The 72,089-nt window shown below is 45.4% G+C and overlaps 1 protein-coding gene across 1 annotated transcript; it reads right to left on the bottom strand.

The window, feature by feature from the left end:
- Window positions 1-34,887: 34,887 nt before the first annotated feature.
- POLR1D (RNA polymerase I and III subunit D) lies at window positions 34,888-50,033 on the bottom strand. The gene is made up of 3 exons (XM_056560341.1): window positions 49,891-50,033; window positions 43,972-44,046; window positions 34,888-36,318 (listed from the first exon to the last, which is right to left on the bottom strand). The coding sequence occupies exons 1-3, from the start codon at window positions 49,971-49,973 to the stop codon at window positions 36,066-36,068; spliced, it is 411 nt and encodes a 136-aa protein (XP_056416316.1). The 5' UTR covers window positions 49,974-50,033; the 3' UTR covers window positions 34,888-36,065.
- Window positions 50,034-72,089: the final 22,056 nt, after the last annotated feature.

Here is a 72,089-nt window from a genome sequence, read left to right as displayed (position 1 = left end):
GGATCTTCCAGCCGGAGTGAGCTCTATTCACCTTCCGGCCCAGGTACACACTACTGGCTCCTCCCCCTGCACTGTGCCTGACCTCTATCCCCTCTATCCCCATGTCCCCACGTACACCCCACCCCTTAAAGGGCCAGCTCACCTACTATCTTTAACCCCTTCACTACCTTTCAATTACCCTGAAGGGGGGCTCTAATGCCCCCGTCACGCCGCCACTGCCCTACAGGGTGCCCCCTCCGCTCCATTTGCTCCCATACAAGGGGTTCTAGGGCACTGATGGGTAAAATAAGAGGTCTACATGGCTTCATTCTCCTTCCAGGAGGTCCAGTCCTTGAAGACCCTTGAAGGCTGTCCAGGCATGCAGGGAGTTGTAGTTTTGCAACAGCTGGAGGCACCCTGGTTGGGAAACACTGCTCTAGTGAAAGGGGCCATGGTTATTTGACCAGTTTTGTAGCCTCTAGACCTGGCCTTGTTGAAGGGGTATTCCGCTGGAAAACAATTTTTTTTTTTACTCAACTGGTGCCAGAAAGTTAAACAGATTTGTAAATTACTTCTATAAAAAAATCTTAATCCTTCAAGTACTTATACGCTTCTGTATGCCCCACAGGAAGCTTTTCTTTTTTAATTTCCTTTCTATCTGACCACAGTGCTCTCTGCTGACTCCTCTGTCCATGTCAGGAACTGTCCAGAGCAGCATATTTTTGCTATGGGGATTTGCTCCTACTCTGGACAGTTCCTGACATGGACAGAGGTGTCCGCAGAGAGCACTGTGGTCAGACAGAAAGGAAATTAAAAAAGAAAAGAGCTTCCTGTGGAGCATACGGCAGCTGATAAGTACTAGAAGGATTAAGATTTTCTCATAGAAGTCATTTACAAATCTGTTTAACTTTCTGTCATCAGTTTATTTTAAAAAAAAAAAGTTTTCCAGTGGAGTACCCCTTTAAGAGGGAATTGTTGCTGGAATCAAATCCTCCACAATGAGATCTGTAGTTTACTTTTATCAACCTATTACAAGTCCCATAGTAAAATCAGTTGGTAGCCATTGTTGTCAATGACCGCCTGTGGTTCTCAAAGCCAGCTGAAAATATGGTCTTGTCAATGAACCCTCACATATAAATCCTAATAAAGCATATGAGAATTATGTGTCTTTCATATAGACTGGGTCCCCAATGGTAGTGCTGTAGATATTACCCAGAGTCAGGCAATGGGGAGACATAAAGAGATACGATAGGTGTTTCTCATCAGAAATCATTGCCTGTTCAGCTGATCAGGTTTGGAGCTGCTACCAGCACTTCAGAAAATTACTGATTTTGGTGCAGAAGCTGTGGTCATTGCAGGGGAAATGAGGTATTACATTACAGGCATTTAGATGAATAGCCATCCATGTAACACAAAGACAGCACAAATGGTGTAGAGACTAGAGTAGGTTGAACCATCCCAGCGCTGGTGAGACACAGAAGATTGCAGGCTAGTTGGAGAAAACATGTGGAAATCCATGGATGGATGAATGGATTCCCTCACCTGGGATTGTACTCTCTCACTGGTAGATCTTCTTTCAGACATAACTTGATTTGGTTTTGGTGAAAAACTTGCGGTTTGTACCCAGGCTTTTGTACTTTGTATACATCAGATTGGATAGGGTACGGCCGTCACCGTGTACGGTTCTGTCTCCCTAATAAAGTCTATCTTGTGGGTCCTTGGAATCTTCTGCAGCCTATCTTCTTGCTGATAATTTCTTTGTTGGATTCTTCTCTGGTGGTCAGAGACCCACTCCAGGGAGGCTTGCAGAGAGTTGCTGACCGGGCCTTGGAGCCCAAATGTTCGTTCTTTAGGCAGCTGCCCATGTTGCCCTATCATCATATAGAGAGGGGTGTACCCCATTGGACAGTGGACTGTGTTATTATAGATCTCCAATAGTTTGGGCAGCAGTTGGGGCCACTCTTCCTGTCTTGACACAGAGGCTGCTTGCAACATGTGGATAAAGACTTTATTGATGCTCTCACAGAGCCTGTTCCCCTGGAATAGAACATCTGGGCCACTGTCTTGGCTGTGAGGTCTTTAACAGGTACAACGACAACCCATCCCCCATGGTGAGAGCATAAGTGTGCCCGGACTGGGTAGGAGACAACTTGACATGGTCTAACTGGACCAACTGGTTAGGCCTTTCACTCTGGATGGAATAGAGGGGTGCTCTTGCGTCCTTGCGCACGTTCTTTGATGACGTTACAGACAGCACATTCATTGCACCATTTCTCAATGTCGCTCCGCATTCCAATCCAATAGAATCTTTGCCTGACAGTAGCTTAGGTATTGTGGACTCCAAAGTGTCCTGACTGATCATGATATGCATTGAGGACCATCGCCACGTCTCTTCGGGGAACCAGGATCTGATTAAGTCGATCACCAGAGACCGGATCCGAAGAATTTCGGTACAACAGTCCCTTGTGCACAAACAGTTGTTTCCTCTGTCGCCACAGATGTTTCAACTGGTAGTCACATTGGGCCCGGTGTAGACAGGTTGGTACCTTTTTGCCAGAAGGTAGATCCCCCCTAACTAGACTTTCGTCTTGAAGAGTCTTCCAGGTATATAGGTCTTCCTTAACCTTTTCAGACTTGGGTTCACCGTCCATGAGGGCGGTCACAACATTCTGGTTCACGAACCACGGATAAAATGGGGTCATCTCCATGTCTTCCCACACGTCTTTGATAGGTGGTTCTTCACTGGGGGTCATCCGGGACTGTACATTGGCATTTACATTTGACTTGCCGCTTCTGTACTTGATGGTAAAACTGTAATTGGCTAGTCTTGAAGCCCATCGCTGCTCAATGGCACCCAACTTGGCAGTGTTCAGATGGGCCAATGGGTTATTGTCCGTGTAGACAGTAAATGGTGTGGCAGCCAAATAGTCTTGGAACTTTTTGGTCACGGTCCACACCAGGACGAAAAGTTCCAGCTTGAATGAGCTGTAATTGGCATTGTTCTTCTCTGCTCCTCGCAGGTTGCGACTGGCATAGGCAATTACTCGCCCTTGTCCTTCTTGGACTAGGGACAGGACTTCTCCCAGACCCTCAAAACTGGCATCAGTGTATAGCCGGAACGGCTGACTGTAGCCTGGATACGCGAAGATGGGTGGCTCCGTCAGCAGCTCGGAACGCTGTCTCTTGCTCTTTGGCCCATTCAATAGGTAATCTTACATTGTAGTTCTCCTTCGCCATACCCAGTAAGAGAGCTGTGAGGGCTTCTGGAAACTGGGCAAAGTGGGGAATGAAGCGGCGGTAGTAGTTGGCAAATCCCAGGAAGCTTCTGACATCTTTCACTGTGCACGGAGTAGGACAGTTCTTAACATCTTCCACAATTTCCGGATTGGGCTGGACTGACAACATGACCTAAATAATAGACCTGAGGCTTGAGCAGGTTACACTGCTTGATCAGGACTTGGAAGACTTCTGACAGTTGACTGAGGTGTTCCTGGCAGTGCATATGTTAATGCACCTTGAACATTTTCCAGGCAGCATTAAGATTGCACCTGTGAGGCCATGCACCTATATCAGCCAACTTGGGTGGGGCTTGTAGCCTCTCTCCCTCCTCCCATTGTATGTGTGCTCAGTCACGCTGGAGGTAACTGGGAGCAGGCTGCATGTCGGTCTAGTACTGCCATTTGAGAAACCTTGGCATTGGTGTGCCGGCTCTGGTGTGTCCTTCATATAAGGATACACTGGCGAATGTCTCAATTTTAACATCAGTGTTGAGGGATAGCCAATGTCATTGTATACATCTACCACAGTAGTGCACCTAAATTTCTGTATTGTATTATTCTAATTGTTACACATCCACACCGTTTATCTGGTGTAGGATTCTATTGTGGCACTTGTAGTCCACTGCAGGCATCCTCCATTGTATGCATTTTTATGCTGGGGATCGCCCCTGGCAACGGACTACAAGGGCAGGATCTGCTCCCCCAATATAAATGCACAACTGAATTTGGGGTTGAGCACCTCCTGCCATTTGAGATCACGTTTTTTGTTGTTGTTTAGTACTTGGAATACACAATGACATCGTCCAGGTACAATAGGACAGTTTGAAAATTCAGATGACCCAGGCACCTTTCCATCAGATGCTTGAATACAGGGGCATAACAGGGGCATTGCACAGCCCAAACAGCATACTTTTAAACTCGAACAGTCCCATGGGTGTCACAAAGGCGGTCTTCTCCCGATCCCCCACGACCATGGGCACTTGCCAATATCCACTGGTTAAGTCCAGGGTGGAGAAGATAGCAGCTTACCCGAGGATTGTGAGTGACTCCTCGATCCTTGGCAAAGGATAAGCATCTTTATGTGTAATGTTGTTCAGTTTCCTGTAATCAACACAGAGGCAGATGGTTCCGTCTTTCTTCTTGACCAGGACAAGTGGCGCCGCCCAGGGGCTCTGACTTTCCTGGATCACGTCTGCCAGCATTTTCTTGACAGTCTGATGCATGCCTGCCACAATCGAACAATGTGCTGGATCATTGAAGTCTGCCCAAAGTCTGTGGGGTGCTTGCTGAAAGCCTCATGGTACCTCTTGGCGACATTAATGATTCCCCTGTCTTGGTCCCTTGGGGTAGTGTTGTCTCCAACCCGGAGTAGCACCCACCAGGGCTCTGGAGGGCTCACACCGGATCCTTCGGCCACTTGAGCTGCACGCTGTCGGGCCACCAGACATTCCGTCACAATGTCCTTCGACTCTAGGAGGTACATCTGGGCTACAGGAGTGTATTTAGGTAAGACAGTAGCAGAATCAGACAAGTTTACTAACCGCACTGGGACTTTCCCATTGGTGAAAGTTCTACAGGCTTCTCACAGCTCGAACAAGAGGATGATCTTCCAATTGCATAGGTTCCAGCAGGGCTTGATAGTTCCTATTCGTGATAGTCCCTATCCGGAACGTGCACAACACCAGATGATGGTCTCCGTGTTGGGTTGTAAGGTCACCGACCTGATGCCAAAATTTCCCCTTGTTTGTTGGCAAACTTCTGGTCCGCCTGTAGAACTTTCAAGTGGTGCTGCGCAGCCTGCTGGCCTGAAGGGGACATATGGGGAAGAGAGGCATGCTAGGCATCTAACACTTCAGTGAAACAATTCTTCATAATGTTCATCCCCAATATAAACTCAGCAGACCCCTTATCTGTCACATTAGTTACAATCACTCCCTGCCCACTAAGTACATGCTCTCCCAACTGAATGGTTGGCTCCCAGTATCCATGTCTGGGGATTGGTTGCCGATTACCTGCAACTACTCGGAAGTTAACATCATCAGGCTCACACAATAAACTAGCATCCCAATGCTGATAGAAAACACGTTTAGGTGTGGTAGACACTTGTGACCCTGTATCTATCAAAGCATCCAATGGTACACCTTCTACAATAACTTTTACATAGGGGCAGGAGGTGACATAAAGTGCGAGTCCTGACTTGATGACTCTTTTCCTGTGGGCTGGCCTGCGACCTCAGGGGAAATCCATTTAAATCCCAGCACTGCATTTTCCTATGTCCTGACTTATTACAGTAAATGCAAAAGGGTCTTTGAGTCCCCGAGGGTCTATTGGGCGGAGGATTGCGGTAATTGAAATTGCGGGGAGAAGGAGCAGGGGCAGGTTTTCTAGGCAGTGGCGATTCACGGTCATGTGGAGTAGCCAGGGTGGCAAGCTCCTTCACAGCCTTAGTCAGGCAAAGTAGAGGACACTGGGGCGGGGCTTGTGATGGAGGTGGTATAGGTCTGGCTACCACCCCTAGTGGCTCTTGAATAGCTGTAAGGGGCGCACAAGCTTCCTCTAACTCAGTCCCAGGCTCAATCACTTGGATAGCCAGTCTTTTGAAAGCGGGGAATGACATGTTGGGGTTTAGGACTGCTAACATTCTCAGCTGGGCTTTGTCACACTTATTATGAGCCCCATCAATAAATCTGTCCATTAACACCTTGTTGCCCTGCTTGGGAGTTATGCTATCTAATTTTTGGACAGTCTCTAGGGCATTCTGTAGGGCTACGGCATATGCTCTCAAGGTCTCATCTGGCTTCTGTGGCCTTTCATATGGCTGGAGACGTACCTCTGATGGAGAATGTGACTCAAATACCTGCTCTACAGTGGAGGCTGGCAAGGAGCAAACTTCTTCTAATGCTGGTCCCTGGAGTTGTCCTGTGAGCAATTGCACCTGTTGGTTAGGAGGGAAAGAGTAAAAGACAAACAAACTCTGGATCCTCAAAGTGAATGGGGTCTCCATTGTGGTTAGGGAGGACAGGGTTTCCCATGAATACCGGTGCAGACGCTGGAACACCAGGACTGTTTATGCTGACTGCAGGCAGGGCTGGCAAAATCCTGGCTGCTGGGGCAGGTGATGACCTCGCTGCTGGAGATGAAGGGGCGCTGTTGCCTGGTTAATCTGGAGAGCTCGGTTCTGACACCCTGTTGAATTTTGAGTGCGCTGTCACTTTAAGGGAAATAAGGTGTGTTCTCCTTTAAGATGCTTACTGTAACTTGGCAGCGGCTTTGATTTGACTGATGGGGGTACTGTAATGGATGCTCCCCCTCTATTTTGCAGGCACCTGGTTGTAATTCGTCTTGTGACCAGATTTGCGGGCACTAACGGGTTAATATTGATAGCTGCTGGCACCGGAGACTGGATACTGAAAATCTTTGCTGTTTGCACTGCAGCAGGTGCTTGACAGATAACAGCAGAGATGAGCGCAGCAGCCGGAGCTTCCAATATGGCTGCGCCCAGGGAACTTCCGTTTTGGTCCGGCAAAATCTTCTTCTGTGCAACACAGGGCAGCTCTTTGGTTCCTCCTCGCTGCACTGAAGAAGCATCACCGCTGGGGACTGGCGGGGCGGAGCTGCGACCGCAGGAAACACGGGACCAAATTAACCCTTTCAGGTGCCACCTCTATACGGTTCACACCATTCACAATAGCAGATAACAGTCTTTCCTTCACCTCCTCCTCTATTTCATAAGCACCTCAGGTAAAACACTTTCCACTGACAAAGTCCTGTACACTTTCTGGCCCAATTTTTGTCGCAAGCTCATGTGTTTTACTCTTCAATACTGGACACAGTTCAGACTGGGGGGGAGGACTTGTCGCATAAGACACACACCCGTATCCTGTTCGTAGAATGCCATAAGTTGTGCTAGAGGGTGTGACGCAAAGGGCAGATGGAATTACCCAAGGGGAAGATGGCATTAACCCCTTATATTCGTGACGCCAGGGCATGGTTTATCCTCAATATCACCCGAAGGTATGCCGCTGGATTCTGGGCTAGGCACGGGGAAATAACTCCGACGCCAAGTTACGGACAACGGTAGCTTTTTAATTTTTTTACAGATGCTACAACATACAAGTCTTATGAATTCCATCAGATGCAAATTCCATCAAAATACAAAGTTTACAATTCACCCCTGTAGACCCACCCACCCCCCTTCCCCCGACCTCCCGTGAGCAAAAAAAAAAAAAATAAGAACTTATACCCTCAGATATTCCTTTTTAGTCCGGCCCACCATTCTTGAACTTGCAGTGGCTCAGTTGAAATCCATTTCCAAACCAGAGTTAATCTCCCATAGAAAAGGCCCAAAGCGACCTTTTTTCTAATTTGGTACCCTCTAATTTTTACAGGGTCATCCCCCAAAATTCCTGAGATCGCAGCTGGTTCCACCCTAACCTTCCATTCTTAATAATTCTTAATAATTGACCAAAATTTTCGCACTTCCCCACACTCCCACATCATGTGCAGAAAACCAACCCCATCCTCCCCACATTTTGGGCAACATACAAAGCTAGTCTTCCCGATTTTTTTCATGAAATAAGGAGTATAATCTATATATGATATTATATTGTATCATCTTATGGTTATTATTTTTTGTAATTGAGTTCATTCTTAAGTATATTCTTTTCCATTGTTCCTCCGTTATTACCCCCAATTCCCTCTCCCACTTCTTCCTACTAAAATGTTCTGGTACATTTTTGGCTTTATTTCTAATTTCTTCATACACCACTGAAAGTACTTTTTTTTTTTTATCACTCCGCCTATTAATTTTTTGATTAAAGTGTCTCCCTTTGTGATCACCAGCCCTTCCTTGATCGATTTCATAAATGTTTCTCTAACTTTCAGATATTCAAACCATCCTCCACCCCCCAGTCTAGTTTGTCCCCCTCAACTCTAGTTTGTCCCCCCATGATACAAATTTCCCATTATTCCAAACATCCTTAATAATTTTTATCCTGGTACTCCTCATCCTCTCAAACTCTGTACTTCTTAGTTCCATTGTGAAGTGTTTATTATCCCAGATTGTGGCATTTTCCAAAATACCTTTAATCCCTAGTGTTTGTTTTAATATTTTCCATGATTTCCTTAATTGTATAACAAGTTTATTATTCTCTAATCCCGTATTTGTGCCCGTGCCCTTTCCCCTGCCTCTAAAAATTGATAGATATCATCATAAGCTCCCTGTTGAGATTTAATAATGTGTCTAAAAAAATTCACTTCACCCCATCTATTAATAAAATAGATCTGTGAAGCCAAAAAGTACCCTCTAATATCTGGGTACTCCAACCCCCCCTATCCTTGGGGAGGCAGAGGTACTCCATCTTAATTCTCGTTCGACGTCTCCCCCAAATTAGAGAATTGAGAATTGATTTCATCTTCCTAAATAATCCCTCCTCACACCAAACTGGGGCAGCTCCAAATATAAATAACAATTTTGGAAGCATTATAGTTTAAATTAGACAAATTCGGTCCATTTTTGAAATTCTAAATGTATTCCAAATTTGAGCCTTCCTCTCCACTTCCTTAACCACTGGTTTCAAGTTCAATGAGTGGAAATCTTCGATATTTTTTGAAATTTTAATACCCAAATACCTGAAATTCTCTTCCTTATTCAACACTCTTACCTCCCCTCTCGTTACTGGGGTGCTTTTCCCCAGTGGCAGCAATATTGATTTCTCCCAATTAATTTCTAGCCCTGAATACCCTCCGAACTCCTTTATCATTTCCATTACCTTATACAGGTCCCCATCCCCCTTGAGAAATAAAAGGATGTCATCCGCATAAAGGGATAGCTTGTCCTCTCTCCCCTTGCCCCAAACCCCACAATCTCTTCCTCTGCTCTGATCCTAATTGCAAGAGGCTCCACACTAAGGGCAAAAAACAATGGGGAGAGAGGACACCCCTGTCTACTCCCCCTTGTTAGAGAGAACTCTTCCGATTTCTCCCCATTTACTAGCACTCTGGCTCTGGGGGCCGAATACAACAGTCGTACCATTTTTATAAATTTCTCCCCTATTCTGAACCCTCATAGGAACTCCCACTCCACCCTGTTAAAGGCCTTTGAGGCATCTAGGGACAGGATGGAGTGGGAATCCCCCCCTCCCATCCCCCCCCCCAATTCTATGTTGGCAAATACCCTCTGAATATTCATACAGGCCATTCTCCCAGGGATAAACCCACATTGATCCCGATGGACCAAATCCCCCACTACCCGTTGCAACCTGACTGCCATCAACTTTGCAAAAATTTTTACATCTGTGTTCAAAAGCGAGATGGGCCGATAAGATCCCATCTCGCTTTCCTCCTTTAATATTAATACAATTATTGATTCTCTCATCGATAGGGGGAGCTGACCCTCTTTCATACTCGCCTCCAATACTCTCACCAAGGCAGGGATCAAGACAGGCCCTTATCACTTTTCCAGTGCAGGATACACTGGAGTACTCAGCTCCCCGGCATCCAAGGCAGCAGCGGTCAGTCCTGGGCTAGCAGGGGCAATCACACACCCACATCTCCCGCAGGTGTGGCAATCACCAACAGGTGTTCCAGGGGGCGGGGGAGAGGAAGGAGCGTTTCACCCTCCTCCCATCATGCACCCTCGACAACGATAGCTTTACTGAAGTTAGACAAGTGGAAAACTCTATACAGTTCAGCCAGACGCACGGAGTAGGTGTGGACAATTTAGTGCAGGCCACTTTGAATAGACAGATGACTGTGACATGACTGACTTGTGACTGACAAGACTGTGGCTTACATGCAGGTTGGTAGCTTGTGGTTGCAGACTTGACTTGAGGCCTCCAATGACTCTGGACAAACACTTAGGAACGACTTGACTGAACCTCAGCAGGGAGCAAGAGAGACATCAGAGGCTCCACCCAGGGCTTTTATGGGGAGGCTCTGGGGGGTCCCATTGGTCACCCTTAAGTCACCTGGTCACTGATATCTCCTTAGTAACAATCCCATGACAACTCACATGGTAAATAGTCTTAAAGTGACAACGCTTTCTTCACACATTACACAGTATAATACAAAATAAACATATTTACATGGGGGACAGATGCAAGGGGGTCCAGGGGACAATGAAGGGAGGCTGCCTGACCGGGCAGCAAGGGTACGGGGTAACATCTCCCATACTGGGCCACCACAGGGGGTCATGAGGAACAGTATATGTGACATAGGGGGTCATACAGAACAGTATATGTGAGATAGGGGGTCATACGGAACAGTATATGTGACATAGGGGTAATACGGAGAAGTATATGTGAGATAGTGGATAATACGGAGCAGTATATGTGAGATACGGGATAATACGGAGCAGTATATGTGAGATAGGGGATAATACGGAGCAGTATATGTGAGATAGGGGGTCATACAGAAAAGTATATAGGAGAGAGAGGGCCATGGGGAGTAGTGTGTGTGGAGGGGGGAGGGTCTTTTGGTCCAATCTGGGATCTGTACATCAAAGGGCATCACCTATAAACAGAATATCTGATTGGTGAGACCTGATTACGGGGACCACAATCGACCATGAGAACAGAGGTCCCCCAAATGAATGGAGCAGCAGTGTCACGATTCGGCTAGCTGGATGTGGATCCTCTGTGTCAGCGAGGGATTGGCGTGGACCGTGTCGGTGGACCGGTTCTAAGATGCTACTGGTATTCACCAGAGCCCGCCGCAAAGCGGGATGGTCTTGCTGCGGCGGTAGCAACCAGGTCGTATCCACCGGCAACGGCTCAACCTCGCTGACTGCTGAGAAGGCGTGGGACAGAAGGACTAGGCAGAGGCAAGGTCAGACGTAGCAGAAGGTCGGGGCAGGCGGCAAGGTTCGTAGTCGATGTGGATAGCAGAAGATCTGGAAACACAGGCTTGGACAACACTAAACGCTTTCACTGGCACAAGGCAACAAGATCCAGCAAGGGAGTGCAGGGGAAGTGAGGTATTATAGCCAGGGAGCAGGTGGAAGCTAATTAAGCTGATTGGGCCAGGCACCAATCATTGGTGCACTGGCCCTTTAAATCTTAGAGAGCTGGCGCGCGTGCGCCCTAGAGAGTGGAGCCGCGCGCGTCAGCACATGACAGCCGGGGACCGGGACGGGTAAGTGACTTGGGATGCGATTCGCGAGCGGGCGCGTCCCGCTATGCGAATCGCATCCCTGCCGGCAAAGTCAGTGCAGCGCTCCCGGTCAGCGGGTCTGACCGGGGCGCTGCAGAGAGAGAGACACCGTGAGCGCTCCGGGGAGGAGCAGGGACCCCGAGCGCTCGGCGTAACAAGCAGCATGCGATAACCTGTAGCTCCATTTGTTCTCTATGGGACTTATGAACATTGCTGATCGCTGCACTCACAAGTATGGAGAATTAATGGAGTGACATGGGATCTTGTGCTGCTGCTCCAATCACCCAGGGGTTCCAGTGGTCAGATCCTGCAGATTTTATTTTTACTCTGTCCCCTGGATATGCTGTAGGCATGGTAATAGTGCAGCACCAAGCACAGCAGTGTAAAGGATGGAGTTTGTGTTACTATAGAGTTTAGGGTAGACTCCAGAAGTAAGGGGCCACAGCTGTCTTGGTATAGTCTTCAGACATCAGGAGACATCAACATATTTGCCTATGCTGGAAGGAGAAGAGAACATATACAATCAGAGAAAACGCCAGTTTTTATACCAGTTGCCACAGAATGGGAAAGTGTTAAAGAAGTTTTCACCATTTAAATATACAGCTCCCAGAATTACTTAAAGGGGTACTCCACTGGAAAACATTTACTTTTATATCAACTGGTGCCAGAAAGTTAAACAGATTTTTAAATTACTTCTATTTAAAATCTTAATCCTTACAGTACTTATATAAGCTGTTGTATTCTCCACAGGAAGTTGTGTAGTTCTTTCCAGTCTGTCCACAGTGCTCTGTCTGTCCATGTTAGGAACTGTCCAGAGCAGGAGAGGTTTGTAATGGGGATTTGCTCCTACTATGGACAGTTCTTGACATGGACAGAGGTGTCAGCACAGAGCACTGTGGTCAGACAGAAAATAAATTAAAAAAGAAAAGAACTTCCTGTGAATCACTTATACAGCAGCTAATAAGTACTGGAAGGATTAAGATTTTTAAGTAGAAGTAATTTATAAATCTGTTTAACTTTGTAGCACCAGTTGATTAAAATTTTTTTTTTTTCCAGTAGAGTAGCCCTTTATGCAGTGGTGAGGTTATGCTGGGAGTTGTAGTTTCACTCATCATAACTGTAGAACTGACAAGTGACTCCAGCTCTGATAGGACATAGAGAGGAGAATGTACAATGATATCAGTGACTACAGGTAACGTCTTCTCTATAGTGAGGACAATACACAATGATATCAGTGACTACAGGTGACGTCTTCTCTATAGTGAGGAGAATACACAATGATATCAGTGAGTACAAGTGACGTCTTCTCTATAGTGAGGAGAATACACAATGATATCAGTGATTACAGGTGACGTCTTCTCTATAGTGAGGGGAATACACAATGATATCAGTGACTACAAGTGACGTCTTCTCTATAGTCTTTCCTTATCTAATTCAGATGGTACATACCGCCTGGTCCAGCTAAAACTTCTGTCTGTAGAATGTGACGCCCAGAGGTCTCCTCACTATGTCAGCGCATTCTCATCCTCTATATGAAAACAATAATTATTATAAACCTGCCAGACACTGTATCCTCTAAATATAATACTACTATACACTATACTCTTTGATTATAAACCTTCCATACACCATACCCACTGAATATAATACTACCACACACTGTACATTCTGAATATAATACCAACACATACTGAACCCTCTGAATATAAATCTGCCACATACTGTACCCTCTGAATATACCGCCACACACTGTACCCTCTGAATATAAATCTGCCACATACTGTACCCTCTGAATATAAATCTGGTGGTGTTGCTAGTTGATGATGAGGGTGCTAGTACTGGGGAGGTGTTGCTGGAGGATGATGAGGGTGCTACTGGCCATCCCCCTTGCAGTATCACCCCCATCGTCCATCGGCAGGATCATCCTCCTGGCAGGAGCACCCCCATCATCCACCATCAGGATCTGCTGATGGAGGTGCTGCTGCTGGGGGGGGGGGGGTTGCTGGTGGATGATGAGGGTGCTACTGCCAGGGGGGGGAGCATTATGTAGGCAGCAGTTCCCCCACTTAAGGTAGGTAGCCGTTCCCCCACATTAGGTAGGTAGCAGTTCTCCACATTAGGTAGGTAGCAGTTCCCCCACATTAGGTAGCATAGATTCCCCACATTTGGTACCAGTTACCCCACATTAGGTAGTAATTTCCCCACATTAAGTAGCACAGATTCAACACATTAGGTAGCACAAATTTCACACATTAGGTAGCACAGATTCCACACATTAGGTAGAAGTTTCCCCACATTAGGTAGCACAGAATCCCCACATTAGGTAGCAGTTTTCCCACATTATGTAGCAGCCTTCGCACATTAGGTAGCAATTTTCCAACATTAGGTAGCAGTTTCCCCACATTAGGTAGCATAGATTCCGCACATTTGGTAGTAGTTTCCCCCCCCATTAGGCCGCAGGTTCCCTTGCATGTTCCCCACAATAGGTCAAAGTCTCTCCACATTAGATCGAGGGTTCAAACAAACCCCCCCTCCCCCCACACAAAAAAAAAAACACACACAACACAGAGACACACACACAGATAGATAGAGAGAGAGACACACACACAGTCAGAGAGACACACACTCACAGAGAGACACACGCAGAGTCACACACACACAGAGTCACACACAGACAGAGATTGCGACAGACACACACAGTCACACACACAGAGAGACACACACTCACAGACACACACACACACACACACAGTCACACACAGTCACACACAGACAGAGAGAGACAGACACTCACTCACCCATCCAGCGCAGCGCTCCTTCTCTCCGGTCGCTCTGCAAGTGACGTCACGTCCTCCTGCGCCGGCCCTGCGGAGGGACGTCGGACCGGTGCAACAGAAGACGTGGGGGCGCAGGCCGGTTCACTGTGCAGGTGACGGGGGGGGGGGGTGGTGCTAGTAAGGAGACGCAATAAGTGAGGACCGGGGGGGATGCTCTTACAGAGGCAGCGCAAGTGGGGGCCGTGGGGGGCTGCTAGTATGGAGACAGGCAGCGCAACTGAGGACCGGCGGCGTACCTGGTGTCACCCCATCAGGATGGTGTCACCCGGTGCGGCCCGCACCCCGGTCGCAACGCCACTGCTGGGACATCACATTCTGATCAGGTGAGAGCTGCTCTAACATGGCCAGAATACAGGAGTGTTTTAGGGTCTGATTTATTTTAATGGTTAAAGTGCAAATTAGGAACAGTAGAAGAAGAATTGTCCAGAGCCGATTATTATGGAACAGAACTATTTATTGCGGAATCAACTTCAGTACAAGGACATTTAGGACACTAGTGACGCGTTTTGGCCCTACAACCGGGCCTTAGTCATACAATTAACAAGTGCATGTACAAGCCTTCAATAGGGAGTACACCCCAAAGACCTCCCAATCCAGGAGCTCCATCTTGGGATGGATTCCCCTCCCACACTGCACAGGTGTATCATAGCCTCATATAAGGGCTCAATACCTCCATGCAGTGTGGGGTAACATATATAATAGTTCACATGACATCCATAGATCAAAATAATTATAAAACATATATAAAAAAAATATATATTTTTTTATTGATCAATGGATAAAGAATAAAAATGGCACAAATGCTATTTCATGCATATAGAATGAAAAACCATGGCTACATGGTATATAATGGGAGTGAGGAAGGCGCATGGAAAGCGTATATAGGTCCTTCTCAAAAAATGTGCATATTGTGCTAAAGTTCATTATTTTCCATAATGTAATGATAAAAATTAAACTTTCATATATTTTAGATTCATTGCACACCAACTGAAATATTTCAGGTCTTTTATTGTTTTAATACTGATGATTTTGGCATACAGCTCATGAAAACCCCAAATTCCTATCTAAACAAATTAGCACATCATGAAAAGGTTCTCTAAACGAGCTATTAGCCTAATCACCTGAATCAACTAATTAACTCTAAACACCTGCAAAAGATTCCTGAGGCTTTTAAAAACTCCCAGCCTGCTTCATTACTCAAAACCGCAATCATGGGTAAGGGTGCGTGCACACTACGTTTCTTAAGATACGGGACAGTATACAGCTGGGGAGAGGGGGGCGGAGAGTCGGGGGCGCAGCAACCGCTGGCTGCCGTATGCGGTCCCGTATCTAATGTATTTCAATGACCGACCGGAGTGAAACACTGCCTCCGGTTGGCTCCGTTTTGCCCCGTATCCGGTTTCCCGACCGGACCTAAAAATGCTGTTGACTACGTTCGTAGGTCCGGTCGGGAAACCGTATACGGGCCAAAACGGAGCCGACCGGAGGCAGCGTTTCACTCCGGTCGCTCATTGAAATGCATTAGACACGGGACCGCATACGGCAGCGTGCGGTTGCCCCGCCCCCGACTCTCCGCCCCCTCTCCCCAGCCGTATACGGTCCCGTATCTTAAGAAACATAGTGTGCATGCACCCTTAGACTGCCGACCTGACTGCTGTCCAGAAGGCCATCATTGACACCCTCAAGCAAGAGGGTAAGACACAGAAAGAAATTTCTGAACAAATAGGCTGTTCCCAGAGTGCTGTATCAAGGCACCTCAGTGGGAAGTCTTTGGGAAGGAAAAAATCTGGCAGAAAACGCTCCACAACGAGAAGAGGTGACCGGACCCTGAGGAAGATTGTGGAGAAGGACCGATTCCAGACCTTGGGGGACCTGCGGAAGCAGTGGACTGAGTCTGGAGTAGAAACATCCAGAGCCACCGTGCAAAGGCGTGTGCAGGAAATGGGCTACAGGTGCCGCATTCCCCAGGTCAAGCCACTTTTGAATCAGAAACAGCGGCAGAAGCGCCTGACCTGGGCTACAGAGAAGCAGCACTGGACTGTTGCTCAGTGGTCCAAAGTACTTTTTTCGGATGAAAGCAAATTTTGCATGTCATTCGGAAATCAAGGTGCCAGAGTCTGGAGGAAGACTGGGGAGAAGGAAATGCCAAAATGCCTGAAGTCCAGTGTCAAGTACCCACAGTCAGTGATGGTCTGGGGTGCCATGTTGGTCCACTGTGTTTTATCAAGGGCAGGGTCAATGCAGCTAGCTCTCAGGAGATTTTGGAGCACTTCATGCTTCCATCTGCTGAAAAGTTTTATGAAGATGAAGATTTCATTTTTCAGCACGGCCTGGCACCTGCTCACAGTGCCAAAACCACTGGTAAATGGTTTACTGACCATGGTATTACTGGGCTCAATTGGCCTGCCAACTCTCCTGACCTGAACCCCATAAAGAATCTGTGGGATATTGTGAAGAGAAAGTTGAGAGACGCAAGACTCAACACTCTGGATGAGCTTAAGGCCGCTATCGAAGCATCCTGGGCCTCCAGAACACCTCAGCAGTGCCACAGGCTGATTGCCTTCATGCCACGCCACATTGAAGCAGTCATTTCTGCAAAAGGATTCCCGACCAAGTATTGAGTGCATAACTGAACATAATTATTTGAAGGTTTACTTTTTTGTATTAAAAACACTTTTCTTTTATTGGTCGGATGAAATATGCTAATTTTTTTAGATAGGAATTTGGGGTTTTCATGAGCTGTATGCCAAAATCATCAGCATTAAAACAATACAAGACCTGAAATATTTCAGTTGGTGTGCAATGAATCTAAAATATATGAAAGTGTAATTTTTATCATTACATTATGGAAAATAATGAACTTTAGCACAATATGCTAATTTTTTTAGAAGGACCTGTATAAGTATATTTCCGAAATATTTGTTGCCAAAGTCACTCACCACCCTATTGGCTTGTGAACAACCAAAAATAACAATAGTATATAGATAAAGTATATAAAGTACTATTATTACCACTGTTAAATCAAGGAACACAATAAAATTTATTTAACCCCTTAAGGACGCAGGACGTAAATGTACGTCCTGGTGCGATGGTACTTAACGCACCAGGACGTACATTTACGTACTAAGCATAACCGCGGGCATCGGAGCGATGCCCGTGTCATGCGCGGCTGATCCCGGCTGCTGATCGCAGCCAGGGACCCGCAGGCAATGGCCATTAAACCCTCAGGTGCCGGGATCAATACAGATCCCGGCATCTGCGGCAGTTCGCGATTTAAATGAACGATCGGATCGCCCGCAGCGCTGCTGCGGGGATCCGATCATTCATAACGCCGCACGGAGGTCCCCTCTCCTTCCTCCGTGCGGCTCCCGGCATCTCCTGCTCTGGTCTGTGATCGAGCAGACCAGAGCAGGAGATGACCGATAATACTGATCTGTTCTATGTCCTATACATAGAACAGATCAGTATTAGCAATCATGGTATTGCTATGAATAGTCCCCTATGGGGACTATTCAAGTGTAAAAAAAAATGTAAAAAAATGTAAAAGTAAAAGTAAAAAAAAAGTGAAAAATCCCCTCCCCCAATAAAAAAGTAAAACGTCCGTTTTTTCCTATTTTACCCCCAAAAAGCGTAAAACATTTTTTATAGACATATTTGGTATCGCCGCGTGTGTAAAGTTCCGAACTATTAAAATAAAATGTTAATGATCCCGTACGGTTAACGGCGTGAACGAAAAAAAATAAAAGAGTCCAAAATTCCTACTTTTTTAATACATTTTATTTTAAAAAAAATTATAAAAAATGTATTAAAAGTTTTTTATATGCAAATGTGGTATAAAAAAAAAGTACAGATCATGCCGCAAAAAATGAGCCCCCATACCGCCGCTTATACGGAAAAATAAAAAAGTTATAGGTCATCACAATAAAGGGATTATAAACGTACTAATTTGGTTGAAAAGTTTGTGATTTTTTTTAAGCGCAACAATAATATAAAAGTATATAATAATGGGTATCATTTTAATCGTATTGACCCTCCGAATAAAGAACACATGTCATTTTTACCATAAATTGTACGGCGTGAAAACGAAACCTTCCAAAATTAGCAAAATTGCGTTTTTCGTTTTAATTTCCCCACAAAAATAGTGTTTTTTGGTTGCGCCATACATTTTATGATATAATGAGTGATGTCATTACAAAGGACAACTGGTCGCGCAAAAAACAAGCCCTCATACTAGTCTGTGGATGAAAATATAAAAGAGTTATGATTTTTAGAAGGCGAGGAGGAAAAAATGAAAACGTAAAAATTAAATTGTCTGAGTCCTTAAGGCCAAAATGGGCTGAGTCCTTAAGGGGTTAAAGGGTACCTCTCATCAAATAAACTTTTGATATATTTTAGATTAATGAATGTTGAATAACTTTCCAATAGCATGTTAATGGAAAATATGCTTCTTTCTATTGTATTTTTCCCGATCAGTCCTGTCAGCAAGCATTTCTGACTCATGCTGGAGTCCTAAACACTCAGAGCTGCCAGCCTGCTTTGTTCACAGCCAAACAGGCTGTGAACAAAGCAGGCTGGCAGCTCTGAGTGTTCTCCTTTGTGAACAAAACAGACTGGCAGCTCGTAGTGTTTAGGACTCCAGCATGAGTCTGAAATGCTTGCTGCCAGGACTGGTAGGGAGACCCCTAGTGGTCATTTCTTCAAAGGGGAAAATTAAAAAGAAAGAAGCATATTTTTTTAATAACATGCAATTGTAAAGTTATTCTGCATACATTAATCTATAATATATCAAAAGTTTTGAGAGGTACCCTTTCACCCCTTCAGGACCAAGCCCATTTTGGCCTTAAGGACCAGAGCATTTTTTGCACATCTGACCACTGTCACTTTAAACATTAATAACTCTGGAATGCTTTTAGTTATCATTCTGATTCCGAGAAGGTTTTTTCGTGACATATTCTACTTTAACATAGTGGTAAATTTTTGTGGTAACTTGCATCCTTTCCTTGTGAAAAATCCTAAAATTTGATGAAAAATTTGAAAATTTAGCATTTTTCTAACTTTGAAGCTCTCTGCTTGTAAGGAAAATGTATATTACAAATAAAAAAAATTTTTATTCACATATACAATATGTCTACTTTATGTTTGCATCATAAAAGTGACGAGTATTTACTTTTGGAAGACACCAGAGGGCTTCAAAGTTCAGCAGCAATTTTCCAATTTTTCACAACATTTTCAAACTCACTATTTTTCAGGGACCAGTTCGGGTTTGAAGTGGATTTGAAGGGTCTTCATATTAGAAATACCCCACAAAAGACCCCATTATAAAAAACGGCACCCCCCAAAGTATTCAAAATGACATTCAGTCATCATTTTAACCCTTTAGGTGTTTCACAGGAATAGAAGCAAAGTGAAGGAGAAAATTCACAATCTTCATTTTTTACACTCGCATGTTCTTGTAGACCCAATTTTTGAATTTTTACAAGGGGTAAAAGGAGAAAATGTATACTTATATTTGTAGCCCAATTTCTCTCGAGTAAGCACATACCTCATATGTCTATGTAAAGTGTTCGGCGGGCGCAGTAGAGGGCTCAGAAGGGAAAGAGCGATAAGGGAATTTTGGAGAGTACGTTTTTCTGAAATGGTTTTTGGGGGGCATGTTGCATTTAGGAAGCCCCTATGGTGCCAGAACAGCAAAAAACCCTCACATGGCATACCATTTTGGAAACCAGACCCCATGAGGAACGTAACAAGGGATAAAGTGAGCCTTAATACCCGACAGGTGTTTCACGACTTTTGCATATGTAAAAAAAAAAATATTTTTTTTCACTAAAATGTGTTTCCCCCCCAAATTTCACATTTTTCCAAGGGTTAATAGCAGGAAATACCCCCCAATATTTGTAACCCCTTCTCTTCTGAGTATGGAGATACCCCATAAGTTGACCTGAAGTGCACTATGGGCAAACTACAATGCTCAGAAGAGAAGGAGTCATATTTGGCTTTTTGAGAGCAAATTTTGCTCAGGGGGCATATCGCATTTAGGAAGCCCCTATGGTGCCAGAACAGCAAAAAAAAAAACACATGGCATACCATTTTGGAAACGAGACCCCTTGAGGAACGTAACAAGGGGTACAGTGAGCATTTGCCCCCCACTGGTGTCTGACAGATCTTTGGAACAGTGGGCTGTACAAGTTTTCATTTTCACGGACCACTGTTCCAAAGATCCGTCAGACACCTGTGGGGGGTAAATTCTCACTGCACCCCTCATTACATTCCGTGAGGGGTGTCGTTTCCGAAATGGGGTCACATGTGGTTTTTTTTTTTTTTGCGTTTGTCAAAACCGCTGTAACAATCAGCCACCCCTGTGCAAATCACCTCAAATGTACATGGCGCACTCTCCCTTCTGGGCCTTGTTGTGCGCCCCCAGAGCACTTTGCGCTCACATATGGGGTATCTCTGTAGTCGGGAGAAATTGTGTTACAAATTTTGGGGGGCTTTTTTCCCTTTTACCTCTTGTGAAAATGTAAAGTATAGGGCAACATCAGCATGTTAGTGTAAAAAATTTAATTTTTTTACACTAACATTCTGGTGTAGACCCCAACGTTTCCTTTTCATGAAGGGTTAAAGAAGAAAAAGCCCCCCAAACCTTGTAACACAATTTCTCCCGAGTACGGCAATACCCCATATGTGGCCCTAAACTGTTGCCTTGAAATACGACAGGGCTCCAAAGTGAGAGCGCCGTGCGCATTTGAGGCCTAAATTAGGGATTTGCATAGGGGTGGACATAGGGGTATTCTACGCCAGTGATTCCCAAACAGGGTGCCTCCAGCTGTTGCAAAACTCCCAGCATGCGTGGACAGTCAACGGCTGTCCGGCAATACTGGGAGTTGTTGTTTTTCAACAGCTGGAGGGTCTGCTTTGGAAACAGTGGTGTACTGGACGTTCTTATTGGGGGAGGGGGGCTGTGTAGGGTTTTTCTTTTATTTTGTGTTAGTGTAGTGTAGTGTTTTTAGGGTACAGTCACATGGGCGGGGGATTACAGCGAGTTTCCCGGCGCAAAATTTGCTGCATCTCAAGATGCGAGAAACCCACTGTAAAAGCCTCGCCCATGTGAATGTACCCTGTACATTCACAGGGGGGGGGGGGGGGGGTGCACCAGCTGTTGCAAAACCACAACTCCCAGCATGCATGGTCTGTTAGTGCATGCTGGGAGTTATAGTTTTGCAACAGCTGGAGGCACACAGGTTAGGAAACACTGAGTTAGAAACAGACAATGTTTCCCAACCAGTGTGTCTCCAGTTGTTGCAAAACTACAACTCCCAGCATGCCCAGACAGCTGAAGGGCATGCTGGGAGTTGTAGTTCGGCAACATCTGAAGGGCCAGATGTTGCTGAACTAAAACTCCCAGCATGCCTGGACAGTCAGTGCATACTGGGAGTTGTAGTTTTGCAACAGCTGGAAGAGCACAGATTGGAGACCATTATACAATGGTCTCCAAACTGGGGCCCTCAAGATGTTGCAAAACTACAACTCCCAGCATGCCCAGACAGCCAAAGGCTGTCTAGGCATGCTGGGAGTTGTAGTTTTCAGACTCCTAGAAGCAGCAGTGAAGATCTTCACTGCTGCTTCTGAGGACCATATACTCACCTGCGGGTCCCGTCGCTGCTCGTCCACGTGGCCGGTCCTCCCGCTTCTCCTCGGTCCCGCGCTGCTCCAGGTAAGGCCGCCGGTCCCCTCGTGTTCCCCCCCTATGCTGCAGGTCCCCGCGAGCCCCCGCAGCCATCGTCCCCCGTTCTGCCCGACTTCCAGGGGCGGGCAGTGCGGGGATCTGAACTTTCACCCCAGATCACTGTGATTGGTCCACAGGGACCAATCACAGTGATCGCTGACCAGGACCATCAATGGATGGTCCTGGGGGTGAAGCAGAAGTTGTCCCCTGCTGGAAACAGCGGGACTTCTGCCAGTTAACCCGTGCGATGCTGCGCATCGCCTGGTTAACTGAATGTCATTTATAAATGCCGGGATGCGCGAACGCACTGCACAACCCCGCGTTTATATATGACATTCTGCGGGAAGGGGTTAAAGTGCAACTGTCGCATAAAAATAAGTCTATAACCATCAGCACAGCCTACGAGCCGATCACTGGTATACTGCATATCTTTGTTTTGGCACTTTGTGTCTTCTATGCTGTAAAAATGCAGTGGTTTGGGGCAAGTCACCACCAAGCAGGGACCACACTTACAAAAATGACTAGCCACAGGCAAATTGTTTAAAACTACAACTCCCAGCATGACCGGACAGCCGTAGAGGAGGTACCCTGGTTGGTAAACACTGTGCTCAGTAGAAATAGGGGTGGGGGGGGGGAACATAAAAAATTTGATGTTCACCTAGTCCCAGTCCCCGCAGGTCTACTGCAGATCATGTTCTCCTCTGCGCGGTCCCAGTACCTTCTCCGGGTTTCCAGCTGGTTTAAGTACCTTTCCAACTCTGCCAATCAGTGGCCGCAGCGGTGTCATGTGTCAGACCAGTGATTGGCCTGTAAGGTCCCAGAAGTGGCATTTGTATGGGGGTGGAAGGGAGATGTGCCACTGTGGGGGAGAGATGTGACATAAGGGAGAGATGTAACATGGGAGAGAGATGTGTCACGGGGGACAGAGATGTGACACGGGGGAGAGGGATGTGGCACATGGGAGAGAGATGTGACACGGGGGAGAGAGATGTGGCACATGGGAGATAGATGTGGCACGGGGAGAGAGATGTGACACGGGGGAGAGAGATGTGGCACGGGGGAGAGAGATGTGGCACGGGGGAGAGAGATGTGGCACGGGGAGAGAGATGTGGCACGGGGAGAGAGATGTGGCACGGGGAGAGAGATGTGGCACGGGGAGAGAGATGTGGCACGGGGGAGAGAGATGTGACACGGGGGAGAGAGATGTGACACGGGGGAGAGAGATGTGACACGGGGGAGAGAGATGTGGCACATGGGAGATAGATGTGGCACGGGGAGAGAGATGTGACACGGGGGAGAGAGATGTGGCACATGGGAGATAGATGTGGCACGGGGAGAGAGATGTGACACGGGGGAGAGAGATGTGGCACGGGGGAGAGAGATGTGGCACGGGGAGAGAGATGTGGCACGGGGAGAGAGATGTGGCACGGGGAGAGAGATGTGGCACGGGGAGAGAGATGTGACACGGGGGAGAGAGATGTGACACGGGGAGAGGGATGTGGCACATGGGAGAGAGATGTGACACGGGGGAGAGAGATGTGGCACATGGGAGATAGATGTGGCACGGGGAGAGAGATGTGACACGGGGGAGAGAGATGTGGCACGGGGGAGAGAGATGTGGCACGGGGAGAGAGATGTGGCACGGGGAGAGAGATGTGGCACGGGGAGAGAGATGTGGCACGGGGGAGAGAGATGTGACACGGGGGAGAGAGATGTGACACGGGGGAGAGAGATGTGACACGGGGGAGAGAGATGTGGCACGGGGGAGAGTGATGTGACACGGGGGAGAGAGATGTGGCACATGGGAGAGAGATGTGGCACGGGGAGAGAGATGTGGCACGGGGAGAGAGATGTGACACGGGGGAGAGAGATGTGGCACGGAGGAGAGAGATGTGGCACGGGGGAGAGAGATGTGGCACGGGGGAGAGAGATGTGGCACGGGGAGAGAGATGTGGCACGGGGAGAGAGATGTGACACGGGGAGAGAGATGTGGCATGGGGAGAGAGAGATGTGGCATGGGGGAGAGAGATGTGGCACGGGGAGAGATATGTGGCACGGGGGAGAGAGATGTAGCACGGGGGAGAGAGATGTAGCACGGGGGAGAGAGATGTGGCTCGGTGGATAGAGATGTGGCTCGGGGATAGAGATGTGGCACGGGGATAGAGATGTGGCACGGGGAGAGAGATGTGGCACGGGGAGAGAGATGTGGCACGGGGGAGAGAGATGTGGCACGGGGGAGAGAGATGTGGCACGGGGGAGAGAGATGTGGCACGGGGGAGAGAGATGTGGCACGGGGGAGAGATGTGACACGGGGGAGAGATGTGACACGGGGGAGAGATGTGACACGGGGGAGAGATGTGACACGGGGGAGAGAGATGAGACACGGGGGAGAGAGATGAGACACGGGGGAGAGAGATGTGACACGGGGAGAGAGATGTGACACAGGAGATAGAGATGTGACACAGGGGAGAGAGATGTGGCTCGGGGGATAGAGATGTGGCACGGGGAGAGAGATGTGGCACGGGGAGAGAGATGTGGCACGGGGAGAGAGATGTGGCACGGGGAGAGAGATGTGGCACGGGGAGAGAGATGTGGCACGGGGAGAGAGATGTGACACAGGAGAGAGAGATGTGGCACAGGGAGAGAGATGTGGCACGGGAGAGAGAGATGTGGCTCGGGGGAGAGAGATGTGGCTCGGGGGATAGAGATGTGGCACAGGGAGAGAGATGTGGCACGGGGAGAGAGATGTGGCACGGGGAGAGAGATGTGGCACGGGGAGAGAGATGTGGCACGGGGAGAGAGATGTGGCACGGGGAGAGAGATGTGGCACGGGGAGAGAGATGTGGCAGGGGAGAAAGATGTGGCACATGGGAGAGAGATGTGACACAGGAGAGAGAGATGTGACACAGGAGAGAGAGATGTGACACAGGGGAGAGAGATGTGGCACGGGGGAAAGAGATGTGGCACGGGGAGAGAGATGTGACACGGGGGAGAGAGATGTGACACGGGGAGAGAGATGTAGCACGGGGGAGAGAGATGTGGCTCGGTGGATAGAGATGTGGCACGGGGATAGAGATGTGGCACGGGGATAGAGATGTGGCACGGGGATAGAGATGTGGCACGGGGAGAGAGATGTGGCAGGGGAGAAAGATGTGGCACACGGGAGAGAGATGTGACACGGGAGAGAGAGATGTGACACAGGAGAGAGAGATGTGACACAGGGGATAGAGATGTGACACAGGGGAGAGAGATGTGGCACGGGGGAAAGAGATGTGGCACGGGGAGAGAGATGTGACACGGGGGAGAGAGATGTGACACGGGGAGAGAGATGTGACACAGGAGATAGAGATGTGACACAGGGGAGAGAGATGTGGCTCGGGGGATAGAGATGTGGCACAGGGAGAGAGATGTGGCACGGGGAGAGAGATGTGGCACGGGGAGAGAGATGTGGCACGGGGAGAGAGATGTGGCACGGGGAGAGAGATGTGGCACGGGGAGAGAGATGTGACACAGGAGAGAGAGATGTGGCACGGGGGAGAGAGATGTGGCACGGGGAGAGAGATGTGGCACGGGGAGAGAGATGTGGCACAGGGGAGAGAGATGTGGCTCGGGGGATAGAGATGTGGCACAGGGAGAGAGATGTGGCATGGGGAGAGAGATGTGGCACGGGGAGAGAGATGTGGCACGGGGAGAGAGATGTGACACAGGAGAGAGAGATGTGACACAGGAGAGAGAGATGTGACACAGGAGAGAGAGATGTGACACAGGGGAGAGAGATGTGACACAGGGGAGAGAGATGTGATACAGGGGAGAGAGATGTGATACAGGGGAGAGAGATGTGACACAGGAGAGAGATGTGATAGAGGGGAGAGAGATGTGGCACAGGGGAGAGATGTGACACAGGGAGAGAGATGTGGCACAGGGAGAGAGATGTGGCACAGGGGAGAGAGATGTGGCACAGGGGAGAGAGATGTGGCACAGGGGAGAGATGTGACACAGGGAGAGAGATGTGGCACGGGGAGAGAGATGTGGCACGGGGAGAGGGATGTGGCACGGGGAGAGAGATATGGCACGGGGAGAGAGATGTGGCACAGGGGAGAGATGTGACACAGGGAGAGAGATGTGACACAGGGAGAGAGATGTGGCACGGGGAGAGAGATGTGGCACGGGGAGAGGGATGTGGCACGGGGAGAGAGATATGGCACGGGGAGAGAGATGTGGCACGGGGAGAGAGATGTGGCACGGGGAGAGGGATGTGGCACGGGGAGAGAGATGTGGCACGGGGAGAGAGATATGGCACGGGGAGAGAGATGTGACACAGGAGAGAGAGATGTGACACAGGAGAGAGAGATGTGACACAGGAGAGAGAGATGTGACACAGGGGAGAGAGATGTGACACAGGGGAGAGAGATGTGATACAGGGGAGAGAGATGTGATACAGGGGAGAGAGATGTGACACAGGAGAGAGATGTGATACAGGGGAGAGAGATGTGGCACAGGGGAGAGATGTGACACAGGGAGAGAGATGTGGCACAGGGAGAGAGATGTGGCACAGGGGAGAGAGATGTGGCACAGGGAGAGAGATGTGGCACAGGGGAGAGATGTGACACAGGGAGAGAGATGTGGCACGGGGAGAGAGATGTGGCACGGGGAGAGGGATGTGGCACGGGGAGAGAGATATGGCACGGGGAGAGAGATGTGGCACAGGGAGAGAGATGTGGCACGGGGAGAGAGATATGGCACGGGGAGAGAGATGTGGCACGGGGAGAGGGATGTGGCACGGGGAGAGAGATGTGGCACGGGGAGAGAGATGTGACATAATGATAAGAATGGGAAAAAATCAATTACCCTCTTTTCCTATATTACAAATAAAAAATGTAAAACAATTAAATAAACATATTTGGCATTGTCACATGCGAAAATGGCCGAACTTTTAAAAATAAATGTAAAAAAATTGCAAATTTTTGGTCACATCTCATCCCAAAAATTACCAAAACATATACATAAGAATGGTTTCATTAAAAACTACAGATCATGGCGCAAAAAACAAGCCCTCATACCACCCGTATATGGAAAAATAAGAAAGTTATAGGGGGTCAGCAGAGGGTCGGCAATGTAAAACAGCAACAAGCAGCACATAACACAGCCACTTTTCCTTTCAGTTTGAAATTGACTGTGCTGAGGTAATTTCCACTAGTTGTGTATTGCTCAAATGTATTTTATGCTCTGCGCCATTTCATAAATTTGACATACGTCAGCACTTTCACAGCTAAAAATGATTGACTGTTAAACACGTCTACCACAGAAAGCAATGATAAATTTCCCCCAAGTACTTCAGTAGAATATAAATACATAGCTTCTATAGAAAATTGATACAGTGCTGAATTTGTCATTGAATTCTTCTGTGCATTGTGATTAGTGAAGGCTGACCCTAAGTCATGTGACAACTCCAGTTACATTTATGCAAAACAATAAACAGAATTTGAAAACAATTGAATACAGACAATATATTAAATATTTGGCTTTCATGCAGCATTCTAAGGAGAGGAAGTAAAGAAACATTCTGCTTTTACACTTGATATCAGTGTCCCTGACAATTATGCCTTTATTTCTAGCTCTGTAAAACACATTAAAAGCTTTTAGCATCAATAAACATTAGATTAAATATATCTGTAAGCAAGGACACCAGTGGCATCCAAGACAGTGATCAAAAGGGCAAGGTAATCGCAGAGTTAATGTGCTCTTATAAAGGAATGTTAATGATGAAATAAAAAGGCTGGAAATCTGCCTCACACGTGTCTTGCAAAACGACAAAAAAACAGTTAATATTGTCCATTATATTCATTGCACAACGAGTAAATAAGAAAGAAACAATAGATGTTACAGAAACTCAAGCACTGTACATTGCTGCAAGTCCATTGTGTACGACACTTCCGAAATCAAGCCTCATCTGTCCAAATGTTTGTCATTAACATTCTTGTGGTAGAAAGAATGGAAATCACGTACAGTGAAACCTCTCCATAAGACCACCCCTTTAAGAAGACCACCCCCATAGAAGACCATTTTACAATGACATTTTGTGTGGTCTTCTCAAAGAGATATCACTGTACTGCATATACTCGAATATAAGCCGAGTTTTTCAGCACGATTTTTCGTGCTGAAAACGCCCCCCTCGGCTTATACTCGAGTGAACTCTCCGCCTGTCAATCCCTTTTCAGTGGTCTTTAACCTGCGGACCTCCAGATGTTGCAAAACTACAACTCTCAGCATGCTGGGAGTTGCAGTTTTGAAACATCTGGAGGTCAGCAGGTTGAAGACCACTGCGGCCTTCGTCATCATCCAGACCCCCTTTAGTTTTCTACTCACCTCCCCTCAGTGGGAAGGAAGGGTGAGCTGGTCCGGGCCATCTATGCTGCAGGGACCGTCTGGTGGGGAGGCTTAGTCGTTCCAGGCTGTCCATTTTCACCGGGAGGCCCTCTTTTCCACTCTGGGACGGCCCCGGACTAGTGACGTTTCCTTGACGATGACGCACAGGAACGTCCGTGCGTAGCAGATGTACCTGCGCATGAACGTCCCTGTGCGCCATCGTCAAGTTGCATCACTGGTCCGGGGCCGTCCCGAAGCGGAGAAGAGGGCCTCCCGGTGAAGATGGACAGCCCGGAACGACTAACCCTCTCCAACGGATGGTCCCTGCAGCATAGATGGCCCGGACCAGCTCACCCTTCCTTCCCACCGAGGGGAGGTGAGTAGAAAATTAAAGGGGGGTCTGGATGATGACGAAGGCCGCAGTGGTCTTCAACCTGCAGACCTCCAGATGTTTCAAAACGACAACTCCCAGCATGCCCGGACAGCCAATGGGCTGTCCGGGCATGCTGGGAGCTGGAGTTTTGCAACATCTGGAGGTCCTCAGGTTGAAGACCACTAAAAGGGATTGACAGGCGGTGATGATGAGGGGGGGGGGTGATGACAGGGTGATGATGACGGGGGTGAAAATGACAGGATGAGATGATGATGATGACGGGGTGAAAATGACAGGATGAAATGATGATGATGACGGGGGTGTTAATGACAGTGGGGGATGATGACATAGGGGGGATGATGTATGTCCCACCCTAGGCTTATAGTTGAGTCAATAGCTTTTCCTGGGTTTTTGGGGTGAAATTAGGGGCCTCGGCTTATATTGGGGTCGGCTTATACTCGAGTATTTACGGTATTTACGGTCTATCGGGGGTTAAGCGTTTGTCATCAATGTCTATAATATGTAGTTAAGACTAACCAGTCCAGAATTTGGTGTTCTTGAAAAATAAAATAAACTTTCTAATATTCTTCTTGACAGCACACCTTTTTTTTAATGTTTATTACGTTGTGATTATAAGCAATGCTCTGTGACATTGGATGCTTTAGTTACATTTCAGGACATCACGGCTGAGCAGTCATTACACAGGTCACAATGCATGAGCAGCGGGAACAAATTAATTTCTATATAAAGCATATTTGTTTTAGTATTGTTTTTTTACTGGTCTGAAACCTTTAAATGGGCACTGTTAAAATCCAAACTTTTTATATGTTGTACATCTTGGGAAAACAATAACTTTTCTGATATACTTAATTTAAAAAGTATCTCCTTTTTATAGAAATCATGGCTTAAAAAAAAATAAAAATAAAAAATAATAAAGAAGACCACTAGGTGTCCCCATACCAAAACATAATCCTGTCCGGCTGCAGCATCATCTTTGTCCCAGCTGAAGCAAAGACTGGGACAAAGTCCAGTAAGTAAGGGAGGGACTAGCAGTACAAAAAAAAGAAGGTTTAGGCAGCACTCTTGGTCAAAAATGTAGGCTCTTAGCGCACTTTTTGATCAAAACGTGTCCCCCATCCAACACATGGAGGTGGCCTCATTTCGGATGGGACCCTAACACACATTCTGAGCCTAACACTCATTTCACTCACCTCTGCTGGACATATATTTAAAATACCTCCTGTGACGTATTCTGGTGCATGGTTTGTGCCTTTAGAAGGGAATGTGTCATTAAAAAAAGACCTTATGTTTAACCCCTTAAGGACACAGCCAATTTACTTTTGGCTTTTCGTTTTTTCCTCCTCGAAAATTCATAACTCTTTTATATTTTAATTCACAGACCCATATGAAGGCTATTTTTTATTTTTTTTGCTTAACCAGTTGTACTTTGTAATGACATCACTCATTTTATCCTAAAAAGTGTGGTAACCCCCCCCAAAAAACATTTCTGTGTAAGGAGATTTAAACGAAAATCATAATTTTGCTAATTTGGGGGGTTTTGTTTTAACGCTGCACACTTTACGGTAAAAAATTACATTACATGTTTTATTTATTCTCTGGGCCAATACAATTAAAATGATATCCATGATTACATACATTTCTATTATTGTATGCACAGAAGACAAAGAGGGACGTCACTCACCAGGATACGGTGCAATTTTCTTTATTTCAACGGTGCAGAGACATGGAGCACGGACGCTTGAAGGTAGGACTAGCTCATCAGTGGAAAGCTGGGTGACAGCTGTTGCGCGTGCGTATCACGCTTCTTCAGACCTTGGAACCACTCAGAGTACAGTGCTTGCCAGCACTTTACGGAACTGTTTCAGACATATCTTGGAACCAGGTTGCATACATCTTGCTGCTAAGTACTAAGGGAGGAGTTCCATTTGGGGTAGAGGTGCCGACTATCCACTCTTGCCGAGTTATTTCTATTATTGTACCGCTTTAAAAAAAAGTTTCAAACTTTTTTTTTAACTAAATCAGTATATTTAAAATTGCCCCATTTTGACCACCTCTAATTTTCTTACTTTTTCGTATTCAGGGATGTGTGAGGTCTCATTTTTTGAGCCATGAGCTGTAGTTTGTTTTTGTACCACTTTTGCATATGTGAGACTTTTTTATGCTTTTTTGTATTAATATAGGGAAAAGGAGCAATTTAAAACTTTATTGGGGGGGGCTTTTTCAAATGTTTTCACTTTTTTAAAAAACTTTTTTTTACATTTATTTTAATGTTTTTAGTTCCCATAGGGGACTATTTGTAGCAATCATCAGATTGCTAATACTGTTCAGTGCTATGCATAGGGCATAGCACTGATCAGTGTTATTGGCTATCTTCTGCTCTGGTCTCCTGGAAGGCAGATCAGTGCAGAAGACCCAGGGAGAGTGGCGGAGGCAGGTGAGGGGACCTCCATCTGCCATCTTGGCTGATCTGATCCCCGCGGCTGATCAGATCAGCCATTTTAAGTGCCGCACTGCCGCAGATGCCGTGATCTGTATTCATCATGGCATCTGAGGGGTTAATGGCAGACATCAGCGTGATCGCTGATGTCCACCATGCATCTAAACTGCATGTAGTGTGAACCGTCACCAACCCCTTTATTAGTTCACCTGGGTGTACTCCAGAACCAACCTAGTTGACCAGGTGCAGTGATCAAACACCACGCCCAAAAATTGTGGGGAAATGCAGGCAGCATTACAGAACTATTTATATGATGGATTTACATCTAAACTGGAGCCCAACTCATGCCTGCCACATCAGCTACAACAGGTAACCACAAGGCATACACAAAAATCTCTACATTTTTCTCCAAGAATAGCTTATGCTGCACTATATAAGAATTAAAATATATTTCAAACCCCCTGCCAGTATACAATCACACTGGATTTATCAAGAGGCACACATCTCAATAAATCCGGCACATCTTCGGGTGCCCCGTGAGTCCGTGAATAAAATCTACACCAACTCAAAGCTGCCACATGAGGGTACGTAAACATGGCGGATCTTTTGAGTGTCCAGCCTGCCCCTAGGTCAGTGTGTTCCAACCAGGGCAGCTCCAGCTGTTGCAAAACTACAACTCCCAGCATGCCCGGATAGCCTTTGGCTGTCCGGGCATGCTGGGAGTTGTAGTTTTGCAACAGCTGGAGCCGCCCTGGTTGGAAAACACTGTCCTAGGTCATACAGCAGACAAATAATGATCCCATAAATAATGGCTAATTTCACAGAATAGTTGCCTGGTCTTCAGACTCTATTAATGAATATATGAAAAGAATGAGGCTTGCTCGAAAAAGACAAAATGTATTTGGGCAGTTGCCTAGCAACACTTCTGGATTCAGTCCAAAAGTGCATGTTGCCTCCGTGCTACCAAGGTTAGGATGGCAGCTAAATTGTGATATCAATAAAATATAAAAATATATATATATATATATATATATATATATATTTTTTTTTTTTTTTTACAGTGGACAGGTGAATTGTCAGCAGAGACAAAGACTAAGCGTCATGGTTGCCCATAGCAACCACAGGTCTGAGTTATGGTGCTTTAGTTGCGGGATGCTGGTGACAGCTGCAGCGTTTACTATGCTGGACAACACCGCTTCATTGTCATGGCTGGCTCAGGCTATGCTGCAGCGAGGTAAAGACCTGCCCTGCTGAGAAACTTTGGGAGCAAGTAGAGCCATGTGTCTTTTTTTGGATATTTTCAGATACACGTGAATGACACCCTTATATTTATGGATCAAGGCAGTGTAGAGTGTACAAAAAGATGGGTTATTTTTGAGAGCACTACTGTGTTTTGATGGGAGTCAAATGAGAGAGATATGAGCCAGCACTAACTTTTATTAGAAAAAAAGTCAAAGGTAAAAACAGGACAACGCGTTTTGGTGCACACTCGCGCCTTCCTCAGGTCCAATCACAATTTTGTGTAGTCCTGGCCGGGATTCCTGCGGGCGGGCTTGTTTATGTATCAAAGGGTCTATTCACACAGTATTCTGCGCATATTTGATGCTGCAGATTTGAAACGGTGTTCAGTAAATTAGTTTAAATTTAACTCTGTAGCTTCAAAACCTGCGCATCAAATATGTGTAGGATACTGTGTGAATACATCCTAAGAAGTATATACAAGACAACAATGACCCTAATTGTGCACACATGCCCTAAGGGTTCGTTCACACAACTAAGAATTCCACGTGGATCATGCATGCTGCTGCCTCCCATGGATCGCAATGGGATTTTGCTGCTTAGTTCACATGATGGAAGCTTTGTGGTGGAATTGGATTCTGGCAGAAGATTGAACATGTTCTGTCCTCTGTGACATGAACTTCTCTGACTAATTCCACCAGTCATAAGCTCCGATTCCAGAGTATTGTAAATGTTGCCGGTCTGCTATGGAAATTCAGTGAGGAAATTCCTTACTGAATTTCCTTAATGTGAACATACCCTAAATCAGTGTTTTCCAATCTGTGGCACGCCAGACATTTCAAAACTACAACTCCTTCGGTTGTCAGAGCATAATGGGAGTTTTAGTTCTGCAACAGTGGTAAAGCCACGCTTTGGAGATTGGTCTGAACAGATACATGACTATCTGCGAAGGGAAAGGGGGAAAAAAAGGAGGAAAGGGGAAAAAAGAGGAAAGGGGGAAAAAAAGGAGGAAAGGGGGGAAAAAAAAGGGGGGAAAAAAAGGAGGAAAGGGGGAAAAAAAAGGAGGAAAGGGGGAAAAAAAGGAGGAAAGGGGGAACAAAAAGGAGGAAAGGGGGAACAAAAAGGAGGAAAGGGGGAACAAAAAGGAGGAAAGGGGGAAAAAAAGGAGGAAAGGGGAAAAAAAGGAGGAAAGGGGAAAAAAAGGAGGAAAGGGGAAAAAAAGGAGGAAAGGGGAAAAAAAGGAGGAAAGGGGAAAAAAAGGAGGAAAGGGGAAAAAAAGGAGGAAAGGGGAAAAAAAGGAGGAAAGGGGAAAAAAGGAGGAAAGGGGAAAAAAGGAGGAAAGGGGAAAAAGGGTCAATATACCACTCTTGTTCATGAGTTGTGGTGCATGGTAATGACTTGCATTGGGGCACAGGATATAGATAGGATATTACGTGCCTCTTTTGGTGATATCCTAAGGTAAACCACCTGATAAATTTTTTTTTTTTTTCCCACATTGAGCTAATGGAGCTTTATGGATAAGATTAATGTGCTAACTAATGAAATGAATCTCTGGAAAATAATCAAAATCAGTTAAGTTTTCAGAAATATTTTATTTGAGTAACAGTACAGGTTGTGCAAGGAGATTTATATATCTTTAATAAAAAATAAAAAAAGGGGGGGGGGGGGATTGCTTTTTCTCTCTTAGAAACACCACCACTTGTATGTCATGGGCACAGTCCGCTGTTGCATCTTAAAAGGAATATGTCATCAGTGTCATGTGGCTAGGTGAATACACCAGATTTTACTTCTATTTTTTTATTCTGGGCCTACATAATAAAAAAAAAGGTTGGTGTGGGTGACGCAGATGACAGATTACCTTTAAATACTATGGCCAGCTGTAATAAGTGCACCATCGTGGTGCTAAAAGGTTAAAAACACATAAGGTCTACATAGAAAAAGGATTATGCCTGGCACTTACCACGAAATTCTTTTTATTGTGAATAACCAGTCACAGGAGAGATAGCGAGGGTGTTTCGCGGTTCAATGCTACTTCATGGGCTATGACTGAGTGGCTTTGAGCCGCTGTGGATCTCTCTCTTGTGACTTATTGCAATAAGTACTGATCCTACGGTGAGTGCCACACAAGTCTTTCTTCTATATGGATCTTACAGCTGTGAATGCTTTTGTTGCTTACTTCTGATTATTGTGAAAAAAAAAAAAAATTTTTTTTAAAATAACTCCACAGGTTTTCAAAATGAGGTATTAAAAACAAAACTAGACAGAATTTTTTTTTTTTTAAACCTATAGAAAAGAAAAGTTTTTTTGCCCCATGATGTGCACAAAGCATGATATAATTATGATAATCATTATTGTTGTTATTAATAAACAATTAAAAACCATCATAATAAACTGCGTGTGTAGGGGTTTATAGACTTCAAAGCTAATCAAGTAAATGGGACATAACTGCAATACCAGACATAGCCCACAGCTACAAGTGGTGCTTTAAAAAAAAAAAAAAAAAAAAAAAAAAAAAAAAAAAAGGAAAGCAAATACCCTGTTTCGTATTCCTGGACCATACATTTAAAATAAAATACTCTAGAATTAATTTCACAAAGAAATTTTTACCATTTCAATTCTATTACAAGAAAAGAAAAAGATCAGACTGTACCATGAGCTGCAGATCCTGTTACATAATGTTGTCTTGTGCTTTATGGCTCGGTTACCAAACACACAGACCACGTGGGGCCACTATTCCGTTGAGCATTTTATCCTGGTCAGCACGGGGTCATCGTTTCCTAACCTGAGTCTTTGCTGCTGATAAATAAAAACTACAACTCCCAGTATGCCCTGGCAGATGTTTAAAGGGGTACTCCAGTGGATTTTTTTTTTTTTTTTTTTTTTTTAAATCAACTGGTGCCAGAAAGTTACAACAGATTTGTGAATGACTTCTATTAAAAAATCTTAAACCCTCCAGTACTTATCAGCTACTGAATTCTACAGAGGAAATTGTATCGTTCTTTTCAGTCTAACCACAGTGCTCTCTGCTGACACCTCTGTCCATGTCAGGAACTGTCCAGAGCAGGATAGGTTTGCTATGGGGATTTGCTCCTGCTCCGGACAGTTCCCGACATGGACAGAGGTGTCTGCAGAGAGCACTGTGGTCAGACCGAAAAGAAATTCAAAAAGAAATGAACTTCCTGTGGAGCATACAGCAGCTGATAAGTACTGGAAGGATTAAGATTTTTTTTTTTTTAATAGAAGTAATTTACAAATCTGTAACTTTCTGGCACCAATTTATAAAAAAAATTATAATAATTGTTTTCCACCTGAGTACTACTTTAGGTATACTGGGAGTTTTAGTATTGCAACAGCAGGAGAGCCACTGGTTAGGCAACAATGCCAGCCCAACATTTTCAGTACACACAACCCTTCACCCAGAGATCCTGAGGGTGATACACTACTTACACCTCTTAGCGATAAGTGGCTTATACCTTTTATACCCCCAACTAGGTGCACGTCATATTTGTAGTGTAAGCATTAATAACATATAACAGTCTTGGCCAAGCTGAAGAGTCAGTTCAGACTGACTATTAATACAATGCATATTGCAAACTGATAACAGTCTCAGGCGTATGGCTTTAACCCAGCGGATCTATCGTTTCTTGCCGTCACTCCCGGACTATCTATGCCTCCTGCTCCTGCTTAAAGACGGAGATCTCCTCTTCTCTTTTCTGGAGTCCTCCCTCCTCCTATAGGGATGTGCACCGTGCTTTTCCGAATGCCTCTGCTTCCCGTCAGGGTCCTTAGTATCCTCTTCCTCTTCTTCCTCCTCCTCTGTCGTTCTGCTGTGCTTCTCTCTATCAGGTGGCAGGGTGGTCTTAATGGTATTGATCAGAAAGCGCTTGTTGGTGCTGGCAAGGGGACATTTCATCCTGTAAGAGAATAAAGACAGTGGCTGCAGTCAATGAGCTTGTCGTGTGCGCCACCTAGTGTCTGATGGAAGCACAATCCTAATAAACCTTTCATTTCTACAGACACATTTTTTAAAACTTAATGATAATCATAATTAGAAGTATGTTTTTTGTTGGGAGTTTTGGCAGCATTATGACTTTTCAGGCTCCCTGTGGATCTGAAGCAGTGTTTCCCAACCAGGGTGCCTCCAGCTGTTGCAAAACTACAACTTCCAGCATGCCCGGACAGCCAAAGGCTGTCCGGCCATGCTGGAAGTTGTAGTTTTGCAACAGCTGGAGGCACCCTGGTTGGGAAACACTGATCTAAGGCTTGTAAATCAATATAGACCTTGCGAATACGGATCAATAGACTAGTGCACCTTCCGTGTTCATGTATATATGTAGAGAAATGTGATTTATATGTAACTTATTGTTACAGGGAAGGCATTTGCTTTACTAGTCACCAAGTAAATATCCCCCTTTGTATAATGCAAAGTTATTGTTTATTATAAATTTTTTATTTTTAGTATTATTTTATGTTTTCTGAATGAACGCCTTAAGTTCTTTGCCATTGGGATACATTCACACTTTGGACATTACACAATTCAGCACAGATATCGCTTGCAGTATCCTTCCACTGCTTTTAATGTATACAGCTGAATTTCCCCCCCACAGGTGTTTGACGACTTTTCGTTAAAGTCGCATGTGTAAATGAATTTTAATTTTTTCCCTCACTAAAATGCTGGTTTTCCCCCCAAATTTTACATTTTTGCAAGGGGTCATAGGAGAAAATGCCACCCAAAATGTGTAACCCCATCTCTTCTGAGTATGGAAATACTCCATGTGTGGACGTCAAGTGCACTGTGGGCGAACTACAATGCTCAGAAGAGAAGTCACATTTGGCTTTTGGAAAGAAAATGTTTTTTTTTTTGGGGGGGGTGGGGCATGTCGCATTTAGGAAGCCCCTATGGTGCCAAAACAGCAGGAAAAAAACATGGCATAGTATTTTGGAAACTACACTCCTCAAGGAATGTAACAAGGGGTACAATGAACCTTAAAACCCCACAGGTGTTTGACAAATTTCCGCTAAAGTTGGACAGGAAAGTCATTTTTTCAAATTTTTTTTTCACTAAAATACTGATGTTACCCAAAATTTTTCCTTTTCACAAGGGGTAATTGGAGAAAAAGCCTCCCAAAATGTGTAACCCCATTCCATCTGAATATGGAAATACCCCATATGTGGATGTAAAGTGCTCTGCGGGCGAACTACAATGCTCAGAAGAGAAGGAGCGACATTGAGCATTTGGTGAGAATTTGGTTGGAATAGAAGTCGGGGGCTATGAGCGTTTGCAAAGCCCCCCGTGGTGCCTCAACAGTGGACCCCCCCCCACATGTAACCCCATTTTGGAAACTACACCCTTCACAGAATTTAATAAGGGTTGCAGTGAACATTTACACCCCACTGGTGTTTGACAGATCTTTGGAACAGTGGGATGTGCAAATGAAAAATAAAAATTTTCATTTTCGCGGACCACTGTTCCAAAAATCTGTCAGACACCTGTTGGGTGTAAATGCTCACTGTACCCCTTATTACATAACATGAGGGGTGTGGTTTCCAAAATGGGGTCACATGTGGGGGGGGGAATCCATTCTGACACTATGGTGGCTTTTTAAACACACATGGCCTTCAATTTCGGACAAATTCTCTCTCCAAAATCCCAATGGTGTTCCTTCCCCTTTAAGCATTGTAGTGCATCCGCAGAGCACTTTACATCCACATATGGGGTATGTTCTTACTCGAGAAATGGGGCAAAAAAATTGGGGGGGGGGGGCTTTTCCTATTCGCCCTTGTGAAAATGAAAAATGTAGGGTAACACCAGCATTTTAGTGGGAAAAAAAAAAAATGTTCTTCATTTTCACATCCAACTTTAACAAAAATTTGTCAAATACCTGTGGGGTGTTAAGGCTCACTATACCCCTTGTTACATTCTGTGAGGGGTGTATTTGTTTTGCATTTATGTCAGTACCGCTGTAAAATCAGCCACCCCTGTGCAAATCACCAATTTAGACCTCAAATGTACATGGCACGCCCTCATTCCTGAGCCTTGTTGTGCACCCGCAGAGCATTTGACGCCCACATATGGGGTATTTCCGTATTCAGGAGAAATTGCATTACAAATTTTATTAGATTTTTTCCTTTCACCAGTATGTTAGTGTAAAATTTTTTATTTTTTATTTATTTTTTTTTTTTTTTTTACACCAACATGCTGGTGTAGACCCCAACTTTACCTTTTCATAAGGGGGTAAAAAGAGAAAAAGCCCTCCAGTCTCCTAGGACTGTATCCACCTTTTCCAGCCCACCGGAGCACCTGAAAGCTGAACTAATTTATGAAGGAAAAGTCATCAACTGCCGAGCCGAGAAGTTAGTGACGAATCGAATTTACTGTAAATTCGCTCATCTCTAGTAACAAACTCAGTTTCACAACCAATGTCTCCAGCTGCTGCAAAACTGCAACAATCAGCATGCATTCACAGTCGAAGGGCATGCTGAGAGTTGTAGTTTTGCTACAACTCCCAGCATGCCCTTTGGTAGTCTGTGCATGCTTGGAGTTGTAGTTATGCAACAGTGAATGCACACTTTTTCATAGGAAAAAAAAATGTGCCTCCAGATGTTGCAAAACTACAACTCCCAGTATGCCCTTTGGCTTTGCATGCTGCGAGTTGTTGCTAAGCAACAGTAGGAGGTGAACAAGACTCACCTCCTGCTGTATCCTGCCGCAGGGACAGATCCTGCTGCTTCTGTCGCCGCCACCGATCCTGAGGGGACCCCCCCCCCCCCCCGCCGGACCAGGGCAAGGTAGGAGACCCCCACCGGCGCCGACCTCCGATCACCGTCCCGATCACCGCCCAGCAGGTCCGCGATTGGTCGGCCGTTCCGTCTGATCAGTCACATGATCGTGAGGCGGCACCCGTGCCACCTCACTCCTGCTGGGTATGGGTGAATGGGGTTGTCACGGACAGCCCCATTCACCCTTTTTTCCGGGTCACTAGAAACCCGATTGACCTGGAATTGCAGAAAATCGCAGGTCTGAATTGACGCGCGATTTTCCGCGATCGCAAATATGGGGGGTCTCAGGACCCCCCCTGGGCGATATCTGGGATGGCTGCTGATAGATATGAGCAGTCATCCCGTTCCGGTCACTGCGTCCGGAGACGTGGTGATCCGGGAAAGCTGCGCCGCAAATGTACGGCGCAGTGCACTAAGTACTTAGCAGTGCCGTACATTTACAGCGCAAAAGGGGTACACTGCTCAGCGTTGGGAACAAACTGTTCTTAAAGGGGTACTCCGGTGAATACTTTTTTTTTTCTCTTAAATCAACTGGTGGCAGAAAGTTTAATATTTGTAAATTACTTCTATTAAAAAATCTTAACCCTTCCTGTACTTATTAGCTGCTGAATACTACAGAGGAAATTCTTTTCTTTTTGGAATGCTCTCTGATGACATCACGACCACAGTTCTCTCTGCTGACATTATTATAATAATAACGCTTTATTTATTGTTGTCCTTAGTGGGATTTGAACCCAAGTCCCCAGCACTGCACGGCAGCAGTGCTAACCACTGAGCCACCATGCTGCCCTTAGCATACATCTGCTATGCATGGTTGCTAAAATGGACAGAGATGTCAGCAGAGAGCACTGTGCTCGTGATGTCAGATTTTTTTAATAGAAGTAATTTACAAATATGTTTAACTTTCTGCCACCAGTTGATTTAAAAGAAAAAAAAAAGTATTCACCGGAGTACCCCTTTAATGCTGGAGCCGGGAGCTTGTGACAGCCTGCCTCTTCATGACATCACGCCCCACCCCCTCAATGCCAGTGTATAGGAGGGGGCGTGGCAGACTTGCATTGAGGGGGTGGGGGTGAAGTCATGAGGGGGCGGGGCTATGAAGGTCACGAGCTCCCGACACCAGCTTTTCGGGAACAGTTTGTTCCAAATGCTGAGCAGCGGAGTACCCCTTTAACTAACCCTAACAGGTGTGTTCAGAAATGTTATTTTTGCTATGACTACTGAAAGAAAAAATCCCATTTTGTTTTCTACATCTTATTACAATTTATTAATTACAAGATCCTTAAGCTATTTTTGGCTGGTTAATTTATTTATCCCCTATCCACAGTTAAAGGGGTAGTCCAGTGGTGAAAAACTTATCCCCTATGCTAAGGATAGGGGATAAGTTTGAGATCGCGGGGGTCCGACCGCTGTGGCCCCCCGCGATCTCTATTTACGGGGCCCCGGCTCTCCGGCCAGATAGCGGGTGTCGACCACGGCACGAAGCGGCGGCCGACACGCCCCCTCAATACATCTCTATGGCAGAGCCGGAGATTGCGGTGGTCGACACGCCCGCTTTGCGCGGTCTGTCGGGGACCCATACAGGAGATCATTTGAGGAGGAATTCCTCAAGCGCAATTCTGCTTGAGGAAATGCTGCCATGTGAATAGGGCCTAAGACTGCAGTACTAAAAATTCTCAACCTTTATATGTTTTTAATGTGATTGAAAAAAGACAGCCACTAGGTGGCTCTGGTCTGTTCCCTGTGGCAAGTCAAACAGTTATTTTGGTCTCTTCCCGGCCTGGCAGGAGACCAAACTAAGGAAGTGCGTGCGGGGCACGGGGAAGCACGGCTCTCACAGGCTTCAGTGATATTGCGCCTGCTGGGGAACTCCCACTTTCTCATGCCGGGAGCTCACACAATGTGACCAAGGGGAAAGGTATTTTTAAAGATTGGAAAAAACATTTACGGGATGTTAGGGGTAGTTAGGGAATATAATCTGAGATAGTTTAGAAAATATGGTTTGATGACAAGATTTGTCACCAGAATAGACTGTGTGAATAAAAGTGTGCTGCTTACTGGTCACACCGCTTGGCCATGCCAAAGACAATTCAGCATGAGACGTACCATGGATTCAGCCACGTTTCAGCCATTCACACTTTGCAAACATGACACCTTGCATATATGGCATCTTTTAGCAGCACTCCGAATGGGAATATAATGTTTGACAAGTAAAAGCATATAAGAACACTGATCTGTGAATCTTAAAGGGGTACTCTGGGGGAACTAAACCCATAGCCCATCCTTTCCCTCTCACCAACTTATGTATTTGTCTAAATATTCATTGGCTATATAGAGCAGTTTCCCTCTTTCAGCCATCACTTACATGCAGGGAGTGAGAGAAATATGTCACTCAGATCCACCTGGTCTTGGCGTAAACCCCTCACTGAAACTAGCCCCACCCTTCAGGACACCACTTGATGATTTCTGTCTGGTCTAGAGCTCTGGTTTCATAGCCACACATCCCCCTCCCTGTGTGAGGAGCTCGTGAGCTGTGAGAGAAGAGCAGTGAAGATTCTCAATAACAACTGAGCACATAGCTGCTGTTTTTCTGCTGAAGATCTAATCACTGACTGCTGCCATTCAGACCACAGCATAATTTATTGCTGGGGGAAGGCTCACACACTGTACAGTGTGTGAGTTGCAGTGTGAACATGCACACAGATAGTGAAAGCAGTTGGCTAGCAGCCATTACACTGAGCTGCACTGACTTCTGGGAGTTTTAGTCTATGCTGCAAACAAGGAAAAAGTATTTAGGAGACATCAGAGGCCAAAGGAGCTGCCAAAATCACATGGATAACTACAGGGGACACAGAACTGGTATTGTGGTAGCTTTGGGGCATTTTTATTTTTCTTAACTTTCCTGGAGTACCCCTTCAACCCCTTAACGACGCAGGACGTAAATGTACGTCCTGGTGAGCTGGTACTTAACGCACCAGGACGTACATTTACATCCTATGCATAACCATGAGCATCGGAGCAGCAGGTCCCCGCTGCTGATAGCAGCCAGGGACCCGTGCGGATGTCCGCCATTAACCCTCAGATGCCGTGATCAATACAGATCACGGTATCTGCAGCGCTGCGGTCACTAAAATGGATGATGGGATCGCCCGCAGCGCTGCTGCGGTGATCGGATCATCCAGTATGGCGGCCGGAGGTCCCCTCACCTTGCTCCGGTTGTCTCCTGGGGTCTTCTGCTCTGGTCTGCGACTGATAATAAATCAGTGCTATGTCTTATGCATAGCACTGAACAGTAGTAGCAATCGAATGATTGCTATAAACAGTCACCTATGGGTGCTATTAAAGTGTAAAAATACAAGTAAAAAATAAAAATTGTGAAAAACCCCCTCCCCCAATAAAAACGTAAATTGTCCCATTTTCCCTATTTCACCCCCAAAAAGTGTAAAAAATATATTTTATATACATATATCGCAGCGTGCGTAAATATCCCAACTATTAAAATAAAATGTTAATTATACCGTACGGTGTCCAAAATAGCTTTTTTTATAACATTTTATTCCAAAAAAAAAACAAAAAAGTATTAAAAGTTTTATATAAGCAAATATGGTATCAATAAAAAGTACAGATCACGGCGCAAAAAATGAGCCCTCATACCACCGCTTATACGGAAAAATGAAAAAGTTATAGGTCTTCAAAATAGGGGGATTTTAAACGTACTAATTTGGTTAAACAGTTTGCGATTTTTTTTTTAAGCACAACAGTAATAGAAAAGTACCATATATACTCGAGTATAAGCCTAGCTTTTCAGCACGATTTTTCGTGCTGAAAACGCCCCCCTCGGCTTATACTCGAGTGAACTCTCCGCCTGTCAATCCCTTCATCAGTGGTAGTTTTGAAACCTCTGGAGGTCCGCAGGTTGAAGACCACTGCGGTCTTCGTCATCATCCAGACCCCCCCCCTTTAGTTTTCTACTCACCTCCCCTCGGAGGGAAGGAAGGGTGAGCTGGTCTGTGACGTCCCTGCGCATTAACGTCCCGGGGCCGGCCCGGAGCGGAGAAGAGGGCATCCCGGTGAAGATGGACAGCCTGGAACGACTAACCCTCTCCACCGGATGGTCCCTGCAGCATAGATGTCCCGGACCAGCTCACCCTTCCTTCCCACCGAGGGGAGGAGAGTATAAAACTAAAGGGGGGTCTGGATGATGATGAAGGCCGCAGTGGTTTTCAACCTCCGGACCTCCAGAGGTTTCAAAACTACAACTCCCAGCATGCCCGGACAGCCGATGGCTGATGAAGGGATTGACAGGCGGTGATGATGTATTTCCCACCCTAGGCTTATAGTCGAGTCAATAACTTTTCCTGGGTTTTTGGGTTGAAATTAGGGGTCTCTGCTTATACTCGAGTATATACGGTATGTTATCATGGGTATCATTTTAATCGTATTGACCCAAAGAATAAAGAACACATGTCATTTTTACCGTACACTGTACGGCGTGAAAACGAAACCTTCCAAAATCTGCAAAATTGCGGTTTTCTTTTAAATTTCCTCACACAAATAGTATTTTTTTGGTTGCGCCATACATTTTATGGTAAAATGAGTGATGACATTACAACGGACAACTGGTCGTGCAAAAAAAAAAAAGCCCTCATACTAGTCTGTGGATGAAAATATAAATGAGTTATGATTTTTTGAAGGCGAGGAGGAGAAAACGTAAAAATAAAATGGGCTGAGTCCTTAAGGGGTTAATGGAACACCATAAAATAAAACACATGCACTGAATGACTTACCAGCCCATTGCACCCATAGTCTCAGCTCGATCTTTTCCCCTTTTGGCTTCCTTGAGCAGCTCTTCCACTGCTTCCCTGTACAGAGGAAAAATAAGCAAGACAATCAAATAAATAAAACAGCCATAGCATATTGTTCCAGAATGCAGCAAACTGCAGACTCTACTGCTCGTTCTACTACCGTCAGCCATGAGACTCTTACATTTAGCTAAAATACTAAGTTTCAATGGGCACTCAATTTTTTTTTTGCTATTGCACTTCTTATGGTAAATAAAAAAAAATCTTTCTAATGTACTTTGTTTAAAAAAAAAAAAAAAAAATTAAGTTTAAAAAGTGTTTAACCCCTTCCCGCAGAATGTCATATATAAACGCCGGGTTGTGCAGTGCGTTCGCGCATCCCGGCGTTTATAAATGACATTCAGTTAACCCGGCGATGCGCAGCATCGCACGGGTTAACTGGCAGAAGTCCCGCTGTTTCCAGCAGGGGACAACTTCTGCTTCACCCCCAGGACCATCCATTGATGGTCCTGGTCAGCGATCACTGTGATTGGTCCCTGTGGACCAATCACAGTGACCTGGGGTGAAAGTTCAGATCCCCCGCACTGCCCGCCCCTGGAAGTCGGGCAGAACGGGGGACGATGGCTGCGGGGACCTGCGGCATAGGGGGGGGAACATCAGGGGACCGGCGGCCTTACCTGGCGGGACCGAGGAGCAGCGGGAGGACCGGCCACGTGGACGAGCAGCGACGGGACCGGCAGGTAAGTATATGGTCCTCAGAAGCAGCAGTGAAGATCTTCACTGCTGCTTCTAGGAGTCTGAAAACTACAACTCCCAGCATGCCTAGACAGCCTTTGGCTGTCTGGGCATGCTGGGAGTTGTAGTTTTGCAACATCTGGAGGGCCCCAGTTTGGAGACCATTGTATAATGGTCTCCAATCTGTGCTCTTCCAGCTGTTGCAAAACTACAACTCCCAGCATGCACTGACTGTCCAGGCATGCTGGGAGTTTTAGTTCAGCAACATCTGGCCCTTCAGATGTTGCCGAACTACAACTCCCAGCATGCCCTTCAGCTGTCTGGGCATGCTGGGAGTTGTAGTTTTGCAACAACTGGAGACACACTGGTTGGGAAACATTGTTTCTAACTCAGTGTTTCCTAACCTGTGTGCCTCCAGCTGTTGCAAAACTATAACTCCCAGCATGCACTAACAGACCATGCATGCTGGGAGTTGTGGTTTTGCAACAGCTGGTGCAACCCCCCCCCCCCCTGTGAATGTACAGGGTACATTCACATGGGCGAGGCTTTTAAAGTGGGTTTCTCGCATCTTGAGATGCAGCAAATTTTGTGCCGGGAAACTCGCTGTAATCCCCCGCCCATGTGACTGTACCCTAAAAACACTACACTAACACAAAATAAAATAAAAAGTTAAAAACACCACATATACACATACCCCTACACAGCCCCCCTCCCCCAATAAGAACGTCCGGTACACCACTGTTTCCAAAGCAGAGCCTCCAGCTGTTGAAAAACAACAACTCCCAGTATTGCCGGACAGCCGTTGACTGTCCACGCATGCTGGGAGTTTTGCAACAGCTGGAGGCACCCTGTTTGGGAATCACTGGCGTAGAATACCCCTATGTCCACCCCTATGCAATTCCCTAATTTAGGCCTCAAATGCGCACGGCGCTCTCACTTTGGAGCCCTGTCGTATTTCAAGGCAACAGTTTAGGGCGACATATGGGGTATCGCCGTACTCGGGAGAAATTGCGTTACAAGGTTTGGGGGGGCTTTTTCTTCTTTAACCCTTCATGAAAAGGAAATGTTGGGGTCTACACCAGAATGTTAGTGTAAAAAAATTAAATTTTTTACACTAACATGCTGATGTTGCCCTATACTTTACATTTTCACAAGAGGTAAAAGGGAAAAAAGCCCCCCAAAATTTGTAACGCAATTTCTCCCGACTACAGAGATACCCCATATGTGAGCGCAAAGTGCTCTGGGGGCGCACAACAAGGCCCAGAAGGGAGAGCGCGCCATGTACATTTGAGGTGATTTGCACAGGGGTGGCTGATTGTTACAGCGGTTTTGACAAACGCAAAAAAAAACAAAACCCCACATGTGACCCCATTTCGGAAACGACACCCCTCACGGAATGTAATGAGGGGTGCAGTGAGAATTTACCCCCCACAGGTGTCTGATGGATCTTTGGAACAGTGGTCCGTGAAAATGAAAACTTGTACAGCCCACTGTTCCAAAGATCTGTCAGACACCAGTGGGGGGCAAATGCTCACTGTACCCCTTGTTACGTTCCTCAAGGGGTCTCGTTTCCAAAATGGTATGCCATGTGTTTTTTTTTGCTGTTCTGGCACCAGAGGGGCTTCCTAAATGCGATATGCCCCCCGAGCAAAATTTGCTCTCAAAAAGCCAAATATGACTCCTTCTCTTCTGAGCATTGTAGTTCGCCCATAGTGCACTTCAGGTCAACTTATGGGGTACCTCCATACTCAGAAGAGAAGGGGTTACAAATATTGGGGGGTATTTCCTGCTATTAACCCTTGCAAAAATGTGAAATTTGGGGGGAAACACATTTTAGTGAAAAAAAATATATTTTTTTACATATGCAAAAGTCGTGAAACACCTGTGGGGTATTAAGGCTCACTTTATTCCTTGTTATGTTCCTCAAGGGGTCTAGTTTCCAAAATGGTATGCCATGTGAGGGTTTTTTGCTGTTCTGGCACCATAGGGGCTTCCTAAATGCAATATGCCCCCCAAAAACCATTTCAGAAAAACGTACTCTCCAAAATTCCCTTATCGCTCTTTCTCTTCTGAGCCCTCTACTGCGCCCGCCGAACACTTTACATAGACATATGAGGTATGTCCTTACTCGAGAGAAATCGGGCTACAAATACAAGTAAACATTTTCTCCTTTTACCCCTTGTAAGAATTCAAAAATTGGGTCTACAAGAACATGCGAGTGTAAAAAATGAAGATTGTGAATTTTCTCCATCACTTTGCTTCTATTCCTGTGAAACACCTAAAGGGTTAAAATGATGACTGAATGTCATTTTGAATACTTTGGGGGGTGCAGTTTTTATAATGGGGTCATTTATGGGGTATTTCTAATATGAAGACCCTTCAAATCCACTTCAAACCTGAACTGGTCCCTGAAAAATAGTGAGTTTGAAAATTTTGTGAAAAATTGGAAAATTGCTGCTGAACTTTGAAGCCCTCTGGTGTCTTCCAAAAGTAAAAACACGTCAATTTTATGATGCAAATATAAAGTAGACATATTGTATATGTGAATCAAAAAATTTTTTTATTTGTAATATACATTTTCCTTACAAGCAGAGAGCTTCAAAGTTAGAAAAATGCAAAATTTTCAAATTTTTCATCAAATTTTAGGATTTTTCACAAGGAAAGGATGCAAGTTACCACAAAAATTTACCACCATGTTAAAGTAGAATATGTCACGAAAAAACAATCTCGGAATCAGAATGATAACTAAAAGCATTCCAGAGTTATTAATGTTTAAAGTGACAGTGGTCAGATGTGCAAAAAACGCTCTGGTCCTTAAGGCCAAAATGGGCTTGGTCCTGAAGGGGTTAAAAAAGCTGCCACTACTTGTCCAGAGCAAATTTCCCCCCCATCTCTTGTACAGACTTTGGACTCCTGCTGGCCTGGCAGAAGTCCAAACACATCAGGAAATGCTAATGGGGGTGTGTGCAGCCTTAGCCAATCAAAGCTCTTCTCACACAAAACTGCTCTGGGCTGTGTGTAGCAGAGTGAGGGAGGAAGTTTCCCCCCTGTATGGCTTCAGATGATGTCACAGCCTGCTGGGGAACGCCCCTTCCCAGTCTGTGAACCTGAATCGGAGCAGAAAATATAGAGCAATATCAAGGTAGAAAACTAAACAATAATAAAAATAAAGGCAGGGGGTGATTTATTATGATGAGGGCAGTGAACTGGGAGGATTATAGAATGTAACAAGATCCTGATAGGTAATCTCTAATGACAGTAACAGATGGATCTAATAAAGTCTTAGTTCCTCAACAGAATCAGCAAAATTTTAACCGCAGCCCTGAAGTATAAACCTACAACTCCGTATCAGCACTATGGACGCACCTGGCGGTGAGTGCAATGCATTTGGCACATGGAGGCAAGTGCGACACACCTGACATGGGCGCCTGTAGGTGACCGTCACACCGCTGTGGGGCGCCTATAGGTGACCGTCACACCGCTGTGGGGCGCCTATAGGTGACCGTCACACCGCTGTGGGGCGCCTATAGGTGACCGTCACACCGCTGTGGGGCGCCTATAGGTGACCGTCACACCGCTGTGGGGCGCCTATAGGTGACCGTCACACCGCTGTGGGGCGCCTATAGGTGACCGTCACACCGCTGTGGGGCGCCTATAGGTGACCGTCACACCGCTGTGGGGCGCCTATAGGTGACCGTCACACCGCTGTGGGGCGCCTATAGGTGACCGTCACACCGCTGTGGGGCGCCTATAGGTGACCGTCACACCGCTGTGGGGCGCCTATAGGTGACCGTCACACCGCTGTGGGGCGCCTATAGGTGACCGTCACACCGCTGTGGGGCGCCTATAGGTGACCGTCACACCGCTGTGGGGCGCCTATAGGTGACCGTCACACCGCTGTGGGGCGCCTATAGGTGACCGTCACACCGCTGTGGGGCGCCTATAGGTGACCGTCACACCGCTGTGGGGCGCCTATAGGTGACCGTCACACCGCTGTGGGGCGCCTATAGGTGACCGTCACACCGCTGTGGGGCGCCTATAGGTGACCGTCACACCGCTGTGGGGCGCCTATAGGTGACCGTCACACCGCTGTGGGGCGCCTATAGGTGACCGTCACACCGCTGTGGGGCGCCTATAGGTGACCGTCACACCGCTGTGGGGCGCCTATAGGTGGGGCGCCTATAGGTGTGGGGCGCCTATAGGTGGGGCGCCTATAGGTGTGGGGCGCCTATAGGTGGGGCGCCTATAGGTGTGGGGCGCCTATAGGTGGGGCGCCTATAGGTGTGGGGCGCCTATAGGTGACCGTCACACCGCTGTGGGGCGCCTATAGGTGACCGTCACACCGCTGTGGGGCGCCTATAGGTGACCGTCACACCGCTGTGGGGCGCCTATAGGTGACCGTCACACCGCTGTGGGGCGCCTATAGGTGACCGTCACACCGCTGTGGGCGCCTATAGGTGACCGTGACACCGCTGTGGGCGCCTATAGGTGACCGTGACACAGCTGTGGGCGTCTATAGGTGACCGTGACACAGCTGTGGGCGCCTATAGGTGACCGTGACACAGCTGTGGGCGCCTATAGGTGACCGTGACAGCTGTGGGCGCCTATGGGTGAATGTGACACAGCTGTGGGCGCCTATGGGTGAATGTGACACAGCTGTGGGCGTCTATAGGTGAATGTGACACAGCTGTGGGCGTCTATAGGTGACCGTGACACAGCTGTGGGCGCCTATAGGTGACCGTGACACAGCTGTGGGCGCCTATAGGTGACCGTGACACAGCTGTGGGCGCCTATGGGTGACCGTGACACAGCTGTGGGCGCCTATGGGTGACCGTGACACAGCTGTGGGCGCCTATGGGTGACCGTGACACAGCTGTGGGCGCCTATAGGTGAATGTGACGCAGCTGTGGGCGTCTATAGGTGAATGTGACACAGCTGTGGGTGTCTATAGGTGAATGTGACACAGCTGTTTGTGACATGCTGGAACTGCCACCTATAGGAGAACATGTTACACCTGGCAGCCAAAAGGGCATCTAAACCCAGGGCAAAACCACCACGTGTCCACGTCTACCTGCAGCGCTATGATGCTGACACCAACACGCACACCATGACACATCACTGCAGACTGATCCGCACACAACCATAGATATATTTACAGCAGACACCTACCGCTCCAGATCGTCGTCCTCCTCCTTCATTCTACCTTCACAGATTAATGTATCCGGAACCACAAACCGGAAGTAAGCTGCCATCCGACACTTTAACAACGCCACGCCAACCACCACAAGCTACTTCCGGCGCAGACACGCTCACGTGTTCGGAACGCTGCCCCGGGATGACGTCAGGCAAGTGCGGTCAGGTGACCCTATTAGGAGCTGCTGGAGTTGTCACCGATCAGTTAGAGCAGTGCTTTCCCAACCAGGGTTCCTCCAGCTGTTGCGAAACTACAACTCCCAGCATGCTGGGAGTTGTAGTTTCGCAACAGCTGGAGGAACCCTGGTTGGGAAAACAATCTTGTGAACATCTGCACAGTTAAATAGCACTTTTAGTTGATCTGTCTGGCACTACTATTCTCAATGGGAACATGGTATTACATGTGTCTAATACACTAACTGGCCACTTTATTAGGTACACCTGTTCAACAATTGCTTGTTAACACAAATAGCTATACAGTAAACCCCATGGCAGGAACATAATACATTTAGGCATGTAGACGTGGTCAAGACAACCTGCTAAAGTTCAAACCGAGCATCAGAATGGAGAAGAAAGGGAATTTGTCCACAGTGCTCTCTGCTGACCTCTGTCCGTGTCAGGAACTGTCCATGTGATGTGTGATGTCATCATGTCCATATGGGGGAACTGTGTGATGTCATCATGTCCATATGGGGGAACTGTGCGATGTCATCATGTCCATATGGGGGAACTGTGTGATGTCATCATGTCTATATGGGGGAACTGTGTGATGTCATCATGTCCATATATGGGGTAACTGTGTGATGTCATCATGTCTATATGGGGGAACTGTGTGATGTTGTCATGTCTATATGGGGGAACTGTGTGATGTCATCATGTCCATATGAAGGAACTGTGTGATGTCATCATGTCCATATGGGGGAACTGTGTGATGTCGTCATGTCTATATGGAGGAACTGTGTGATGTCATCATGTCCATATGGGGGTACTGTGTGATGTCATCATGTCCATATGGGGGAGCTGTGTGATGTCATCATGTCTATATGGAGGATCTGTGTGATGTCATCATGTCCATAGGGGGAACTGTGTGATGTCGTCATGTCTATATGGAGGAACTGTGTGATGTCATCATGTCCATATGGGGGAACTGTGTGATATCATCATGTCCATATGGGGGAACTGTGTGATGTCGTCATGTCTATATGGAGGAACTGTGTGATGTCATCATGTCCATATGGGGGAACTGTGTGATGTCATCATGTCCATATGGGGGAACTGTGTGATGTCATCATGTCTATATGGGGGAACTGTGTGATGTCATCATGTCCATATGGGGGAACTGTGTGATGTCATCATCTCCATATGGGGGAACTGTGTGATGTCGTCAGGTCCATATGGAGGAACTGTGTGATGTCGTCAGGTCCATATGGGGGAGCTGTGTGATGTCATCATGTCCATATGGAGGAACTGTGTGATGTCATCATGTCCATATGGGGGAACTGTGTGATGTCATCATGTCCATATGGGGGAACTGTGTGATGTCATCATGTCCATATGGGGAAACTGTGTGATGTTATCATGTCCATATAAAGGAACTGTGTGATGTCATCATGTCCATATGGGGGAACTGTGTGATGTCATCATGTCCATATGGGGGAACTGTGTGATGTCATCATGTCCATATGGGGGAACTGTGTGATGTCATCATGTCCATATGGGGGAGCTGTGTGATGTCATCATGTCCATATGGGGGAACTGTGTGATGTCATCATGTCCATATGGGGGAACTGTGTGATGTCATCATGTCCAAATGGGGGAGCTGTGTGATGTCATCATGTCTATATGGAGGATCTGTGTGATGTCATCATGTCCATATGGGGGAACTGTGTGATGTCATCATGTCCATATGGAGGAACTGTGTGATGTCATCATGTCCATATGGGGGAACTGTGTGATGTCGTCATGTCTATATGGAGGAACTGTGTGATGTCATCATGTCCATATGGGGGAACTGTGTGATGTCGTCATGTCCATATGGGGGAACTGTGTGATGTCATCATGTCCATATGGGGGAACTGTGTGATGTCGTCATGTCTATATGGAGGAACTGTGTGATGTCATCATGTCCATATGGGGGAACTGTGTGATGTCATCATGTCCATATGGGGGAACTGTGTGATGTCGTCATGTCTATATGGAGGAACTGTGTGATGTCATCATGTCCATATGGGGGAACTGTGTGATGTCATCATGTCCATATGGGGGAACTGTGTGATGTCATCATGTCTATATGGGGGAACTGTGTGATGTTGTCATGTCCATATGGGGGAACTGTGTGATGTCGTCATCTCCATATGGGGGAGCTGTGTGATGTCGTCAGGTCCATATGGAGGAACTGTGTGATGTCGTCAGGTCCATATGGGGGAGCTGTGTGATGTCATCATGTCCATATGGAGGAACTGTGTGATGTCATCATGTCCATATGGAGGAACTGTGTGATGTCATCATGTCCATATGGGGGAACTGTGTGATGTCATCATGTCCATATGGGGGAACTGTGTGATGTCATCATGTCCATATGGGGGAGCTGTGTGATGTCATCATGTCCATATGGAGGAACTGTGTGATGTCATCATGTCCATATGGGGGAACTGTGTGATGTCATCATGTCCATATGGGGGAACTGTGTGATGTCATCATGTCTATATGGGGGAACTGTGTGATGTCATCATGTCCATATGGGGGAACTGTGTGATGTCATCATGTCCATATGGGGGAACTGTGTGATGTCATCATGTCCATATGGGGGAACTGTGTGATGTCATCATGTCCATATGGAGGATCTGTGTGATGTCATCATGTCCATATGGGGGAACTGTGTGATGTCATCATGTCCATATGGGGGAACTGTGCGATGTCATCATGTCCATATGGGGGAACTGTGTGATGTCATCATGTCTATATGGGGGAACTGTGTGATGTCATCATGTCCATATATGGGGGAACTGTGTGATGTCATCATGTCCATATATGGGGTAACTGTGTGATGTCGTCATGTCTATATGGGGGAACTGTGTGATGTCATCATGTCCATATGAAGGAACTGTGTGATGTCATCATGTCCATATGGGGGAACTGTGTGATGTCGTCATGTCCATATGGGGGAACTGTGTGATGTCATCATGTCCATATGAAGGAACTGTGTGATGTCATCATGTCCATATGGGGGAACTGTGTGATGTCGTCATGTCTATATGGAGGAACTGTGTGATGTCATCATGTCTATATGGAGGAACTGTGTGATGTCATCATGTCCATATGGGGGAACTGTGTGATGTCATCATGTCCATATGGGGGAACTGTGTGATGTCATCATGTCTATATGGAGGATCTGTGTGATGTCATGATGTCCATAGGGGGAACTGTGTGATGTCATCATGTCTATATGGGGGAACTGTGTGATGTCATCATCTCCATATGGGGGAACTGTGTGATGTCGTCAGGTCCATATGGAGGAACTGTGTGATGTCGTCAGGTCCATATGGGGGAGCTGTGTGATGTCATCATGTCCATATGGAGGAACTGTGTGATGTCGTCATGTCCATATGGGGGAACTGTGTGATGTCATCATGTCCATATGGGGGAACTGTGTGATGTCATCATGTCCATATGGGGAAACTGTGTGATGTTATCATGTCCATATAAAGGAACTGTGTGATGTCATCATGTCCATATGGGGGAACTGTGTGATGTCATCATGTCTATATGGGGGAACTGTGTGATGTCATCATGTCTATATGGAGGATCTGTGTGATGTCATCATGTCCATAGGGGGAACTGTGTGATGTCGTCATGTCTATATGGAGGAACTGTGTGATGTCATCATGTCCATATGGGGGAACTGTGTGATGTCATCATGTCCATATGGGGGAACTGTGTGATGTCATCATGTCCATATGGAGGATCTGTGTGTTATGTCGCAGAAAAGTATTGCAGTAACACATGTTTATTCCCTTTGTGTGTATTGGAGCTAAACCAAAAAAGGGAGGAAAAAAGCTAATTGGACATAATGTCACACCAAACTCCAAAAATGGTCTGGACAAAATTATTGGCACCCTTAAAGGGGGTGCCAGAAAGTTAAACAGATTTGTAAATTACTTATATTAAAAGATCTTAATCCTTCCTGTACTTATTAGCTGCTGAATACTACAGCGGAAATTCTTTTATTTTTTAAATAAAGAACTGTCTGCTGACATCATGAGCACAGTGCTCTCTGCTGACATCTCTGTCCATTTTATGAACAGTAAAGAAAAACCTCAAAATAATACCCCCCGAGTGCTATTAAAACAAAACTTTTTTAATTGATAGGATAAAAATACACCCAAATAGTGATTCCATCACCAATAAAGTTGCTGTGACACAAGATCCATTGAGATCACCACCCATCCGGCAGATTTATCATAAGAAATACTCATATATCAAAAATTCCCATATATCAAACGTTCTCTACGCGTTTCTGCCCCAGTTAAGGGCGTCTTCAGGAGAAACTATAGATATAGAGATAGTACAAGTATAAATAAGAGCAGATATCACATGCAGAAATCTCCAGTAGGAGATCATGTATCTGTTTAAATGGGTGGCATGTTGATACTACATGCCGCCCTAGGGTGTGATCAGGTTCAGCAGGTCCACCGGAGATTTATAGATGCCACCTAGGGGAAAAATCAATAGAATAATATACCCCAATGCATGATATCCTGATAACTGTATGTAATTCTTATATATGTCCACTCACAGTACTCTCCGTGGTTCCATTTACCTAGAGACAAGAATAATATACTCCTGTAAATAAAAAGATTCCGCTGTTCCTGCAAGAAAACTAGCTGATATGGCGCTAGTACGCTATTTACAGTTAGCTGAACAACGTGCCGATCACTGGATCCCGGAGGGTGCGCAACCTGCAATGGCGGGAGCCGGAGTAAGTCAGACCGGCTTCTCTGCGCTCACCTTCCGGGTCCGACGACGTCTGGCGTCATATCGTGGCGCCCAAGCGTGATGTCAGCACTCTCCGCCCCGCTCTGACGCCCACAGGAGGCGGGTAAATTGCCAGACGTCACGCTGCAGTGTAGGGCCAGGTAAGGTTGAAACATGATTATTTTGCTGAGTTACTGATAACGTTAACTCCTTCGTGACTGGTCTAAATTCAGCAGTTCCTAAGACTGTTAAATCAAAATGAATTGGGATTTGCTTTTACACATGAATGCCATGACATATTCCTTTTCTGGATATCTCCATTCATAAAACTACAGGATAACTTAAGAACAACTATACATAAGAAAATAACATCTATGAACAGCCTCCTGAGGTGGGAGAGCTGCCACCTGGGCCCCCTCAAAGGAACTGTTCAGACAAACAGGACTTCCTGAGGGAGGCAAGTGACTTGAGGCAAAGATTCAGAAGTAGGGGATATCCGGACCACATTCTGAGACAGGATTACCAACATGCCTTACGTACTCCTCGTGAGAACTTTTTGACTCCAAGGCAGAGCGATTCAGGGGCTCTGCCACTTAGAGCCATTGCCACCTATGATCATGCAGCTTCCACCATGCGTGGGATTCTAGAGAAACACTGGAGGATCCTACGCATGGATCCGGACCTAAGAGACATTGTACCTGCAAGACCACAGATCACCCATCGTCGAGGTCGCAACATAGGTGATCTGGTTACACACATTCATCTATCCCCTATAGCCCGAGGTGGTAACACCTGGTTGGACAGGGTTTATGTCATGTGACGGGTAATTATCAATGCGGGCGGTGTAAGGCCTGTCCCAATGTAATGAAGACCAAAGAAGTATTGAATGAAAGAACAGGATGCATAATGCATAAGATCCGAGATTTCATTAACTGTAACACCAGTGGAATAATTTATTTAGCCAGTTGTCCTTGTCATTTAAGATATATTGGTAAGACCTTCCGAGCTTTCAAAAAACGCATTTTGGAACATCTTGGCGATGTGAAGCATAATAGGGACACCTTTCTAGCCCGTCACATGAACTCTGTACAGGAAGGTTGCTATAGACAACTGAAGTTCGTGGGATTGGAAAAAATTTGTCCATCCCCCGGGGGGGGGGGGGGGGGGGGATGTGACTTTGATAGATTACTGTTACAGAGAGAAATCAGGTGGATATTTGAAATGGGCACCATGACCCCCAGGGGCCTTAATGACCAACTTAGCTTTGCCCCCTTTCTTTGAGACTGATTGTGGTCGGGGGATGATCCCTATAGTGGTGATGGTTAGGTAGGCAGAGGAGATCCTAGTGGATCTGTCAGCTAGTGTCACCATAGATGGACAGGGAATCATCAGGCCAAGTAGGAGGTTCGCGAGCGGGGCCGCCCTTATTAGGTCGATAACACCGCCTAGGTGATAGGGTTCGAGAGAGTGAAAGGGTAAATCAGGATCCCTAGGCCCCGGCTATATTTTTAGTCACACCCCCCTCCACACTGAGAATCCCCCCTTGGGATCATCCCCATATTGCTCTAGTGTCCTCTTTATTCTGAACTTGGGTACCTGGTTTCTACACATGTATGTTTCCATAATAACTGGAGCAATGTTGATTTCTGTGTGGCTGGCCCAGGGATCTATGTGCTGGAATACAATAATAATAATACAATACGCTTTATACAAATAGTTAGATTCATCTATCCAGATAATGTATAGCATGTGGTCCTTAATGATCCCTCTGTGGGATTGAGATCAAGAGGTAGGGACGTAGTATACACATATACATAGGGACGAGGTATATATCCTGTGAAATCATAATATAGGACATCAGAGGTGAAGGGGGTTAAGCACATATATGCTGCGTGGTGTTCCCTAAGAATGCGGGACCCAGTGCCTGTTTAATATTAATGGCACCTACACACTGCAGCGTATCTGTGCAATACTGTCTCTCCCCCCCCCCCCCCCCCCCCATTGTTGATTGACTCTCTGGTAACCTAGCCCTAGTATCTACATTAATCCCTAACACTCTCCCCATTAGCAATTTTTTAGTCTTGAAGGAGAATCACTGCACCTTCTGTTTAGACCAGTCACGAAGGAGTTAACATTATCAGTAACTCAGCCAATAATCATGTTTCAACCTTACCTGGCCATACACTGCAACGTGACGTCTGGCAATTTACCCGCCTCCTGTGGGTGTCAGAGCGGGGCGGAGAGTGCTGACCTCACGCTTGGGCGCCACGATATGACGCCAGACGTCGTCGGACCCGGAAGGTGAGCGCAGAGAAGCCGGTCTGACTTACTCCGGCTCCCCGCCATTGCAGGTTGCGAACCCTCCGGGATCCAGTGATCGGCACGTTGTTCAGCTAACTGTAAATAGCGTACTAGCGCCATATCAGCTAGTTTTCTTGCAGGAACAGCGGAATCTTTTTATTTACAGGAGTATATTATTCTTGTCTCTAGGTAAATGGAACCACGGAGAGTACTGTGAGTGGACATATATAAGAATTACATACAGTTATCAGGATATCATGCATTGGGGTATATTATTCTATTGATTTTTACCCTAGGTGGCATCTATAAATCTCCGGTGGACCTGCTGAACCTGATCACACCCTAGGGCGGCATGTAGTATCAAATGGAAAATAATTTCCACTGTAGTATTCAGCAGCTAATAAGTACAGGACGGATTAAGATTTTTTAATAGAAGCAATTTACAAATCTGTTTAACTTTCTGGCATCAGTTGATTTAAAAAAAAAAAAGTTTTTCACCGGAGTACCCCTTTAACTTAATATTTGTTCTTTTCTTTGTATGCCTCATTCCATTTTCGGTAAACAGTAGAATGATTTGCTTTACCAAAAAGCTCTATCTTGGTCTCATCTGTCCACAAGACATTTTCCCAGAAGGATTTTGGCTTACTCAAGTTCATTTTGGCAAAATGTAGTCTTACTTTTTATGTCTCTGTGTCAGCAGTGGGGTCCTCCTGGGTCTTCTGCCATAGCGTTTAATTTCATTTAAATGTTGACGGATAGTTTGCGCTGACACTGATGCTCCCTGAGCCTGCAGGACAGCTTGAATATCTTTGGAACTTGTTTGGGGCTGCTTATCCACCATCCGGACTATCCTGCTTTGATACCTTTCATAAATTTTCTCTTCTGTTCACGCCCAGGGAGATTAGCTACAGTGCCATGGGTTGCAAACGTCTTGATTATGTTGCGCACTGTGGACAAAGTCAAATCTAAATCTCTGGAGATGGACTGGTAACCTTGAGATTGTTGAAATGTTTTCACTATTTTGGTTCTCAAGTCCTCATACAGTTCTCTTCTCCTCTCTCTGTTGTCCTTCTCTCCTTTTTATCTTCTTTCAGGTGTGATTTTTATATTGCCCCCATCTGTTACTTGCCCCAGGTGAGTTTAAAGGAGCATCACATGCTTGAAACAATCTTATTTTTCCACAATATTGAAAGGGTGACAATAATTTTGCCCAGCCCATTTTTGGAGTTTGGTGACAATGATGGACATTTATCAACGGGTTTAGTCAGGTTTTCTTTACTATAATTGTCGCAAAATTGTCGCAACTGCGACTACACGATTTTTCGTGCGACATTTTGACTGGAAAGCGAGAAAAGCAAGTTTTCCTAAAATTTACTATGTAGTAATAATTTTAAAATGGACTACGAGTAGTCAGGTATTTATTAACTGCGACAGTCGCAACTGCGCAAAAAAAAGTCGCAACAGCGTTAAAAATTGACTAAATTTACTCCAGCTCAAACATGGAGCAGAAAAAGCTACTACCAAAGTAAAAAAGGAAAAATTGCTTACGTGAAAGAAAATTATCAACAGGCTGAAACCAGTTGATAAATACGTCGCACATAAGCAAAAAGAAAGTAAGGAAAAAATTACTAAAAAAAAGAATATATAAGCAAACATTGATAAATGTCCCTCATTATGTCCAATTTGCTTTTTTTCTTCCCTTTTTTGGTTTAATTCCAATACACACAAAGAGGGACATTTATCAATGTTTGCTTATGTAGTCTTTTTTTTAGTAATTTTTTCCTTACTTTTTTTTTGCTTATGTGCGACGTATTTATCAACTGGTTTCAGCCTGTTGATAATTTTCTTTCACGTAAGCAATTTTTCCTTTTTTACTTTAGTAGTAGCTTTTTCTGCTCCATGTTTGAGCTGGAGTAAATTTAGTCAATTTTTAACGCTGTTGCGACTTTTTTTTGCGCAGTTGCGACTTTCGCAGTTAATAAATACCTGACTACCCGTAGTCCATTTTAAAATTATTACTACATAGTAAATTTTAGGAAAACTTGCTTTTCTCGCTTTCCAGTCAAAATGTCGCACGAAAAATCGTGTAGTCGCAGTTGCGACAATTTTGCGACAATTATAGTAAAGAAAACCTGACTAAACCCGTTGATAAATGTCCATAAAAGGGAATAAACATGTGTATAGCAAAACATGTGTTACTGCAAACCTTTTCTGTGAAAATGCTTAATTTTCATAGGTTAAAAAATATATATATATATATATCAACTGGCTCCGGAAAGTTAAACAGATTTGTAAATTACTTCTATTAAAAAATCTTAATCCTTCCAATAGTTATTAGCTTCTGAAGTTTTCTGTCTAACTGCTCAATGATGATGTCACGTCCCGGGAGCTGTGCATGATGGGAGAATATCCTCATAGGAACTGCACAGCTCCCGGGACGTGAGTCATCAGAGAGCAGTTAGACAGAAAACAACAACTCAAATTCAGAAGCTAATAACTATTGGAAGGATTAAGATTTTTTTAATAGAAGTAATTCACAAATCTGTTTCACTTTCCGGAGCCAGTTCATATATATAAAAAAAGTTTTGGTCTGGAGTACCCCTTTAATTATTGTCTTCAAACAATTGCCCTCATTTATTAAAGTCCAACCGACTCTTTTTCTCGGTTATTGTGGCAAAATTTTTGTCGCAACGTCTGAGCAACTATTTATGCAACCAAATTTTTCTCGCACAAACAACACTTTAGCCAAAACTCGGAGTGTTTTTTTTCCACTCTAAAACGTTTTACCGACAAAAAACAAAAAATACTCGGAGTACTTCCAAAATCACTTGAGAAAAAGTGGGAGTTTGCCTCACACAATAAGCGACAGCCAAGAGGCCGAGTGAAATTCCAAAAATTGAGTGATTTCTAACAAGGGACTGTTTACCATTGTGTTTTGTGTGAAAGTAACTTGTTTTCTAACCTGAAAACATTTTGTACAGCTCAACACTTTTATGAATAAAATATTGAATGCTTTTGTGATAGTTTATGTTTAATTTATTGTTTCTTTTTAACACATTTGCAATATTAGGTTTAAATCAAATTAACCCCCAAGCTGATAAACAAGGAGAATTGTTGTAATGTTTGAAAAATTATAACACATGAAGACTTTTGATTCATGGAAACATTTTTAAACAAACAATTCTAAACCATTTTGATTCACACAACTAATTTCTTTAGCTCGGAGTTTGTGCGACATAATTGACTAGTGCGACACAAAAAAACTTGCGACAGAAATATAATCGACATGTGCGACAGAATAGTAAATAAGCCTGAAAAAAAGATGAGTGATATTGAAAACACTCCACAATAAACACTCACTCTCAGTAAATCAGGGCCAATGTCTGCAACTCCAAAGGGTATTCAGGATGCTATGATTTTTTATAATGCTGGAGCTGCGATGAAAAAAAAAAAGTTTACTCCCCTACCTTTCTCTGTTGGTGCCCCCCCCCCCCACCTGTGTTGATTTATAGCTCCCTGCTGGAGGCAAGCCTCATTTTTTTTTTGTTTGTTACTGTGGCCTCAGCAATATACATATGGGAAAAAATTATAGCTGACATACCTCTTTAAAGTGTACCTTTTGTTAACACTTTTGATAGTTAATACTATTATATGTATATTTGTAATGTACATTGATAAAAAAAAAATGTGTATATTTTTGGGTGAAAAAAATGTTGTCCCTGCAGCTATTGTCTGTGTGTCTCTGTGAGGAGTCCAAATCCAGGAAGTGAGGGCAGGACAAGCAGGGCTCTGTGCAGGCTCCTTGCTTGTCAATCATCCTGCTGTGAGAACCAGGAGTCACAGAGCCTCAGTGTACAGAGCCCTGCTTGTCCTCAGTGTACAGAGCCCTGCTTGTCCTCAGTGTACAGAGCCCTGCTTGTCCTTAGTGTACAGAGCCCTGCTTGTCCTTAGTGTACAGAGCCCTGCTTGTCCTTAGTGTACAGAGCCCTGCTTGTCCTTAGTGTACAGAGCCCTGCTTGTCCTTAGTGTACAGAGCCCTGCTTGTCCTCAGTGTACAGAGCCCTGCTTGTCCTCAGGGTACAGAACCATGTTTGTCCTCAGTGTACAGAGCCCTGCTTGTCCTCAGTGTGCAGAACCGTGTTTGTCCTCAGTGTATAGAGCCCTGCTTGTCCTCAGTGCACAGAGCACAGCTTATCCTCAGTGTATAGAGCCCTGCCTGTCCTCAGTGCACAGAGCCCTGCCTGTCCTCAGTGCACAGAGCCCTGCTTGTCCCCAGTGTACAGAGCCCTGCCTGCCCTCAGTGCACAGAGCCCTGCTTTCCCACCCTCACTTCCTGTATTTGGACTCCCCATATCTACATTATATTAAAAGGTTTTTTTTAACGACTGCTTCCCATTTCAAGTGCATCCGCTAAATTGCTTCCTTCATCTTTCATAACTTGTCTGTTTTCAAATTTGCTTGAATTGCTCCTAAAAGAACAATTGTGGAGCAATATCACCCAAAGCTCTGCAGTTTGCAGCTCCTATGTAATTCATCCTGGCAATCTATAGATAAATAGTTGTTCCCATTCCCCTTCTCAAAGAGCAGGTCACTGCCCTGCTTGTCCTCGGTGTACAGAGCCCTGCTTGTCCTCGGTGTACAGAGCCCTGCTTGTCCTCGTTGTACAGAGCCCTGCTGGTCCTCGGTGTACAGAGCCCTGCTTGTCCTCTGTGCACAGAGCCCTGCTTGTCCTCGGTGTACAGAGCCCTGCTTGTCCTCGGTGTACAGAGCCCTGCTTGTCCTCGGTGTACAGAGCCCTGCTGGTCCTCAGTGTACAGAGCCCTGCTGGTCCTCGGTGTACAGAGCCCTGCTTGTCCTCTGTGCACAGAGCCCTGCTTGTCCTCGGTGTACAGAGCCCTGCTTGTCCTCGGTGCACAGAGCCCTGCTTGTCCTCGGTGCACAGAGCCCTGCTTGACCTCAGTGTACAGAGCCCTGCTTGTCCTCACTGTGCAGAGCCCTGATTGTCCTCAGTGCACAGAGCCCTGGCTGTCCTCAGTGTAAAGAACCCTGCTTGTCCTCAGTGCATAGAGCCCTGCTTGTCCTCAGTGTATAAAACCCTGCTTGACCTCAGTGTACAGAGCCCTGCTTGTCCTCAGTGTACAGAGCCCTGCTTGTCCTCAGTGTACAGAGCCCTGCTTGTCCTCAGTGCACAGAGCCCTGCTTGTCCTCAGTGTACAGAGCCCTGCTTGTCCTCAGTGTACAGAGCCCTGCTTGTCCTCAGTGCACAGAGCACTGCTTGTCCTCAGTGTACAGAACCCTGCTTGTCCTCACTGCACAGAGCCCTGCTTGTCCTCAGTTTACAGAGCCCTGCTTGTCCTCACTGTACAGAGCCCTGCTTGTCATCAGTGTACAGAGCCCTGCTTGTCCTCACTGCACAGAGCCCTGCTTGTCATCAGTGTACAGAGCCCTGCTTGCCCACCCTCACTTCCTGTATTTGGACTCCCCATATCTACATTATATTAAAAGTTTTTTTTTTAACAACCGCTTCCTATATCAAGTTCATCCTCTAAATTGCTTCCTTCATCTTTCATAACTTGTCTGTTTTCAAATTTGCTTGAATTGCTCCTAAAAGAACAATTCTGGAGCAATATTACCCAAAGCTCTGCAGTTTGCAGTTCCTATGTAATTCATCCTGGCAATCTATAGATAAATAGTTGTTCCCATTCCCCTTCTCAAAGAGCAGGTCACTGCACAGTTTAGTCATACATTTTCTTGAGGAATAACAATGAAATGCAGAGTACTAATACTCCAGAATTGTAAACTTATGGTCCAGGCACTAAAATCCCCACCAATTTTATAAAACAAAGGGTCAGAGCTCTCCGCTGAGAGCCGTGTGTGTTCATTTGCACTTAGTGCTACTTATCTCTCCTTGGAAAGCTGTGCAAGTGTTAGGCTGGGTCCACACTACGTTTTGTCCCATACGGGAGCGCATACGGCAGGGGGGAGCTAAAAGCTCGCGCTCCCGTATGTGACCGTATGCGCTCCCGTATGCCATTCATTTCAATGAGCCGACCGGAGTGAAACGTTTGGTCCGGTCGGCTCATTTTTGCGCCGTATGCGCTTTTACAACCGGACCTAAAACCGTGGTTGACCACAGTTTTAGGTCCGGTTGTAAAAGCGCATACGGCGCAAAAATGAGCCGACCGGACCGAACGTTTCACTCCGGTCGGCTCATTGAAATGAATGGCATACGGGAGCGCATACGGTCATATACGGGAGCGCAAGCTTTTAGCTCCCCCCTGCCGTATGCGCTCCCGTATGGGACAAAACGTAGTGTGAACCCAGCCTTATATGGATTTGTAGAAAGTCTATGACACTTTCCGTTAGTCTGTACATCGCATGTTTAACTTTTTGAGGAGAACTGGGCAGTGCTGAGGGGAAACCACAGGGTACAGTGCTCAGCTGAGTGCTTCTGCCCCTTCTCTGTAGTGATTGGCGGGGGGTCTCAGCACCCGTATAACAACCTGTGTAAACATATGGCGTGTCGTAAGCTACTGAAAGTGATAGTACCCCTTTAACAGAGCAAAGTATCAGGCACTGACTCAGATTTTTTTTCCCCTCTGACAGAACCTTGCCCCGCCAGGGCATATGGAGAAACTTAAAGGGGTACTCGGGTGGAAATTATTATTTTTATTTATTTTTCAAATCAATTGGTGCCAGAAAGTTAAAGAGTACCTGTCACCAAACTAAACTTTTGATATATTGTTCCTTATGTAATTATAAGACACTTTGCTATTTACTTGCTGTTAAAATTCTCAACTTTTATATGTGACTGAAAAAACGGCCACTAGGTGACTCTGTTCTGTTCCCCGCGCAAGTCAAACAGTTAGTTTGGTCTCCTCCCGGCCTGGCAGAAGACCAAACTCGGCATGTACATGCAGGGCATGGGGAGGTACAGCTCTCGCAGGCTTCAGTGACGTTGCGCCTGCTGGGGATCGCCCACTTTATCCTGCCGGGAGCTCACACAATGTGACCAAGGGGAAATGTATGATTCACAGCTTTTTAAAGGGCAGGAGGGGTATTAGGAGTAGTTAGGGAATATAATCTGAGTTAGTTTAGAAAATATGGTTTAATGATAGGGACTCTTAAACAGATTTGTAAATTACTTCTATAAAAAAAATCTTATTCCTTCCAGTACTTATCAGCTGCTGTATACTCCACAGGAAGTTGTGTAGTTCTTTCCAGTCTTACCACAGTTCTCTCTGCTGCCATCTCTGTCCATGTCAGGAACTGTCCGGAGCAGGAGAGGTTTGCTATGGGGATTTGTTCCTACTCTGGACAGTACCTGACACATAAGTAATTTACAAAACTGTTTAACTTTCTGGAGCTAGTTGATATTGAAATAAATGTTTTCCACTGGATTACCCCTTTAAAACAAGATCACGCTAAAGTAGAAAAAAAATCTTAAAGGGCCACAATTCTACAACTCGTCATGTCATCCCTTTTGGCAAGGTTTACATGAAATCCAGGATATCCTTTATCCTGTAGACCTTTTTCACGTTAAAGAATAATTGCATTACTTAGGGACTTTTTCCTCTCCTCCTTGTGACGCAATCTTTTCCTTAATGTCATCTAAAAACACTACTTGTTGGAGAACAGATTTCCTGAGAGAAGTAAATTTAGCCTAATAGTGACGTCTGGACTGTGCAACCCCCCTATGGCCCCCTAATGAAATAGAAATTACTGGCATGTAAATGCATAATGACATGTATACAGACTTTATGAAGGAGATTTATCAAGCTCTGTAGTAGATTTAAAAAAAAAGTTGGATGTACTTGCGCACGTGCAACTTGTCTATACATGCAACGACTTTTAGATTTTTGCTTATTCAAAAAATTAACACCCACTTTAACAACTGTTCTTATTCTGCATCATGAAACAAAAGCTACATTAAAGGGTAGCTCCCACCATCCCTTTTTTTCCCCTCTCTGTCCCTGCCTATTTCCCATCTATCCCTAACCTCCTCCCTGCCTATCTTTTTTTTTTTTTTACTATATAAAAAATGCAGTTTTGTCTACCTGGTAGTGTACTCACAACCAGGCAGACTTCCCTAGCAGGCACCACGTCACTGATGCCTGCTGGGGGGGGGACTTCCGCCCTTAGTTCATCTACACAGGGTGCCTCCAGCTGTTTCACCACTACAACTCCCAGCTTGCCCTGACATCTATTGGCTGTCAGGGCATGCTGGGAGTTGTAGTGGGGAAAAACTGGAGGCACCCTGTGTTAAAAACAATACATGGCCGCGGCGCAACCCGAACACCGCCCCCCCTCCCCTGAACCCCGCTACCCGAACCCCCCCTTCCCAGACATACCAGGACAGTGCAGCGATGGGGCCAGTGTAATGAACAATTCTGTATCTTCACAAGTTCAGTGTCCCGATCAGCTGGTGCAGTACAGCAGCGACGGGATGCTGGGAGGCAGGGCCGGCGTGCAAGGCCAGGGAGCAGGGGAGCCAATGCGCGCTTCTTCTTCTCAGTGATCGCTCCCGCCTGTCTGATTGACAGGCGGGAGCGAGCACCGCAGTGATTGAATTTCGACTCGTTGCCAGGCTTCAACGAGTCGAAATTCATTAGTGACATCACTGCCTAATGCATTCGGCCACTAGGAGGGCGACCCCTAGTGGCCGAATTTAAAAGTGATTTTAAACTGGTCTAAAATCACTTTTTTTAATTAAAGTATATTAGAGATATGTTGTAGTACTTAAGTACTACAACATATCAATTTTTTGATTTCATGACAGTACCCATTTAATGTTAATGTTCATTATAGAAAAATTATTATAATTATATAACTAACAACTATTAACTTTAACCCCTTAAGGACCAAGCATTTTTCTGTTTTTGCCCTTTCGTTTTTTTCCTCCTTACCTTTAAAAAATCATAACCCTTTCAATTTTGCACCTAAAAATCCATATGATGGCTTATTTTTTGCGCCACCAATTCTACTTTGTAATGGCATCAGTCATTTTACCCATAAATCATTGTGCAACAAAATTGAAGAAAAAACACATTTTGTAAATTTTGGGGGCTTCCGTTTCTACTCAGTACATTATTCTGTAAAACTGAAACTTTATATTTATTCTCTAGGTCCATACGATTAAAATGATACCCTACTTATATAGGTTTGATTTTGTCGTACTTTTGGAAAAAAATCATAACTACATGGACAGAAATTCATACGTTTAAAATTGTCCTCTTCTGACCCTTATAACTTTTTTATTTTTCTGTGTACAGGTTAGTTTGAGGGCTCATTTATTGCACCGTGATCTGAAGTTTTAATTGGTACCATTTTTGTTTTATCAGACTTTTTAATCGCTTTTTATTCCTTTTTTATGGTATTAAAAGTGACCAAAAAAACGCTATTTTAGACTTTGGAATTTTTTTGCATGTACGCCATTGACCATGCGGTTTAATTAACAATATATTTTTATAGTTTGGACATTTATGCACGCACCGATACCACATATGTTTATTTTTATTATGTTTATATATTTTTTATATGGAATTTGGGAAAAGGGGGCTGATATAAACTTTTAATAAGGAAGAGGTTAATGTGTGTGTTTTTAAACTTTTTTTTAAACTTCTTGTTTTCTTTTTACACTTTTAGTCCCCTTAGGGGATTTTTACAAGGAATCATTTGATTCCTCATACAGATCAATGTGTTTCTATAAAACCACATTGATCTGTGTGCTCTGCGCTTGATTGATAAAGCCTGGTCCTTCCAGGCTTTATCAAACTGAGCGGAGGAGCCGGCACAGAAGCAGAGGTAAGCCCTCCGACTACCTCAGCAGTGGATATACCAGCGTGGATAAATCGGTGATTTATGGCCATTCCTTGCCTATGAAGAAGATGAGTAGTGAGGGAGAAAAGGAAGACCTCACTTTTCTTTTTCCTCCTCCCCCTCATCGTCATGCAGTAATGAGCCCCCTAGAAGGCGACGCTGCAGTAGAGGTCCCCCAAACTAGCGAACCTGTCCCGCTATTCTAGTGACCTTGTCCCCCCCTTAAGTTTTCCTGTTCCCATACTAGCAGCCTTGTCATCCAATAATTTTTCCTGTCCCCATATTAGTGACCTTGTCCTAAGCACAATTTTCCCTGTCCCCCATATAGGTGACCTGTCTGGACCCCCAGTTCTGGATGATTATGAGCCACTGATTCCTGGTTTGTTGACCTGCCAGGAATCCAAATTGACCCCACAAGCCTCACTGAAATTGATTTTTTTTTTACATTTTTTTTCCAGTGAGGACTTGTCAATTTGTCAATGTCAATTTGATGGCGGCTCATGACTGTGTATATAACTGTGTGCATGTATGGGTAAATGACTGTATATTACTGTGTGCATGTATGGGTAAATTACTGTATATGACTGTGTGCATGTATGGGTAAATGACTGTGTTTGACTGTGTGCATGTATGGGTAAATGACTGTATATGAAAAAAAATTTCCACCGGAGTACCCCTTTAAATGGCTTGGTAAACAATGAAGGGGATGTGGTACAAACCCCTTCAATTAACTGATCAGTGCTGGGAGTTAGGACTCCAACAATCTGATACTGTTAGCCTATCCTAATGATAATACCCCAAATGATAATGGAGACAAAAATATATAATATAATACACAGCACCAAATTGAGGATGATAAGAAGAAATAAGGAAGGAAATCAGGGAACATGCTTAGGTTACCCTTTGCCGTCCAGATAATATGCATTCCGAGCATCCATAAGGAATGCATGATCTGTCTCCAGGGACAGTGATAAGATTTTCTTGCTCAGGCTGCATTTACACCACTTTTTTGGAAAACAGTTCCCGTATCAGGTTTTTGTTGAAAAATGGATTCCTCAATACCAGATTAAACTGTATCAAAGTGTATGTACAAATTTTAACCTGTATATGGTTCTGTACGGTCCCATTGACTCCCATGTTAAAAAAACAAAAAACGTATACAGTTTAATACGTTTTTTCACCCGGACCAATAACCGCGGTAGGCTACGGTTTTGAGTACGGGAAAAAAAATGGACAAAACCGTAAAAGACGCAAAACAGATACAACCTGATGCATCTTTTGGTATACGGTTTTCAATGGAGAGTCAATGCATACGGTTATCAAAACGGTTCAGTACGGTTTTCACAATTGTTGCAAAAAAGGCGACTACTCTGCGACTTTTTGATTGTGCAGTGTCCTAAGCAAAAAATAAAAATCTTGCTTACCAAAGCAAGACTTACAGTGGTCAGAGATTTATCAAGTGCGAAGGTTGCAAAAAAGTTGCATTGCATTAAAAAAAACGACAAAATTTACTCCAGCTCAGACATGGAGCAAAAAAGCCACTACAAAAGCAAAAAATAAAAAAAAATGAAAATGTTGCTTACATGAAAGAAATTTATCAATGGGCTGAAACCAGTTGATAAATAAGTTGCACATAAGCAAAAAAAAATAGTAAGAAAAAAAGAACGAAAAAAAAGGAATACATAAACAAACATTGATAAATGTCCGCCTATATGTTTAATACTGGATGCCTCTACAGCAGGGGTCTCAAACTCCCAGCCCACGGGACAAAAGTTTGTGGCCCGCGGAACAAAAGTTTGTGGCCCGCACCAGGGATGTGTGATTTGTATTGCCCGACATCCGGGACATGCAGTTCCGGGTGACGGGCAGGTGGTTTCTACAGGCATTTAGCCCTGCTTCAGGCAAGCAGTGCTAAATGCCAGAAGGCTTCACTTACCCCGCCCTCCTCCTCCCCATCTTCGGTTGGCTGGCTGACCCGAGTCTGATGAGGGAAGTCGCGCATGTGACATTCCTCCGCAGACCTGCACAGGAGGACGTCAGTGACGTCACTCGTCAGGCCGCCGCCGGAGAGAAGCGCAGTTCAGGACAGGTAAGTGTGTCTATGTGTGTGTGCATGTGTGGGTGTCTGTCTGTGTGCATATGTGGGTGTCTGTCTGTGTGTGCATATGTGGGTGTCTGTCTGTGTGTGTGCATATGTGGGTGTCTGTCTGTGTGTTTGCATGTGTGGGTGTCTGTGTGTGTGTGTGTGTGCGCATGTGTGGGTATCTGTGTGTGTGTGTGTGTGTGTGTGTGCGCATGTGTGGGTATCTGTGTGTGTGTGTGTGCATGTGTGGGTGTCTGTGTGTGTGCATGTGTGGGTGTCTGTGTGTGTGTGCATGTGTGGGTGTTTGTGTGTGTGCATGTGTGGGTGTCTGTGTGTGTGTGCATGTGTGGGTGTCTGTGTGTGTGTGCATGTGTGGGTGTTTGTGTGTGTGCATGTGTGGGTGTCTGTGTGTGTGTGCATGTGTGGGTGTCTGTGTGTGTGTGCATGTGTGGGTGTCTGTGTGTGTGTGCATGTGTGGGTGTCTTTGTGTGTGTGCATGTGTCTGTCTGTGTGTGGTTGTGCATATGTGGGTGTCTGTCTGCGTGTGTGCATGTGTGAGTGTCTGTCTGTGTGTGGGTGTGCATGTGTGAGTGCCTGTCTGTGTGTGTATGTGTGGGAGTCTGTCTGTCCGTGTGTACATGTGTGCGTGTCTCTCTGTGTGGGTGTCTGTGTGGGTGTCTGTGTGTGTGTGTGAGAGTCGGGGGGTGGGGGTGGGGTGAAATGACAATGCTACCTAATGTGGGGAACCTGCTACTACCTAATGTGGGGAACCTGCTTCTACCTAATGTGGGGAACCTGCTACTAAATAATGTGGAGAACCTTCTACTACCTAATGTAGGGAACCTGCTACTACCTAATGTGGGGAACCTGCTACTGCCTAATGTGGGGAACCTGCTTCTACCTAATGTGGGGAACCTGCTACTACCTAATGTGGGGAACCTGCTTCTACCAAATGTGGGGAACCTGCTTCTACCTAATGTGGGGAACCTGCTTCTACCTAATGTGGGGAACCTTCTTCTACCTAATGTGGGGAACCTGCTTCTACCAAATGTGGGGAACCTGCTTCTACCTAATGTGGGGAACCTGCTTCTACCTAATGTGGGGAACCTGCTTCTACCTAATGTGGGGAAACTGCTACTACCTAATGTGGGTCAATGCATACGGTTTTCAAAATGGTTCCGTACGGTTTTCACAATTGTTGCAAAAAAGGCAACTACTCTGCGACTTTTTGATTGTGCAGTGTCCTAAGCAAAAAATAAAAATCTTGCTTACCAAAGCAAGACTTGCAGTGGTCAGAGATTTATCAAGTGCGAAGGTTGCAAAAAAGTCGCATTGCATTAAAAAAAACTACTTAATTTACTCCAGTATATGGAGCAGAAAAAGCCACTGCAAAAGCAAAAAAAATCAGCGACTCAGAGACCTTTAGGGCTTGCTGGGACTTGTAGTAGGACTAGGAAATTTAGTTCAGGCCACGTTGCTTGACAATTTGAAAGTGACTGACTTGACTGATGACGGACAATGGCGCAGGTTTAGCTTACTTGCACTTGACTGTGGTTGCAGGACTTTACTTGAGGCCTCCAATACTCTGGACACACACACTAGGCACGACTGACCTCAGCAAAGACTTGGTGTAAAAGTGAAGAGAAGCTAGCTCCTCCCAGGCTTTTATGGGGGGAGACTAGTAGAAAGCCCATAGGTCATTCTTGGGATCACCTGGTCACTTGTACCTCCTGGGTTACAATCACATGGTATATCACATGGTATAACTCTTAACCCATTAAGGACCCGGGGTTTTTCCATTTTTGCATTTTCGTTTTTTCCTCCTTACCTTTAAAAAATCATAACGCTTTCAATTTTGCACCTAAAAATCCATATGATGGCTTATTTTTTGCACCACCAATTCTACTTTATAATTACATCAGTCATTTTACCCAAAATTCTACGGCGAAACGGAAAAAAAAAATCATTGTGAGACAAAATTGGAAAACACATTAAATTTTTCGGTAAAAATGACACCTTATCTTTATTCTGTAGGTCCATACGATTAAAATGATACCCTACTTATATAGGTTTGATTTTGTCGTACTTCTGGAAAAAATCATAACTACATGTAGGAAAATGTATACGTATAAAATAATTTTTCTGCGTATGGGGCGGTATGAGGGCTCAATTTTTTGCGCCGTGATCTGAAGTTTTTAGTGGTACCATTTTTGCATTTATAGGACTTATTGATTTATTCATTTTTTCATGATATAAAAAGTGACCAAAAATGCGCTATTTTGGACTTTGGAATTTTTTTGTGCGTACGCCATTGACCGTGCGGTTTGACTAACAATATATTTTTATAACTCGTACATTTACGCATGCGGCGATACCACATATGTTTATTTTTATTTACACAGTTTTTTTCTTTATGGGAAAAGGGGGGTGATTCAAACTTTTATTAGGGGAGGTGTTAAATGATCTTTATTCACTTTTTTTTTCACTTTTTTTTGCTGTGTTATAGCTCCCATATGGACCTATAACACTGCACACACTGATCTTTTACATTGATCACTGGTTTCTCATAAGAAACCACTGATCGATGATTCTGCCGCTTGACTGCTCATGCCTGGATCTCAGGCACTGAGCAGTCATTTGGCGATCGGACAGCAAGGAGGCACGTAGGGATCCTCCGGCTGTCATATAAGCTGTTCAGGATGCCGCGATTTCGCCGCGGCGATCCCGAACAGCTCCCTGAGCTAACCAGCATAGTTTTACTTTCACTTTAGATGCAGCGTTCAACTTTGAACGCCACGTCTAAAGGGTTAATAGCGCGATCAATGCCATGCGCTACTAGCCACGGGTCCCGGCCATTGTTAGAGGCCAGGTCCGACACGCTGTGGCCCCGCGTTATAGATCGGGAGCGGACTCATGACGTACGCGTACGTCATAGGTCCTTAAGAGGTTAAAGTGATAACACATTTTATATAGTAAAATATATTTACAATGGAGAAAC

Source organism: Hyla sarda, chromosome 2, assembly GCF_029499605.1.
Source record: "Hyla sarda isolate aHylSar1 chromosome 2, aHylSar1.hap1, whole genome shotgun sequence".
In the NCBI taxonomy this organism is placed as follows: Eukaryota; Metazoa; Chordata; class Amphibia; order Anura; family Hylidae; genus Hyla; species Hyla sarda.
Note: the sequence above shows the minus strand (reverse complement) of the source record. Positions and strands in the feature narration are given on the sequence as shown.

Excerpts from the sequence above, each read along its gene's own strand:
- POLR1D (XM_056560341.1), bottom strand. The coding sequence starts at position 49,973 with ATGGCAGCTTACTTCCGGTTTGTGGTTCCGGATACATTAATCTGTGAA. Across the intron at positions 44,047-49,890 it reads GAGGACGACGATCTGGAGCG|GGAAGCAGTGGAAGAGCTGC; the intron begins GTAGGTGTCTGC and ends TCCTCTGTACAG. Across the intron at positions 36,319-43,971 it reads ACTATGGGTGCAATGGGCTG|GATGAAATGTCCCCTTGCCA; the intron begins GTAAGTCATTCA and ends ATTCTCTTACAG.